Here is a 72,089-nt window from a genome sequence, read left to right as displayed (position 1 = left end):
TTCTAGGAGACTTCAACACACCACTCACCCCAAAGGATAGATCCACTGGGCAGAAAATAAGTAAGGACACGGAAGCACTGAACAACACAGTAGAGCAGATGGACCTAATAGACATCTATAGAACTCTACATCCAAAAGCAACAGGATACACATTCTTCTCAAGTGCACATGGAACATTCTCCAGAATAGACCACATACTAGGCCACAAAAAGAGCCTCAGAAAATTCCAAAAAATTGAAATCCTACCAACCAACTTTTCAGACCACAAAGGCATAAAACTAGAAATAAACTGTACAAAGAAAGCAAAGAGGCTCACAAACACATGGAGGCTTAACAACACGCTCCTAAATAATCAATGGATCAATGACCAAATCAAAATGGAGATCCAGCAATATATGGAAACAAATGACAACAACACTAAGCCCCAACTTCTGTGGGACACAGCAAAAGCAGTCTTAAGAGGAAAGTATATAGCAATCCAAGCATATTTAAAAAAGGAAGAGCAATCCCAAATGAACGGTCTAATGTCACAACTATCAAAATTGGAAAAAGAAGAACAAATGAGGCCTAAGGTCAGCAGAAGGAGGGACATAATAAAGATCAGAGAAGAAATAAATAAAATTGAGAAGAATAAAACAATAGCAAAAATCAATGAAACCAAGAGCTGGTTCTTCGAGAAAATAAACAAAATCGATAAGCCTCTAGCCAGACTTATTAAGAAGAAAAGAGAGTCAACACAAATCAACAGTATCAGAAACGAGAAAGGAAAAACCACGACGGACCCCATGGAAATGCAAAGAATTATTGGAGAATACTATGAAAACCTATATGCTAACAAGCTGGGAAACCTAGGAGAAATGGACAACTTCCTAGAAAAATATAACCTTACAAGATTGACCCAGGAAGAAACAGAAAATCTAAACAGACCAATTACCAGCAACGAAATTGAAGAGGTAATCAAAAAACTACCAAAGAACAAAACCCCCGGGCCAGATGGATTTACCTCGGAATTTTATCAGACATACAGGGAAGACATAATACCCATTCTCCTTAAAGTTTTCCAAAAAATAGAGGAGGAGGGGATACTCCCAAACTCATTCTATGAAGCTAACATCACCCTAATACCAAAACCAGGCAAAGACCCCACCAAAAAAGAAAACTACAGACGAATATCCCTGATGAACGTAGATGCAAAAATACTCAACAAAATATTAGCAAACCGAATTCAAAAATACATCAAAAGGATCATACACCATGACCAAGTGGGATTCATCCCAGGGATGCAAGGATGGTACAACATTCGAAAGTCCATCAACATCATCCACCACATCAACAAAAAGAAAGACAAAAACCACATGATCATCTCCATAGATGCTGAAAAAGCATTTGACAAAGTTCAACATCCATTCATGTTAAAAACTCTCAGCAAAATGGGAATAGAGGGCAAGTACCTCAACATAATAAAGGCCATCTATGATAAACCCACAGCCAACATTATATTGAACAGTGAGAAGCTGAAAGCATTTCCACTGAGATCGGGAACTAGACAGGGATGCCCACTCTCTCCACTGTTATTTAACATAGTACTGGAGGTCCTAGCTACGACAATCAGACAAAATAAAGAAATACAAGGAATCCAGATTGGTAAAGAAGAAGTTAAACTGTCACTATTTGCAGATGACATGATACTGTACATAAAAAACCCTAAAGACTCCACCCCAAAACTACTAGAACTGATATCGGAATACAGCAAAGTTGCAGGATACAAAATCAACACACAGAAATCTGTGGCTTTCCTATATACTAACAATGAAACAACAGAAAGAGAAATCAGGAAAACAACTCCATTCACAATTGCATCAAAAAAAATAAAATACCTAGGAATAAACCTAACCAAAGAAGTGAAAGACTTATACTCTGAAAACTACAAGTCACTCTTAAGAGAAATTAAAGGGGACACTAACAGATGGAAACTCATCCCATGCTCGTGGCTAGGAAGAATTAATATCGTTAAAATGGCCATCCTGCCCAAAGCAATATACAGATTTGATGCAATCCCTATGAAACTACCAGCAACATTCTTCAATGAACTGGAACAAATAATTCAAAAATTCATATGGAAACACCAAAGACCCCGAATAGCCAAAGCAATCCTGAGAAAGAAGAATAAAGTAGGGGGGATCTCACTCCCCAACTTCAAGCTCTACTATAAAGCCATAGTAATCAAGACAATTTGGTACTGGCACAAGAGCAGAGCCACAGACCAATGGAAAAGAGTAGAGAATCCAGACATTAACCCAAACATATATGGTCAATTAATATTTGATAAAGGAGCCATGGACATACAATGGCAAAATGACAGTCTCTTCAACATATGGTGCTGGCAAAACTGGACAGCTACATGTAGGAGAATGAAACTGGACCATTGTCTAACCCCATATACAAATGTAAACTCAAAATGGATCAAGGACCTGAATGTAAGTCATGAAACCATTAAACTCTTGGAAGAAAACATAGGCACAAACCTCTTAGACATAAACATGAGTGACCTCTTCTTGAACATATCTCCCCGGGCAAGGAAAACAACAGCAAAAATGAATAAGTGGGACTATATGAAGCTGAAAAGCTTCTGTACAGCAAAAGACACCATCAATAGAACAAAAAGGAACCCTACAGTATGGGAGAATATATTTGAAAATGACACATCCGATAAAGGCTTGACGTCCAGAATATATAAAGAGCTCACACGCCTCAACAAACAAAAAACAAATAACCCAATTAAAAAATGGGCAGAGGAACTGAACAGTTCTCCAAAAAAGAAATACAGATGGCCAACAGACACATGAAAAGATGCTCCACATCGCTAATTATCAGAGAAATGCAAATTAAAACTACAATGAGGTATCACCTCACACCAGTAAGGATGGCTGCCATCCAAAAGACAAACAACAACAAATGTTGGCGAGGCTGTGGAGAAAGGGGAACCCTCCTACACTGCTGGTGGGAATGTAAGTTAGTTCAACCATTGTGGAAAGCAGTATGGAGGTACATCAAAATGCTCAAAACAGACTTACCATTTGACCCAGGAATTCCACTCCTAGGAATTTACCCTAAGAACGCAGCAATAAAGTTTGAGAAAGACAGATGCACCCCTATGTTTATCGCAGCACTATTTACAATACCCAAGAATTGGAAGCAACCTAAATGTCCATCAATAGATGAATGGATAAAGAAGATGTGGTACATATACACAATGGAATACTACTCAGCCATAAGAAAAGGGCAAATCCAACCATTTGCAGCAACATGGATGGAGCTGGAGGGTATTATGCTCAGTGAAACAAGCCAAGCGGAGAAAGAGAAATACCAAATGATTTCACTTATCTGTGGAATATAAGAACAAAGGAAAAACTGAAGGAACAAAACAGCAGCAGAATCACAGAACTCAAGAATGGACTAACAGGTACCAAAGGGAAAGGGACTGGGGAGGATGAGTGGGTAGGGAGGGATAAGGGGGGGAGAAGTAGGGGGGTATTAAGATTAACATGCATGGGGGGGTAGGAGAAAAGGGAGGGCTGTACAACACAGAGAAGGCAAGTAGTGATTCTACAACATTTTGCTATGCTGATGGACAGTGACTGTAAAGGGGTTTATAGGGGAGAGCCTAGTAAACATAATATTCGTCATGTAAGTGTAGATTAGTGATAGAAAAAAAAAAAGGGCAGTTTCTGTGTGGTAACCTCCAACGAGTTCTACACAAGGGTATAAAGGGCATATAAAAATGTAGGCAAAGGGTCTGTTTGTGTTTATACAGAGGATCAAAGCCTAATTGGGCTACCCCGAAAATTAACTAAGATATGATATGAAAAAGAACTTCCAACATCTGCACTCTCTGGAAGACTCATGCCAGAAGATGATCATCAAAAAACCCCAACAAAGATCCACGCACTGCTACAGCTGTAGATGCACTCATCCCACCAGTTCCTGGACTTGCCATGGGAATGAGGAAGGAGATATCTAAGCTGGCCTGTGCATACAGTAAAACAACAAAATTGGACTGTATCTATACTGTTGGAACTCAACCAAGAATTTGGAGAAGTGCAAATTGTAGCGCTCCAAAGTCTTACAACTACAAACTATTTACTGTTAAAAGAACATATGGCATGTGAACAATCCCCAGGAATGGGTTGTTTTGTCTGATTTCTCTCAGACTGTTCAAGTTCAGTTGGACAATATCCACCATATCATAGATTTCACAAATCATTCACAAATGCCTAAGGTGCCTAACTGGTTTTCTTGGTTTCACTGCAGATGGCTGGTAATTACAGATATGCTTTGGTTATGTAACTATACTCCTATTATGTTAATGTGTGTGTGCAATTTAAGCAGTAGCTTAAAACCTGTACATGCTGAAGTTACTCTACAAGAAGATATATCAAAGAAATAATCAATCTTCCCATGTTTTCTTCCGCCTGCTACTTCTATAGCTTTTCTTCTTCCTTCCTAATTACAACCCTTAAATAGAATTCGTGCCTCATATCAAATTTACCGAGTATCATAATTCTTCCAAGTGGTAAAGACACCTCAAGACAAATGCTGGGCATAGAAGCCACAGGGCATAAATATGCAAAGAAGTAAAAAGCTAACTTTTTCAAACAATAAGGCTTCTCTCTCACTTACCAACTTCACATTTCCCTGTATGGCCCCGGAAGATGACTGGTTAGCCAGAGACGGGTAAGATTCCTCAAGGGAGGAACAACCTAAGACAGGCACAGTCGCAGGGGGGCCATCAGGTGAGAAATTGGGGATCAACAGAGGTGAGGCTTAGAACCTCACCCCCCCGTTCTGAGAGAAATCTTCTGCATACGTGGATGTTTTATTGCCCTGGTCTAGCTTGGATTAACACATAGTCTACAGGCACACACCTGATCATCTACATTTGCTCTCTTACAACACTAAACTATGTTTTCTACCTTTATCTTGTATCTACCTACCACTTCAGCATTTTATTAAAAATAATAATAATAAAGAGAGAAAAGTGGTATCCACATATAAATCAAGTATAAAAACCAAATGAGTATTCATATTTGAACTGACTGTTTAGAGTTCATAATGCATGAGCAAAACCGAAAGTTTCTGTGATGACTGCCCTTGTACTGTTCACTATGTAACTTATTCATTATGTAAGAATTTGTTCTACATGTAAAAACTTGTTTGTTATGCCTCAGAAGATTGGAGACTGACAAAAATTAGGCTTGGGGTGGATTAATGATTGTGCATTGAGCATTGACTCCCCTATACAGAATTTTATTGTCGTTAACAACCATTTGATCAATAAATATGAGAGATGCCCTCACAAAAAAAAAAAAAAAAGAAGGACAGACTTCCAATGGTAAAATAAATTAGTAACCGGGATGTAATGTATAGCATAAGGAATATAGTCAAGATATTGTAACAGCCTGGTAGGGTGATAGCTGGAACCTAGAATTATGTATATAAATGTTCTACCACTGTGTTGTACACTTGAAACTCATGTAATGTAATACTGTGCACACTACCCTTCAATAAAAAATAATTATTTTAAAAAAAAAAAAAAAAAAGAAATATAGTTCAAATATTAATCTAACATGGATTTATTCTAATAAGCCATGCTTAATCATTTCTGGCACTCTAAATCAGCCAGAAGTGACTTAAATTATGTACTGTATGAAATACTGAAGGTGTAAATTTTATATCTTTTAGGTTTAAGAGGTAAACACATATGATACCATTCTTCCACATAAAGCATACCTACTATTATTAGAACTCTACTTTTGATATTCTTAAGTGTCTTAAAATCTTACAGTAGTGAAAAGGACTGGAAAAACTTTTTATCAATATAACAAAAAAAAAACCATCCTACATTTATATGACTCTTATTTTTATCCCATCCATATAAATAATTATATAAGAATGTTCATAGCAGCTTTATTCACATTAGTCAAAAACTAGAAACCACCCAAATGTCCATCAAAAAGGTAATCTACTTAAAATTTCTTTCACATATATATATATATATATATATTTGCTTTTCTTATTAAGCATTAACATACAGCTCTACCTTCTGTTTTAGAATTTATATCTGTCAGCAAGAGTCTCCATGTAGAATGGAAAAGGGTTACTGAATTAACCTAATGCAAGAAACTTGGGGGGAAAGGGAGACTGTTCATTTCCCATGGCAATGTATTTTGTAAGAGAATTTCTGAAACTACTGGAACCACTTATATCAGTGTCATTTGAATAAAGTAGTTTTATGGTAAAAAAAAAAAAAGTGTAGGCAAAGGGTCTGTTTGTGTTTATACAGAGGATCAAAGCCTAATTGGGCTATCCCGAAAATGAACGAAGATACGATATGAAAAAGAACTTCCAACATCAGCACTCTCGGGAAGACTCAGGCCAGAAGATGATCATCAAAAAACCCCAACAAAGATCCACGCAGTGCTACAGCTGTAGATGCACTCATCCCACCAGTTCCTGGACTTGCCATGGGAATGAGGAAGGAGATATCTAAGCTGGCCTGTGCATACAGTAAAACAACAAATTTGACTGGATCTATACTGTTGGAACTCAACCAAGAATTAGGAGAAGTGCAAATTGTAGCGCTCCAAAATCTTACAACTACAGACTATTTACTGTTAAAAGAACATAATGGATGTGAACATTCCCCAGGAATGGGTTCTTTTAATTTGTCTGATTTCTCTCAGACTGTTCAAGTTCAGTTGGACAATATCCACCATATCATAGATAAGTTTTCACAAATGCCTAAGGTGCCTAACTGGTTTTCTTGGTTTCACTGGAGATGGCTGGTAATTACAGGTATGCTTTGGTTATGTAACTATACTCCTATTATGTTAATGTGTGCGCACAATTTAAGTAGTAGCTTAAAACCTATACATGCTGAAGTTACTCTACAAGAAGATATGTCAAAGAAATAATCAATCTTCCCAGGTTTTCTGCCACCTGCTACTTCTATAGCTTTTCTTCTTCCTTCCTAATTACAACCCTTAAATAGAATTCGTGCCTCATATCAAATTTACCGAGTATCATAATTCTTCCAAGTGGTAAAGATACCTCAAGACAAATGCTGGGCATAGAAGCTACAGGGCATAAATATGCAAAGAAGTAAAAAGCTAACCATTTCAAACAATAAGGCTTCCCTCTCACTTACCAACTTTACATTTCCCTGTATGGCCCCGGAAGATGACTGGTTAGCCAGAGACGGGTAAGATTCCTCAAGGGAGGAACAACCTAAAACAGGCACAGTCACAGGGGGTCATCAGGTGAGAAATTGGGGATCAACAGAGGTGAGGCTTAGAACCTCACCCCCCCCCCGTTCTGAGAGAAATCTTCTGCATACATGGATGTTTTATTGCCCTTGTCTAGCTTGGATTAACACCTAGTCTACAGGCACACACCTGATCATCTACATTTGCTCTCTTACAACACTAAACTATGTTTTCTACCTTTATCTTGTATCTACCTACCACTTCAGCATTTTATTAAACATAATAATAATAAAGAGAGAAATGTGGCATCCACATATAAATCAAGTATAAAAATCAAATGAGTATTCATATTTGAACTGACTGTTTATAGTTCATAATGCTTGAGCAAAACCGATAGTTTCTGTGATGACTGCCCTTGTACTGTTCACTATGTAACTTATTCACTATGTAAGAATTTGTTCTCCATGTAAGAACTTGTTTGTTATGCCTCAGAAGATTGGAGACTGACAAAAATTAGGCTTGGGGTGGATTAATGATTGTGCATTGAGCATTGACTCCCCTATACAGAATTTTATTGTTGTTAACAACCATTTGATCAATAAATATGAGAGATGCCCTCACAAACAAACAAAAAAAAAAAGGACAGACTTCCAATGGTAAAATAAATAAGTAACCAGGATGTAATGTATAGCATAAGGAATATAGTCAAAATATTGTAACAACTTGGTACGGTGATAGCTGGTACCTAGAATTATCATGTATATAAATGTTGAATCACTATGTTGTACACCTGAAACTAATGTAATGTAATACTGTGTGTCAACTACCCTTCAATAAAAAATAATTATCTACAAAAAAAAAAAAAAAGGGTCTTTTCTCTGTGCTATGTAAAAATAATTCCCCCTTCAGACCACAAGGAATGATAAAGCCTTACAAGAGCATTTGAACATGTCCCCTGCAACTCCAGGGTCCTATTGGCCAAGCTCTGGACATGAGGCTGGCTGGTTCCTTCTCTAATCCCCTATTCAGCACTACACCTGTCTTTTCTGTATTTCTTTGGACAGGGGCATAAATGGCCTGTCACCTCACCAGTCTGACACATAACAGACACCATGAACAGTAGACAGTGTTATTTGTATTTTTATTAGCAACAGCTTCACTTTCAGATCCTCAGGCATCAATCAATCTCATTTCTATAACAGCCTATTTTCTGACTTTTATCATTTCTAAGCACCACAGTGGAGATGTGTTAAAGTACAGGTTCTTTTTCCTTCAGAGATTTGCAAAAGCAGAAGGGTGTTCTCTGCTGGGAATTGGTTTCTGTATGGCTTGGCCAAAAGCCTGGGGCAGAGTAGTGACAACTACTGATTTCTCATAGTCATTTCCATGATTTCCAAGAAAAGTCATTCTCCACCAACAATCATTTTAGTAGGACTTACACAAGCCTTCAGGTCAGCTAAATGACCTTCAGCATGGAGGAGAGGCTAGCTTCTTCAACTGAGAATATAATCCCCCCATTCCAAGTTCAAGTACCTTGCCTTAAATACTCATTACAGTTGGATGAGAATCCACATATTTTCCCCAGAAAAGTAATGATATTGGGAAATAAACAGGTTGGAATTGGAACATTTCACTATTCACAATATCCCCTGACACTGGACAGCTGGTTTCTAAAGATTGGCACTTTCTGGGAAGTGAGAGTTCAAAGATGGTTAATAGGATGAAATAAGTCATTCATCCATTCATTCATTTATTCATTCAGACATTCGTAAGTGTAGCAGATTCAGATAGAAATATTCTGATTTCCCATTAATGAAACAGCAGTACAGACTATAATACTGAACTTGGATAACCCAGAGAACTTAGGTTTCCGGGTAGTCAGGAAGCCATCTCTATCCTCCAGTGTGTAGATTATGCTCCCTTCCCCAGGGCAGAATCATAACATTAACACTTTGTGTTTCAATCACCTGTTTTTATCCATATTCCTAACCAAGCAGCAGGCTCTATGAGCTCTATTTAACTCAGCACTGTGGCCTTAGTCCTTGTACAGTGTCTTGCGTGTAGTACAATACATATTTGTCAAATGGTTGAACAAAAGAGATCTGGAGTGAATGTTCATTTATGTGTGCATTTATTCATTCGTGTATTCAATCTAACAATACCTGGAAAAGGTCTTCATCTGGGGACTTTACAAAGAGAACAAAAATAATAAACTGAGGAATGATTGATCTCACACATGGGGCCAGGAGCTGGCTCTGCCCAGTTGGATGGGTCACAGGCCAATGAATGAGTAAATTTAGTGCACAGGTGATTGGAAACAAGATAAATGGACAAATCAGTACACAAAACAAACTATGAAGACTTGCAGCAGAATTCCAAGACTAATTTTCAGCCTGAGACAGGTGTTGCTAAGGGAATTATCTCATCCTGTTCTGGTTTAGATTGTCTCTTGGCTTTTTCTTTGGTTTGGTTTGCTTTTCTTCATTTTCTTCAGATGGAACTTGGCCAGCAGGCCGATGTTACCTCCATCACTACAATCCAAATGCCATCCCTGCTCTCCATCACGTAACTTCAGCTTCTTCCTCTTTACTCGCTGCGTCTGCATAACTGTGGTCAAGATTATATTCTTGAGTCTAGACCTAGACAGTCACTTCCTCGCCTTTCTCCTTTCTTTCACACCCAGGATTCCTGTAATAGCACACTCACTCACAGCCTTCACTTTTTCAACTCTTGATCATTCCTCAAGCCACTAAATCTTGGTTTCTACACCTACAAATACACAAAAACTGTTCTCACTCATGTCATCGAAAACCAGTAGATACATCTCTGTCCTTTTTCCTGACCTCTGCAGCTTTTGCCACTGTTGACCAAACCTTCTTAAAGTTCTTTCTTTCTTTCTGGGATCTGATGATGTGATTCTCACAGAGGTTTCCTTCCACCCTTTTAGACTCAGCTTCTCAGGTCCCAGTCCTCGACTCCTGAGGCTCATCAAGATTCTCCCTCCAACTCTCACTTCTTCTTTCTTCAAATACTAATCCTAGTTGATTTCATTCAAATCCATGCCTTTGAAAACCACCCATATACTTGGGCCTCCACAAAGCTGTCTTTCTAACCCACAGCTTTGTCCTAAGCACCAAACCTTTGGGTGGAGCTGTCTGCTGGACATCTTCACCTGGATGTGTCAATGTCAATTCAAACTCAGCATCTTTAAAACCGAGCTTGTCATCTTCCTCCAAACTCTCCTCTTCCCCTCCATGTTCTCCCCTCCAGTGAGTATCATCTCTGTTGCTTTAGGCACTCACACCAAACACCTGGAAATCATCATTGGCACCTTCCTCTCCACTAATCACCAAGATCTGTCAATTCTACTTCCTTAAAATCTTAAATTCCATCCAATTCTCACCATCCTCTTATTTGCTGCCTAATGCAGGTACCATCGCCTCTTACCTGGATCAATAAAGCTTTCAAGCTGCTTTTATGGCCACTTCTTTATTTTCTTCTTTGCAACCTAAGTGACCTTTCTAAAAGACAAAGCACATCATGAAAAGAATCCCTGCTCTCTCTAGTCATCAACTCTCTTAAAACCTTTCATGGCTTCTGAAGACCTTGGGGCAAGTCCACAGTCCTCAGCCTGCCGTTCAAGACCCAGCCCCACCTCTTGTCTTCACTTCTCTTCTTCTGGGCCTTTTCTTATGCTGATCCCTCTGCATAGAGTACCTTTCTCTCTCCCTTTCTATGCTAAACAAGCTTTTACTCACCTTTTAAGCCTAGCTCAGGTACTGCCTTTTCAAAGAGGTCTTCCTTGACTCCCCACGAGTGAAGGAATGCCCACATGGTCTTATGATTGAAACCCATTGTGGCCCATCCCCCATGGTGTGCCAAAAACAATAAGCAATTTGAAAGTTTTAACCTGTTCCTGGCCTAGTGTCTAGGGCATGTGACTTTTAATAATCTTTTGTGTATGAATGAGGGACTGATGGACGGGTGGAAGGAAGGAAAGGATAGCTGGGTGAATAAAATCATCCAGAACTCTTAATTTCACTCCACATTGTATATCCATAATGCCCTCTAGTGACTAATGGACTCATTGTAGGCTTAGAGGACACGGCCAACTGGAAAACATGTAGTAGGTACCTATTGTGTGAAACACCCAGTGTGAGGCACTGAGTAGTCTCACAGTCTGGTACTAGTCTAGCAATAGTACATGTACCAAGGAATCGCCCTTCTTGGGTGCTATGTGAAGCAAACAGCCAGGTAAGGCAGCAGTGACAAGGGTTTAGACAGACACAGCTCTGGCAGGGGTAGCAGGACACAGCTTTAGCCTCTCTAGGCCTCAGTTTTTCTTATCTTTAAAAACAGGGCTTGTAACCCTTATTCCTCAGGGTTTGAGGAGGATTAAAAAGAGAAAATGCTCACTGCACACAGGTGCTGGTTTCCTTTCAGAGCAGATCCTGAGTGAAAGCTCCCTCTTTCCTCTGCACCTGCTTGCTCACACATGAACCTGTAACTCACCTGGAAACTATTAAAGCTGAATTGAGGAAGGGCAGTTCCATCCATACTTAGAGAGGTGACACGCCTTTAAAACCTTCGATTTTAAAGGGGTAGGGATTCCCAGGGAGTCCACATGGTACCCAGGAAAGTGTTCCTGGAACCTGGACCCTATCTCCTCTGTGGCACTGAGTTGGCCTGCGTACAGACCAAGGTCTCCTTAGCCTAACAGGATTATGAACGCTGCTGCTGGCCCAGTTGCTTTCTTACAGCATCGGGAGGTGACCATGGCATTCTCCTCTTCCACAGCGTCCAGCTACTCCCTGTCACCTATAGGACACAATCCCAAATCCTGTGAGACCTTGGCCTCATCTCGTTCTGTACCCAGCTGCACTCCCACTGAAACTGCACTAAGCCCTTATATGACCCTTCATCCCCCAACACCTTGTATCTCTCGACCTTCCTCATGCTATTCCCTCTGCCTGGAACACCTTGTCCCCAGTTCAGAACCTGGTCAAGTCACCTTCATTGTCTAAGCCCAGCTCACGTCTGGGCCAACTGCCCCTCCTCAGTGCCACCACAACACTCAGTCCACTTTTAAATTTCCTTTTTGTCCCTTAATTTGACTCTGGGCTTAACAAGAGCAGAAATTAGGGTCCAGAGCTGAATCCTCCAGCCCTCTCCCAGGGCTGTAACTCAGCAGGTACTCGGTAAAGGCGGTTGTACTGCGCTGAACCACTGGTCTTTGGGGGTGGCCCTCTCAGCTTCTTCTAATTGCTAGTACAGATATGTTTGCCTGAATCACAGCTAAAGATTGTTGCTGTCATTGCCACTGGGTCATACCTGCCTAGCAGCACCATCCTTTTGGTTGACCTGTGCCCTCTTTGAGGCCAAGTGTCCTGAGAAAGGTAGGGTCAAAGTCAAAGGATGTGGTTGGAGGAAGCAGAGCCAGACCAAAGGCCTAAATTAAAGTCAAGTTAGAGGAAATGCAATCATAAATATTAGGCAGCACACTACATGTTTCCTTTAAGCATTTTGTGCATAACCTACAGTTAGCCAGGAACACTTCTGAGTGTCTTAATATACTGACTCATATAATCTGTACAACCACTGGGTGAGGCTGGTATATTGTTATCCCCATTTTACATATGGGGAAAACTGAGCACTAGGAGGTCAAGTGACTTGCCCGGGGCTACAAAACTAGTAAGCTTTTGTGAAAGGCAAAGTGGGTCCAGAAATAAGTAAAGAAGAGATTCTTTCAGAAGCAGAAAGGATCAAAAGGAAGAGGTTGGGCAGTGTGAGGAATGGGCCAGGTGGGCAGCTTGGCCAACCACCTGGTCATTCATTCAGTAAAAAATGTTATGCATCTCTGTCTGGCTCTGTGTCAGTCTGTGGAATTACAGTGGAGAACAAACAGGTTCAGTCCCTGGCCTTACGATGTTCACAGTGCAATAGAGGAATTAGGCAAACAGTCACACAAATAAATAAATGAATGTACATTATGGATAGTGCTGGGAAAGAAAAATTCATGGCACCGTAAGACTGGTATTAATAAATATTGGAGATTAGGAAATGATGTTCATGCTGAGATAAGAAAGATGGGTTAACCAAATGAAGGATGAAAGAGAGAGAGCTCCAGCCAGAGAGAACGGCATGTGCAAAGTTCCTGGGGCAGGAATGTGTTTGGACATTCAAGGAATTGGAATAAAGGCAATGTGGCAGAGGGACAAGGAATGAGGCTGGTGAGGTAGACACCAGCCAGATCATTCAGGAACTTTGGGGCAACATGTGGGGAGGGGAATAGTTGGGGACTGGAAAGGGAAGTCAGAAGCAAGTCTTGAATGCCATGTTTAAACGCTAGTACTTCATCTTTGATGTATAGAACGCCTAGGTATCTCAGGAGCCAAGATAGCATTGTGGGCATATCACTTCAGAGATCAAAAATAAAAACAACCAAAGGGGTATGTGTGTTGGTGGGGTGGGTGTGGGGAGATTTGAAATGAGCAGGAGAGTAAAATGCCCAGCCAAATGGTCCCAGCCTGGAAAGAATCACCCCCTTCCTGCCCTTGATATCTTCATCGACCAAAGCACTCGGCAAAATAATAAGCTATCGTTTATCAGTGTTCTTTGAGGTAGCATTTAAGACTGAGTCAGGGCAATAAATCAGGCACATATAATTTGAGCCCAGAAGTATAGTAATTCTTCTTTTAATGCAACATCTGGTATAGATAATACAATTTGCAGGAGAGAGGGGCAATGAATGCTATGCAGGGCCCTCATTACTGTGCAAGCAGTGCTTGAAGCCCGATTTCCCTCCCACCTTCCAGCAGCACCACAGACTTAAAAAGGAGCTTTATTATTATTCCTTCAGCTGGCCAAAAGGGAAATCGAGTTAATTATAGACTTGTTTGCCGGTTATTAATTAAACCCCAGCTAAACATAAAAACACAGGGGAAGTGCCATTTCCCTCTCCGTGCTTCCAGCCTCTCAGAGCTGAGGAGCTGACGTTCCTGCCTTTGCAGTCCAGGCTGTGTCCTGTTTCCTCTGCAGATTTTCTCAGAAGGGTCCCAGGGCCTTTGCCCTGTGTGCAAACAAAACCATATTTTTAGCTGGGAAGGAACACAAAATTGAAAACTCTGAAACTGTAGGGGGACAATAGGAGGAAGCTTGGAGACAGTGACTGGTCATGACACCCAGGGCTCCAGGAGCTGGCCCACCCTCCACTCCCTGCAGCCTCCCAAGGTGGAGAGCCTCCCCAGTCCTCAGCTGGTTCCCCCAGCATGGCCTGCACACTGCTGTGAAGCCACTTTACATGGTGCCTAGAACAAGCTTTGTGGCATAGAACCAGAACTCAAAACTTGCCCCCACTTGGGAGCTCCACGATAATGAGTGAGTTCCCCCACCCTTTAGTTTTGCTTCAGTTACTCCTCTCTAAAATGCAGACGCTGACAGCGGCCCCCTCCAAGGTGGGCTGTGTATCTTAAACAAGACAAGGTTTGCCAAGCACTCAGCAGGTGCCTGGCACATAGTTGCTAATAAATATTAGTTTCCTTTCCCTCAGTCTTCCAGGATGATAGGCTTCATGTCTGTATCTGCCCCAAAAATATCAAATTCTAGAAGGTGTACATGTGACCTTGACACATCTCAAAACCTTTTCAAGCTTCTATTTTCTCACCTCTAAAATGGGAGCAAAACCAGTGCCCACCAGGGAGGATCATTGACAAAATTAATTTAGATAATGGGAGCAACCCAGTGCCTGGCTCTGATCAGATGCTTAATGTATGTTAATGACTGAATTATCTGAAAACGATCCTCTGAATAACTGAAGGAGAGGTTATCAAGCCAGTATCCATGGCATAAAAAAGAAGAGAGAGATTAGTCAAAGGGAGTAACACCAAAATAGCTTCATTTCCTACTGGAGGTGAGACACTAAATTACCAGATCAAGAGCATCACACAGATGTTGTACAAAGATATAGGAGAACTTGGGAGACTCCTTGGCAAAATCTAAGTAGACCATCAACTTAGTCTCCTCACAATCTTCCAGAGGGCATTTTCTCCACTGGTCCATAGAGACCATGGCCATCACTGACTACTTAGCCTTACCCATACCATTTCTTGGATAGGAAGAGCCAAGGACAGAGCCCTCTGACCACCTTCAAAACAAGATTTCTTAATGGTGCTGATCACATGGATGAAAACAGATAGCATTCCAGAGAAAATTTCAGATGAAACAAAACTCATGGGAGTCCTTCATTTGACTCCCAGACTAAGCACAGTGCTCGTTACACTCCCCTGTCCTGCCCAGCCACACTAAGGGATGTTGCATCAACATCAAAACTTGCCAGCCCTACCCACTAGAGCAGGCGTGGATGGCCTGTCCTGGCATCAGCTTTGCAACTTGCATTCATGGACCTTCGCTGGCATCATTTCATTTCATTTGAGCCGTGTATTCCTCCACTTTTTAAAATTGTTTTAAATATATTGTTTCTACTTTCCACCCATCTCTTAGCAGCAATCCTTAGATTCAGATTCAAATCCTGTTCTGCTGCTAAAATCCCTGTAACATAAAAACTGGCGATACAATGGCAAACAAGACCTACAGGAGAGATGGACATTAGACATGTAGTTGCACAAATAATTATTTAATTATAATTGTACCAAGCTCAAGATGGTAAAAGAGCACATAACAAAGCAACCAGAGCTAATGTCTTATTTGACTTCCTAAAAATCTCCTCAAGAGTAGAGAACAAATTATTGTACCTATTAAAGGTAAAACTGAAGCCAGAGAGCTCATGTAATAGATACAAGTGTGCTGTTGCAGAAGGAAAGAAAAGAGAAAAGCAAGGGGCAGGGCAAAATGTGTGTGAATTGTAAAGTGCTCTGTACATAGAGAGATGACAACTGTCATGCCTGTACTCTGAAATACAAAGCTTGAGATTCCATCAAAAAAATTTTAAAATACCTTACATCAGATTTTCCATATTTCTTTCCTTTTTGTAGCCTTCTGTGGTGTGGGTAGGATAGGGGCTTGGGAGAGGGTGTCTCAAGGTAGACATGTACCCTATATTTTTTTTTCCTGCCAAGTAAAATTCTTCAGTATTAACTAACGTGGAAAAATTATTCAACCTTTCAAACTGTTCACCTAGTCTCCAAGTGGACTGCCCCACAGGAGTCCAGTAAACATTAAATGAAACAACATATATACAGCCTGACACACAAAGTGCTTAGTGAAGAGCAAGAGTTCCCCTTCCCTCCCCTCCCCTCCTCTCTGGAGAGGTCTGCATTGCACAAGAAGATGAATCATCATTCTGGGAGCCCGGTGAAGGTTGCTGTCAGAGGCGTGCCCTACCCTGTCAATACGTGGCTTTGGTCTTGACTCCAGGAACTCACAATTTAAAAAGAAATGTAACTAGCATGCCCCTCACTCCTAATTTCCCACTTGCTGTTCATGCCTTTCCAATATCATGAACAGCACTTCTGAGGGAAGTATATCTATGTATGCTGATGGGAGGTAGTTTGAGAAGGTCCCATGGTTTTTATTTGCAGCTCTGAGAGCTTGTGAAGTGAGAAAATGTCTCTACTCCTTTCTCTAAGAGCTGGGCACTGATGGGTTTGCAGTTCTTAAACAAAAAAAGCTTGTGGAGGGCATTGGATAGAGCTTGTCTGTTGTGTTTCAAAGACTTAAAGATCCAGTCTACAGAATTGCTACATGTCCGATGACCTTCACGTGCAAAACTGACTGGAACTTACTCTAGGAGAAGCTTCACTTTCCCTGAGGAGCTGGCACACTTCTTTGTGGTGATGAGAAAGACATGTCTCAACTCCTACCCCATGCACAGCATTGTGCCAGGCACTGGACAGCTGGAGAGGGCTTGGATAACAGTGGTAACCTTGCCCTGGAAGCTCCCAGGTGACCCTTTTAGATTGGACACAGCAAGACGGAATGGCCAGAAAATTGCAGAGCAAGAGCTAAACCCACTCACTGGGGACCAACATTTATTACTAAGCAGCTACAATGTGTGTTAGGTTCCTTCACAGCATTAGATCTTCCCTTTCATTATGTACTTAACCCTTACAATGACACTGAGGAGCAGGAATTTTTAGGTACATGATATAAAAGGCAAGCAACCCTTATCGGCACCGTTTATGAGAGGGAGTCCAAAGACCATTAAGGGGCAGAGCTAGAACTCACATTCAGGTATGACTCCAGAACCCATCCTTTGTCACACAGCCACCAAAGAGCATGAGAAAGTGAGGCTAAAAACAAATAAGATGACAAGTAGGCAGAAAACTCAAAATTCACAGCAAGAATGGGGAAATCCATTATTGGGACAAATAGCCCCACATTTTTCTTAAATTAGAACCTGGTAAATGAATAGTCCCCGTGTCCTCAAGAAAAGGTTAGAATATGGGCAGGATCTTCCACTGAAACAGGCAGGGAAGCATGTAATTAGTTTAAGGAAGACTTCCATCCAAAATGATTAAATCAAGTTTTGGCACATGAAAGGGTAAGCTTCAGTTATTGGAAAATTTACTTAGGTGACACAGCTCATTTCCTGATGAAGCCAGATTAATGGGACATTACTGAACCTAATTCCTCAAGAAGTAATGACTCACCTCTCCTCCCGCTGGGCTGCCTGAAGCTTTCCATGTGCTTGGCCTTCTGCCCTTTCTGAAAACCCAAGCACTAGACTTGGAAACTCAGCTGGTAGGGAGAAGGGAAAGAATCCATCCTTTCTCTTCTTTACTTCCTGGTCCTCCACTGATTAGGTCTTAAATTAGTGGCATCCAAACAGTCAAACTAGATCCTCCTCCCACAAACTTGGAGTTGATACCAAGTTATCTGGAACTTACTGAGGAGGCCTAGGGTGATCAAGATGGTTAGATGTGCAGGGTATTGGAACGAACAAGATTAGAGAATGGTATCGAGGAGGTCTAGGGGTGGACCTCTCAGAATGACCACAGAGCATGAGGCTATTTGTGTCTGTGTAGATGTTCACAAAAAAAAATAATATGCTAACCACAGCAAAGGAACACTCAATAATCAGTTGGTCAACATGTCCTATTCTGTGATTACGTAGCTTCTTTCTCCAATGCTTGTTCAGTGGGCTCATGAAGGTGGTCATAGTTACAGAGATGAAGGTTAGAAGTACTGTAGTCAGATTGACTTTGGCGGAAGAAGTCTATGTTACTGATCCTATGAATGAGTATCCAAACCATCAACAGCAGAAACCATGGCTGGGCCTCGGGTATGGAATCGTTTGCAAGGAGAGCATTCAGCCAGCTGGTGTGGTCACGTAGGCCTCAGTGATTTACCCTCACTGGAACACAAACCAATATGTATTTGGATTGATGTCTCTGCCCACATTGTTTCTGGCAACATCGCCATCTACAGATGTAAGAATACCTTATACTCCCCCATGGAATCCCACACAACATAGCTCCTGGCCAAGGAACTCATATTGCAGAAAAGAAGTAGTACAACAGGCTCCCCAGCACGAATTTCTCATGAACTTCATTGTGCAGAAGCAAACAGTCTAACAGATGGTGGGATGACCTCTTAAAGACACAGTATGGTACTTGCTAGATGACAACAGCTGTCAGGCTGGGGTACTGTGTCACAAGATGCAGTTCTGAGCTGTCAGTTCCTAGGTGATACCATTTCCCCATACTCAGAATACTTGGGAATGAGAACCAAGAAGCAGGTGGAGCTTCTTTCACCATTAACTTAATGACCCATTCACATAAATTTTACTCCCATTCCTACAAATTTGGGCTCTGCTGGTTTAGAAGTCTTAGTTCCCAAGGAAGGACTGTTTCTGCCAAGGGACACAATGGTTCACAGAACTGGGAGCCAAGACTATCAACTGACTAATTGGTGTCCATGCAAAATGAACTAACATGAGTAGTGGTAAAAGTTATTGGAGACCATAGTAACCCAGTACATTCAGATCTACTCCAGGTTTAGAGCTTCTAGGAATAAAGGTTAGGGTCACACAATCAGATAAAGGAGCAGGACCAACTGAGCTACTGAAGAAGGCAAAGGGAACATGGATTTAACAGTGGGATAAGAAAACTCTTACTGTAACTATGTCCCTGCAATCAGTTGCAGAAATGAGGAAGACAGAAACCACACAGCCAGGCATCTTCAGCATCCCCAGTTCCTCCCTAGTATCTGAACAAAGTCTAGGTGATTTTGTCTGGCTGACAAAAAGTAGGTTGCAAAAAACAGTGGGAAAAAGATTGCCTTGTTTTTTGGCCTTTCTAGTGGAAGTAATGCCAGAATTAAAGGCTCAGGCTTTTCTTTCAAATGTAGGTAGGGGGCCCAGGGAGATCCCAGAGTGCCCACCAGAAGGAAACTTTTGGTTCCACAGCAGCAGGTTTTGCTAAATATTAAGTCCACTTTTTAGATTCAAGCAAACCCTTACTACATCCTATTCTAAGTCCAAAACCAAAACTTTAATTTCCTTTATGGGAATAAGGAGTCTACAACGTGAGCATAAAATATACTACTGACCAAAGGGAAGGGGAAGAAAAGGGAGTCTAATTCAGTCATTGCTAAGACAAAACTTGGGAGCAAGGCCCACAGCTGCCTCCTGAGGAAGTCCTATTAATGTGGACAATAGCCCAGTTGTTCTCCCTTGCTGAAAGAAACTTTGCAGTCCCCAACCTGAGAGCCACTCACTGTCTTTTTCTATTTCTTTCCTTGAAACACAATTTATTGGAAACGCTGCTAGATCTCCACAGGGAAAACAAAAGCCTGGCAGTAAAATGAAACACCTAATTAACAGGCAGAACCACTCCACTGTTGCCAGAGTACTTTCTGCAAGACTGCTGGCTCCTTGAAGAAAGGAGTTAGAGGAGGCGGACCCAAGGAACACTGGACACCTAGTATTATGCACACCAGTGGCAGAAGGTAGCATAGGGTAGTGGTTATAGGCATTGATGTTGGAGTCAGACTGCCCGGATTCAAATCCTGACTAGGACAGTGGCTTAACCTGCCTGGACCTATAAAATGAGAGTAACTGTTGACCTTCTTAAAGTGAAAGGTAAATGAGTTAATTAATCAAAGTACCTGGAAAGGTACAGTAGGTACTAGATAAGTATTAGTTATTATCATTATACGTTGGGTAAGTCCTCTGTTACGCACATCATCTCTGGGTCAGGGATCATTATGTGCTGTGAGGAGCAGAACATGAGAAGTCACTGGTCTGATCTTACATAGCTAGTATGTAGTAGAGCCAAAACTAAAACCCATAGCAGTATAATTGTAAAGCCTGAGATATTTCCAGAGTATCAGTCTGCCCCTCTCCCTGTGAAAGTCTTTCTCATCATTGCATCCATTTGCAGCCTCAGAAGTTTCATCCTTGGCCCTGGTCTACTTAGAGCCCAGGGACCCCAAACACAGGCTGTGGAAACTGTGAGGTAAGGTCCCTGGGACAAGCAGACAGTGACTGGACTGATATAATCAGGAGAGGAGATTAAAGAGGGGGTGGACATGAGAAACAAAGAGGGAAAGAAAATGAGGAAAAGAAATGGATCCATTTGCATGTCTTTATGTTCGTTGACACATGTGTATCCAGCCTTGATTTTAAGGGATTACATAGCAGGATAAATTGAGTCTCATTTGGAGCAATAAGTTTCCAATGAATCTCCTTGAAGTCTCAACCCAGTGACTTTTTCAACTTTAATTTATCATTTTTCAAATCAATATAAGGCCTTGGCATCCAGCCTGCTTCTTTGTCCAGTATCCCATCCCAACTGCCTCCTGCATAAAGTAAAGCATCTGGCAAAATGCTTAGTACATAGTAGGTGTTCAACACTGTAAGATGGTTCCAGGACCAGCAGGTCACCTCTGATGGTTCCCAGTGTATTTACTGAACTTCCAAAAGTACTGGCTCCCTGGGATTCAGAAGAATGCACCTGCCCTCCCCTTCCTTTCCTTCCTCTCCCTACCCACTGTGAAGTTGTCTCCTCAGCCAAGATGGCCAGGACTGCACTTGCTGCATTTGCATGCTGTGTATGTGTATATGTGAGTGTCTTCCCACTGGGAAGACAGCACTTGAAGTCCCCCCTTACCCTCCCCTTACCTGCCCCTGTCCCAGATTGAAACAAGCTGGTTGCAATTGTGAGCAAACCCAGCTCACACCAGCTGGGCCCTGCTCACAGCTTCAGAAAATGCTGTTTCATGTTCAGACGCAAATGACTATTTCCTCTCTAGAGCATGCCCGGACTGTGTTCCAATCTGAATGGGGAGCAGAGGAGAACAGAGGCCCTGCAAGAACATTTGGCCAGAGCTGTCAGGATGAATTATGCTCCCTTGAAGCTTTCCCTGAATTCAGAGAGTGGTCAGTGCTCCATGGGAGGTGAGAGAGCTGGAGAAGTGATGTCCCCGGAGCTCCCCTGCAGCTGCAGCCCACCCACTGCCAACCCCTGAGGGCACCTGTGGCCCTTCAGGCTATCAAAGCCTCTGATCTGGTCCTCCTGCCTTCCGGCATGCCTCTCCAATACACCCCGAATGCCTGCTGCCAGAGTGATGTGTGCTCGTTCATTCATTCAAATATTGGTTATTGGACACTTAGTCGTGGGCACAGGGGACACAGCAGGAACCACCCAGGGGGAAAGAACCTGCCCCCAAGAGGCTATTCCAAGTCTTTCTCATGTGCAGTTCTCATGTCCTCCTCCACACGCAAAAGTCCTCAATGGCTCCCTCCAGCCAGTTGAATAAAAACTAGCCTCCTTCATGCAGATGAGGCCCTCCAAGCGCAGACCCAGTCTGCTTGTCCAGCCCTAAGTTTCATTTGCACTGTCCAGGATCCATTCATGAGCCTGCTGACCATCTACACTGGCAGGTCTAGCTCCCACGCTGTCTCCTTGGAGCCATTCAGGATTCCCTGTAGAAATGAACCCTTCCACCTTTTGTGTGCTCGTAGCAATATTCCAGCAATTCACAGCTAGGAGAAATGGCAGAGATTATCCCAATTGACCCTTTAACAATTCCTTTCTCTCCAAGCCTAACTGTGCGTTAAGACTAATTAATTCATACTATGGGAAGAAGCATGACTCAGGTTCTTTGATGTGGAGATTTAACTAAAATCTACTGGGTGCCGAATATGTGCCAAGGTATGTGCTACATACTTTATTTTATCTCTTCCTGTCCTCTATTTTCTCCTACTTACAGATGAGGAAACCAAATTCAGAAAGGCAAGTGATTTCCCTGATGTCACATAGCTGGGAGCTCAGGAATTTTCTTGTTCCTTCCTGCAGCATTTCTCCCAACCTGTAGCACACAAGTACTCCAGGACACAGTAGCATAATGGTGGTGCCTATGCACAGTTACAGGGTAAAGACTGGGCAATCTACCTGGGGCATCCTTTTTACTTACTGATAAGTAATTTAAGTGCTATTTGATGTCAAGAATACCTGCATTAAAACAAACCCAGATGTTGCATATTATGGGGGGACATTTTAAGATTGCATAGATTTAGAAGATGAAATACAAGTCTTCGAATACATTTCGCACCAGAGGACTCTTTGGGCTATGCCCCAGGCCTCCCAGCTGGCACCCATTCAGACTCCTGTGCCATGGGGCCAGTTGGACAGGAAAGTTTCCTTAATACTGTACTTTTTTACTGAACAGTTTATATTCCTCCCCTCCTAAGAGCTGGGCCTTGCATGTGGCAGATAAATGATTGATGTAGTTGGCTGAATAATGTGTTAATAATGAGTTGAGTTATCTCCTCTTATAACATCTTTGGGTCTATAGAGACCTTAGCTGACCTACCCTAAAGAAAGGCATATTGGTGGAGTTTCAGTCATTGTATCAAGGAATGGTAGTTTACACTGTAGGGCATGGTGGTGAAGGGAGAGGACTCCATGGCCCTCAATGATTCTGCTCCCCATCATGCAGAATTTATTCTAGCCTGTGCTGACTAGCAGCAAGAGTGGGTTTCCTGAGTACAAATTAGAACTGGAAAACATGTGTTTTTGTTTTCATTTTGTTAATTATCTGGCAAGAGCAACTCAAATCTAATATGCAGCACATGAGCCCTCACATCCTCACCTCTGTGCTTCTCATGTCCATGGCAAACGTGGCTACTTTGCCAAACCTTATTTCTTCTAGATTCCAGATTTAACTTTAAGATCCTTCTCAACACACCACTCAGGCAGCTGCTACCAATGTATCAGAATTAACACAAGAGATATGTCTTTGTTTTCCCTCCCTGATCTGGAGCACAGGCCTCAGATGAAGGGAACAAATCCAGTTCTTCCCAGGTCAGTTCAACAAATGCTGATTGAGCACCTGCTTTACCTATGCCCACCTGGTTCTAAGAGAAATCTGATCATGCCGGTCTCCTCTGTAAAACCCTTCTGTGACTTCACATGCCCTACAGGATAAAGTCCACATTCCTTTGCCTGATAATTTGGGCCCTCTGTTGTCTGTCCCAGCCAGACTTCCAGGCTCACCTTGAGGGACATCTGCACCGTGACCCTGCTCTCCAGCCATGGAATGACCTTCCCACATGGCCATCTGCTGTCTCCATGCCTTCGCATACCTCCTGCCTGAGGCCGTAGCAACTTCCTCACTCCCTTGCCTACATCCATGTTCTCCAACTTAAACATACATGGAAGGACTGGTTAAAATACAGATTGCTAGGCCCCCATACCCATAGTTTCTGATTCAGGGCTGGGCTCCAAGAATTTGCATTTTTCAGTTTCCCAGATGATGGGGGTGCTACCAGGCTAGGGACCACACTTTGAAAACTACTGGTCTGTCTTTCAAGCTCAGTTCAGGTTTCACTTCTTCCGGGAAGGCCAACCACACTGGTCCCTCCCATATGATGTTAGGTGCCTCCTCTGGGCCCCCACATCCCTTATTATTTCCTCTGCGCTAGTATGTAGTGTTACACTGAAACAATTTGTCTATATCCCTTTTCAATTTTAAGCTCCTTGAGACTCCAACTCAACCATGCCCTAAGACCATATCCCTAATACACCACAAAAAGCCTAATACATAGTAGAGGTTCATTCAATAAACCTCCACTATGGTACAAATAGTAACAAATCCTCCTTTAAGCACAAGACAAAGAAATTGATAGCAGAACGTTCTTTGGGGTGAAAGGGTTTATTACCCAACTTTATTTCCAGGTGGCAGGTCAGTCACTTAAGTCCCATTCACTCAGAGCAAGTCTGCATGCAGCAAGCCAGTCTCTGCCTCTGGGCCCGTCTGTCCCCACAGCCGTCCCACACAGCCATCCTCTGGGCCTCTCTGCCTGCACAGCCATACAACCATCCTCTAGGCCTCTGTCCTTGGCACTGCCACCACACCAGCCTCTGCTCTGCTCTTCTGCAGCCTTGCAGCCCTGCCACCGTGTCGTACCCAGAGCACTGGGCGGGCCCATATATTGCCCACAGGTGTGCAGTGAGCTAGTCAGCCAGGGCCAAGTGAGAATCCTGGCCACAGGAACTCTCATTTTATCCACACTGTACTTCCCTTTGTTACAACACTTAGATGAGTACACAAACCTCTCTATCACCCAGGAAAGCTTCCCTACTAGGCTGTGTTTTAAAAAGACTGCAGTTCATATCTGTTTCTCAGTCCCATCAGGGAGCCTGGTATAAAGGAGGTGCTCATAACTGTTTTGTTGATCTGGCTTCTACCCCAAGGAATATAAAAGCAAGTCTGGGTTTTACAGGCTCCAACCTCCTGCAGAATCCCTTTAGAATCTCCACCTCAGAGAGACCATTTCACTTGTACTTAAAACTAGGGCAAGTCTCCTTACAACCCCTTACAACCCAGAAAAAAATATAAATATATCTGGCCCTGCTTGTCCAATGCACAAGCCCAGTGAGATCCAGATTTCCTTCTCACTGGGACCAAAATACATTTACATAAACAAGCGCAAAAGAGGAAAGTCTTGTGAAATCTGCTTAATAAATGGAACAGTCTCAGTGTCCTCCCAAAGACGAGTGAAAAGCAGAAATTCAAGAAGGCTTTGAAGCCTCCCACTTTGTTCACCAATTCACAGCATTCTGTTCAACAAATGCTGATTGAGCACCTGCTTTACCTATGCCCACCTGATTCTAAAGAGAAATCTGATCACGGAGAACAGACAGGGAGATAGGCAGACACAGCAATACCGAGATGCAGGCAGAGACAGAGGGAGAAACAGAGAAGCAAGACAATGAAAAGGGAGAGACCCTGAAAAGAAAAACACAGAGAGCAAATACAGTGAGATACGTGGGAAGACAAAACCAGAGAAATACAAAAAAAAAAAGAAAGAAAGATAGAGAAGGAAAAGAAAGAAGAGAGACATTGACCTCCCCACAAGTACACACCCATGAGTAGATGAGAGACACAATGAGAAACAAAGAAACAAGATTAAAGACAGACAGATGGATGAAGGCCAGCCATGGCCCTGAGCTGCTGTGCTGTGATAACCCGCCCACAGCAGATACTAATCAATGTTTTTGAATGGATGTGGAATGAAGATGGAAAGGAAGAGATACACAGACAGACAGAGAGGAAATAGGATGGGGCACAAACTTGGCTCCTGCTGTTTTCTCACCACACACTCTATAAGCAATGGAAAAATTACCAGTTGGCCAAGAACACAGATGAGCGTGAGATCTCCAGTTTAGGCAGTGGCCTCCAAAACCTAAGGGCTTATCAGGGACACAATGTCTTCTAGCCTGTCAAAAGCCAGGCCAACTCTGGAAGAGGCTGAACAGATCATAAAAATCTCCTCTGAGATCAACACAGTACTAAGTTTATTTCAGCCTTAATGACTCCATGGGGCAGGTAACAGCATAGTGAATCTGGACACCTGATCTGGGCCTTGTAGCTACCTCAAGAAATGATGTGGACAGACCACCGACCTTCCCTGGGCCTCAGTTTTCCCAATTATAAAGGGGGAATGGGATGATAATTGGACCAGATCACTTTTTGCATCTTTATTTTTTCTAACAAAATTATGGACAAACATTCAATATATAAAACTAATTAAAAAATAAGCATGGAATTTCTCTGGTCCAAGTAAAATGAGAATTCAACAGAGCAAAGACAGCTCCACTGAGTGCCAAGATACTGCAGAACACAGAAGTCACCTAATTGCGAGGTTTAGAAAGGGGCTCTGCTTCTCTGTTTCTAAGCAATTCTGTTCTGTAGAACCCAGATATCTGCTGCTCAGAGGCCTCAGTGGCTACCTTAGCCAGTATCCCCTTTAGCCAGGGGGGAGAGGATGGCCCCAACCATGGGCCTCTAGATTAGAGGGTCCACATATCACACACACACACACACACACACACACATACACACAGAACTCATTAAAGAAATACGTGGGCACCACTGTCTATAAGGGCTGGGCTCAGCACTGGCAGAGTGCCACCTGCCACACAGCTATTCCCCAGACTCACTCTATTCAGCTCTAGGAAAAGGCTTCCTCTCTTTCCCTCTGTCCTTAAATCAAAGGGCAACTGGGCCAAGTGCTGCGAGAGTCTGCCCTGCCCATATGGGTGACTACCTTGCCTCTGAGAAAGGAGAGAAATGAGGAAGTGCCTAGATAACAGAAAAGACACAACTCACTAAACCCTGTTGCAGACAGCACAGATGCAATCAATTCCTGTAAAGTACTGATTCCATTTGTGCGGAGGGTCCATTTTCTTTCTTCTTTTTTAACATTCTGATTCATGATTCCAAAAGTATTTGCAAATGAACATAATATTAACAATAGCTAAGAAATACTTTGTAAAATTAAAACAATTCAATTGCTTGGAAATCTGTGTATATGTAGGTCTAGATGAAACACAAATGTGATAACTTTATAAAAGGGTAATGAGATGGCATATGAATATTAGAATTTTAATAGTTTTATTTTCATAAAAATATTTAAATATTCTTAATATAATTTCAAAAAAATGAAATTTTACCTTTAAACATTTTTTATTTATTTCAGTTGATATTTTATGAAGCTGATATTCACTGAGAATAATCTGTATTTTGCACTTTGATTTTAACATCTTACAAAAATTAACTTTTGAAAAACAGATGTAGGACATTGTTTTTCACTCTTGCATTTACTGGTGAAAATATTCCAATTGTATGTGCTGCAAAGACAATTCCATTGTCTTTGCAGTCCTTTAGAATGCATCATTGAGGATGAACACAAGTTGTGACCATGATAAAAATAGGAAAGATGAAAGTGAAGCTCAGGAAGGACAAAAAAGCTATAAAGAACAAAGAAATACAAAACTTAAAGAGAAGGGCTGCCAATATCTTTAAAAACTGCAAACAGTGTAAAAAGAAACTTTGCAATTCTGGTACTAAAAATAAGGCTTTAAAATGGCAAGATGACACCATCAATAGAATAAAAAGGCATCCTACAGTATGGGAGAATATATTCGTAAATGACAGATCCAATAAAGGCTTGACATCCAAAATATAGAAAGAGCTCACGCACCTCAACAAACAAAAAGCAAATAATCCAATTAAAAAATAGGCAGAGGAGCTGAACAGACAGTTCTCCAAAGAAGAAATTCAGATGGCCAACAGACACATGAAAAGATGAATGCTCCACATCGCTAGTTATCAGAGAACTGCAAATTAAAACCACAATGAGATATCACCTCACACCAGTAAGGATGGCTACCATCCAAAACACAAACAACAACAAATGTTGGCAAGGTTGTGGAGAAAGGGGAACCCTCCTACACTGCTGGTGGGAATGTAAATTAGTTCAACCATTGTGGAAAGCAGTTATGGAGGTTCCTCAAAATGCTCAAAATAGACTCATCATTTGACCCAGGAATTCTTCTTTAAGGAATTTACCCTAAGAATGCAGCACTCCAGTTTGAAAAAGACAGATGCACCCCTATGTTTATCACAGCACTATTTACAATAGCCAAGAAATGGAAGCAACCTAAGTGTCCATCACTAGATGAATGGATAAAGAAGATGTGGTACATATACACAATGGAATATTATTCAGCCATCAGAAGAAAACAAATCCTACAATTTGCAACAACATGGATGGAGCTAGAGGGTATTATGCTCAGTGAAATAAGCCAAGTGGAGAAAGACAAATACCAAATGATTTCACTCATCTGTGGAGTATAAGAACAAAGCAAAAACTGAAGGAACAAAACAGCAGCAGAATCACAGAATCCAAGAATGGACTAACAGGTACCAAAGGGAAAGAGACTGGGGAAAATGGGAAGGTAGGCAGGTATAAGGGCAGGGAAGAAGAAAGGGGGTATTATGATTAGCATGTATAATGTGGGGAGTGGGGGAAAGGGGAGGGCTGTGCAACACAGAGAAGATAAGTAGTGAGTGATTCTACAACATCTTACTATGCTGATGGACAGTGACTGTAATGGGGTTTGTTGGGGGGGACTTGGGGTAGAGGAGAGCATAGTAAACATAATGTTCTTCATGTAGATTAATGATAACAAAACTTTTTTTTAAATTTAGCATCCATACCTAATAAAAGCACTGAAATCAGAAAAAAAATGGCAAGATTTTTATAGTATCTAAAAAGGCAAATGATATTGGATATTGGCATGCTATTTTCAAAAATAATGTTGTCTACTATTTAGCCAAACATAGTGATTACTACTGTACATGGCACAAAAAGCACAAGAGTTAATAGATCACAACAGAAAATTTAGGTTTGGAGCAATTTAAAGATATATTCAGTATTTTCAAATCCTATTCAAAATTCTAAGATTTTGATGAAACACATATCATATTTGACCTGCGGACTCTTTACCACAAGATAGGAATGTCAACTAAGTACATTTGAGTAATTAGATTTAATTTATTGTAATTTTTAAATCAATTTTATCAGGATATAACTTACCCTAAAATGCATCCGTTTTAAGTATACAGCTGAATTGTGGCAAATGCACATACCAGTATAACCACCACCACAGACATAAAATGTTTCCATCACCCCAGAAAGTCCCCTAATGTGCCTTTGTTGTCAGTCTTACCTCCTGTCTCTTATTCCCGGCCCTAGACAACTACTGATCTGTTTTATACCACTATAGACTAGTGATGCTGGTCTAGAGTCCCAGATAAAAGCAATCATCTAATATGTACTCTTTGGTACTTGGCCTCTTTTCCTTCAACATATCCTCTTTCATTCAGTTTTTTTAGATTTATCCATTTTGCTGCATGTATCAGTAGTTTGTTTCTTTTTATGGTAGACTAGTATTCCATTGCATGGATATACCATCATTTGCTTATCATGAAACACAAGTTTGCTGATAAACATTTGGGTTGTTTCCAGTTTGAAACTATTGTGAATAAAAATGCTGTTAACATATGTTCATGTGTATTTATGTGTTCATTCCTCTTGGGTAAATGTCTAAGAGTAGAATAGCTGGGTTGTATAGGATCAACTTTGTAAGAAACTAAAACTGCCATTTTACACTCCCACCAACAGTCTGTGATGAGACTCAATTGCTCCATACTTCCCCTCCTCCTAATATGGTCACTCTTTTTAATTTTAGCCATTCTGGCAGGTGCATGGTGAAATTGCATTGTAGTTTTAATTTCTTACTGACTCATGATGTTGAACATATTTTCATGTGGCTATTGGCTTTTCATTTATGTTCATTTAAGTGTGTCTGTTCATATCTTTTGCCTGTTTTTTGTTGGACTGTTTTTCTTATTATTATTGATTGCAGAAGTTCTCTCTACATTCTTGATAATAGTCTTTATAAGGTATATCTATTTTAAATATTTTCTTCCAGCCTGTGGCTTAATTCATTTTCCTAATACTTTACTTTAAAGGGCAGAAGTATTTACTTTTGATTTACTTTTGATGAAGCAGAAGTATTTACTTTTCTTTTATGATTTGTAGGTTGGTGTCCTAAGAAATTTTATCCTATTCCCAAGATAAGAATTCATAGTTTTCGTTTTCACATTTAGATCTATGATCAGTTTCTAGCTAGTTTTTGTGTGTTGCATGAAGAAAGTGTCAAGTTTCATATTTTTTCAAATGGATATCCAGTTCTCGCACCATTTGTTGTGAGCACTATCCTTTCCCCATTGGATTATCTTGGTACCTTGGTCCAAAAGCAATTGACTCTCTATTTGTGGGTCTCTTTCTGAACTCTGCTGTTCCACTAATCTATGTATCTATCTTTACATCAACACCACTTTCTTGATTATTGTAGTTTTACAGTAATACTGTCATTTTACAGTTTTAATATAAGGTTATATAACTCCTCCAGCTGTTCTTTTTGGAGACTATTTTGGGTGTTTTACTTCCTTTGCATTTTCATGTAAATTTTAGAATCATCTTGTTAGTTTCTATAAAAAGCCTTCTGGAATTTTTACTGCAATTTCATTGATCTATAGATCAATTTGTGAGAGAATTGATATCTTAAAAATATTGAATTTCTGATTTTTGACCACAGTATATCACGCTATGCTGCTAATTGCTAAGCTAACTAAGGTCTTAATTTCTCTCATCATTGTTACATAGTTTTCACATATCTTAATATATTTATCCTATCTCATTTTTTTATACTACCTTAAATTACATTGTGTTTTTTTTTTTATTTCATTTTCCAATTGTTCCTTGCTCTAAGTAGAAGTATAGTTGATTTTGGTATATTAAACTTGTATCAAGTGACCTTCCTAGATTCACTTAGTTCTATTAGCTTTTTTATAGTTTCCTTGGGGTTTTCTACATGTACAGTCATGCCATCTGCAAATACAGTTTTACTTCTTCCTTTCCCATATAAGTGCCTTTTTCCCTTTATTTTACTGACTCTCCTAGATCTCTAGTATAGTATTGAATAGAACTAGTGAGATGGACTTCCTGAATGATAGGAGAAAAGTATTCATTCTCAACATGAAGTATGCAGTCAGTTGCAAGTTTTATCAAAAATGAACTCTATCTACCACATTAGTAAAGTCCCCTTATATTCCTGGTTTGTGGAGAAATTTGATTATGAATGAGTGTTGAATATTGCCAAATGCTTTTTCTGTCTCTATTGAGGTAATCACATTGTTTTCTCCTTTATCGTATTAATCTCATGTGTTACATTAACTGAATTTCCGATGTTAAACCAAACTTATATTCCTGGACTAACACAGCTTATTGCTGGATATGATTTGCTAATTTTTTGCTAATATTTGGTATCTATATTCATGAAGGATATTAATCCTAAATTTTCTTTTCTTATAATAGCTGTGTCTGATTTTAGCATCAGGGTAATAATAATGTTAGGCTCATAAAGTGGGTTAAAAAGTATTCTTTCTTCTCTAAAAAGAGCTTGTGTTAAGACTGGTATTCATTCTTCCTTAAATCTTTGGTAAAATTCACCAGTGAAGACATCTGGGTATTAAGATGTTTTATTTTGCTCTATGGGGATGTTTATTCTTAGCTTTTTATTTGAGATAATTTTAGACTTACTGAATGATTGCAAAAAATAGTACAGAGTTCCCATACATCCTTTATCCAGCATCTCCTGAAGTTAATAACTCACATAACCACAGTACAATTACCAAAACAAATTTTTTAAATAACAGTCATAATACTATTAATTAAACTGCAGACTTCATTTGGACTCAAGTATTTTTTGCTAATGTCCTTTCTACATTCCAGTATCTAATCTAGCTGCCAAGTTGCATTTCGTTTTCTTATCTCCTTAGTCTCACCCAATATGTGACAGAGCCTCAGCTTGTCTTTCATGAGTCATGGTATGGGCTACATGTTTGTCTCCCCCCAAAATGCCTATTTTGAAACCCTCAATGGGACAGTATTATGAGATGGGGCCTTTGGGATGTATTATGTTATAAAGATGGGGCCTTCATGACAGGATTAATGCTCTTATGCAAAGAGACATGAGACAGCTTGCTTCCTGTCTCTCTTTCCGCCATGTGAGGATACATTGCATAGACAACCAGAAAGACAGTCCTCCCCAGACATCAGATCTGCTGTGGCATTGATCTGGGAAATCCCAGCCTCCAGAGCAGTGAGGAATAAATGTTTGTTGTTTAAGCCACCCAGTCTATGGTAATTTATTAGAGCAGCCTGAGCTAAGACAGATGACCCTGAGACTTTAAAAAGTACTAGTCATTTTGTAGAATAACACTCAGTTTAGGTTTGTATTAGTCATTTCATGATTAAACTGAAGTTATGTACTATTGGGAAGAATACCTCAGAGGTGAGCTGCCCTTCTCAGTACCTCATATCAGGGCTACATGATGTGGATATGCCTGATTAGAGACATTAACCTTTATTATTTAGTTAAGGTGGGGTTGTCCATGCTTCTCCACCAAGGTGGTTGTCACAGCAGCCCAAGAATACTAATGCAGACAGTTTATTGCTTCAGTGAAATTTATTTCTATAATGTCTAATCTATGTTAGTCATATTAGATGAGAATTTTTTGTTTAAAATTGTATTTTTATCCATCAAAGTTATATTTCACTGGGTTTTTTAATATCTTCCATTTCAATATTTATTGTGTCCTGTTTCCTTTTAAATACTTGAACATATTTATAGCTATTACAAAGTTTTTACCTGCTAATTCCATTATATGTCATCTCTGGGTATGTTTCTATTGGCTGATTTTTCTCTTCTTTTTAATCTCATTTTCCTACTTCTTAATATGTTTAGCAATTTCTAATTGGATCCTGGGCAATGTTGTGTCCTGGATTTTGTTGTCTTCCTATAAAGAGCATTAAACTTTGTTCTGGCAGGGAGCTAAGCCTTATGGATCCTCTCAAGAATTGTTTCAAGCTTTATAGGGTAGTATCTTGCCAATGGGTTTCAGCCCCAGGCAAGTTCACTATGGATTCAATGTGACCAAAGAAAATGACAGCATTCTTTGGGGTGAAAGGGTTTATTACCTGGCTTGTTCTCCAGCAGTAGGTCAAGCACTAGCATCTCTGCCTCTGCCCAGAGTACTGGGCCGAGCTCTCTATATAGCCCAATAATAGCTTATTGCCTAAAGGTGTGGAAGCGGTAGCCTAGCAACAGGCCAGTTACATCATCAGGTGGTTTAAGCTCAGTGAGGATCCTGGCCATAGGAACCCCAACTTCCCCAGAGGTAGTCTTTAATTTAGAGCTAGTATAGTAATAATAATAAGGCATGAGGTTTCTTGTATTTACTGGATGCGTTGGGTATTCCATGAAGTCTCTCTGCTCTGGTTGCCAACATCTCCCAGTACTGTGAGCTTTGGGAATTGTTCCATTTATAGATACGCCAGTCATTCTTAGCTTCACAGAGTTTTGCCCTGTACATATACCGCTTCATATTCAGCAACAGAGCAACAGACTCAAGAGGAACCCTGGGCAGAGATCTGGAATATTTTCTCTGTGTGGTTTCCTTCTCTCTAGTATTCTGTTCTGCAAATTGCAGCTAAATCTACCTCCCTGAACTCCTCAGTGCACTGAGATTGCCATGGTTTGACTAAAATCCTCATTCCCTACACCACAGCCCAAAAAGTGCCTCTAGGCAGAAAGCAAAGTGATTGTTGCTCTCATCTCATTTGTTTCCCTTCTCCAATGCATTTTTCATGTATTTTGTCCATTTTTATACCATGCTGTCAAAAAAAATAAGAGTAGCTACATTAATTTCAGACAGAGCAGAATTTAAAACAAGGAAAGTTCTCAGGGATAATGAATGGCATTACATAATGATAAAGGAGTCAAATCTTCAAGAATATAAAACAATATAATTGCTAATTTTATGAAACAGAGGCCAGAAAAATTTTATAGTGTAATGACATAAAAATGTATGAATTATGTATGTGTAGTTTTATCACTCATCCAAATTTGTTGTCATCAACAGAACACTCAGCGATATTCAATAATAATTAAATTCAATCATCCTTTATACTTTGCCAACTTTCACTCATTTAAAAACTACATTTTAAATGTAGTTTTGAGACTACATTTAAAACTACAATTTAACATTTTTTATTTTATCAAAATATATAATAGCTTATTGGATTGATTTTGATTTTTAAATATTTTGACGTATGGTATATAGCTTTCAATTCAACTCAAGCTCCAGCACCTGCAAGTGCTCAGGATGGGCCTGCACTTGCCATTTTATGTTCTTCTGCCTCCAGGCTGAGTAAGCCCATGAAATCTGTGCTCTGTCTCCTTCTATGGCTAAAATTAATGTCCTGCACCTGCTTCTGCAAAAGCAGGGCTCTCCTCATAGTCCATGAGGAATTCTGGTTCCTTTCATCCTTTGCTAATGGCCCTGGGATTCAGAGTCACTCCCTTGAAGCTGCCGTGAATATTGGCTGCTCCAGGATCAGCTCACCTCTCTCAACGCTTGGACCAATGTTGCAACCTCCATTATTGCCACCAGTGAAGTGGGAGGTTCAAGATGCTGCAGATGTGCGTACTCTGAACGGCCAAAGGCAGCTTACCATCCTCTAAGCCCCTGTAACAAATTAGCAAAACTTGGTGGCTTGTGGCTAAAGTGAAGGTTCCTGTGCCCAGGATTCTCACCTGGCCCCAGTCAGCTTGCTCACTACACACATGTGGGCAATAGGTTGCTATTGACTCTATATAAAGAGCTCTGCCCAGTGTTCTAGGTGACATAGTGGCATGGCCGCATGGCTGCATGGCTGCAGGAGAGCAGATACTGGAGTGGTGGCAGTGCCGAGGGCGGAGAGGCCCAGAGGCAGAGACCAGCTTGCTGCATGCACACTCGTTCTGAGTGGACGGGATTCTAGTGACTGACCTGCCACCATGGGAATAAAGTTGGGTATAAACCCTTTGACCCCAAAACCATTCCATTGTCATCCCTCTGTCTCACTGAATCCATAATGAACTTGCCCAGGGCTGAAACCCATTGGCAAGATGTGGCTTTAAAACAATGGAAATATATTCCCTCACAGCTCTGGAGGCCAGAAGTCTGAAATCATTGTCGCTGGAACAAAATCAAGGTGTAGGCAGGGCCATGTTCCTTCCAGAGGCTCTAGGGGAGAATCTGTTCCTTGCCTCTTCCAGCTTCTTGTGGCTGCTGATATTCTTTGAAGTGTGGCCACATCACTCCAATCTCTGCCTCCCTGATCACATTCCCTCCTTTTCTGTGTGTCCTCAGATCTCCTTCTGCCTACCTCTTAAAAGGATACATGTTGCTGAATTTAGGAACCATCCAGATAATCCAGAACAACTTCCCATCTCAAGAGCCTTAACTTAATCACAGGTGCAAAGACATCTACAGGTTCGAGGGATTAGGACCTGATTATCTTCAGGAGCCATTATTCAGCCTACTGCAAACCCCCATCCTGTTCGAACGACCATGAAAATTGTTTCAGTCCTCTTTCCCCAACTCAAAGCCTCCAGCCAAAGTCCTCTCGACCCAGTTCAAAATTTCACTCATGTCTCTCCCAGAATTAACAAATTCCAGACTGGCAATGGAATCAATTATTCTCTTCAAAAGAAAACCCTATCCTGCCCACCAAAATATGACCTTGCCTCTTTAGTCCCAAAAACAAAAATAACAAAATAACTTAATTTTGTATAACCAAACCTTGGGAAATATGAGTCTTATTTATGTTAATTTTGTTATAATGCTACATTATCGTAGAGAAAACGGAAGTTCCTATGGCCAGGATTCTCACCTGCCCCTGGTCCACTTGTCCACTACACACGTGTGAGCAATACATTATTACTGACTCTATATAAAGAGCTCCGCCCAGTGCTCTGGGCTGCAAGGCTATTGGAGAGGTGACAGGCTGGAGAGGTGGCAGGCTGGAGGGGTGGAGGGCAGAGACTGAGATGGCTATGGGGTCAGAGAGGCCCAGAGGCAGAGACCTGCTTGCTTCATACAGACTTGCCCTGAAGTGTATGGGATTCTGGCACTTGACATGTACTGTGGGAATAAAGTCGGATATAAACCCTTTCACCCCAAGAATGTTCCATTGTCATTTTTCAGTCCCACTGAATCAAGAGTGAACTTGCCTGGGGCTGAAACCCACTGGCGAGACGAGGTACTTTGCAGACTGGCATGAGTATGCACTTCGGCCCCCTTCTACGCACTACCCTACCTCCTCATGGGGCCTGATAAACAAGGCACTGACGAGATGCTAGTTAAAGTACAGGTGTCATGCAAATTGAAGTCTTGGGAAATGGGAGGGTGGAAATCCCCTTTCTAAACCATATTCTACCATATTTGATGGTCATAATCATTACATTTAAGAATAAGAGAGTAGATGGAAGGAAGGAGAGCTGGTCTCTAATCCTAGCTGTGCCGTTAACTAGTGGTGTAGCCAAAAAGGCATCACTTCACCTCCCAGACCTGCTTCTGCTCACTGGTCAAGTGGGGATACAAACACTGATTGCTTAGGGTTTTTAGGGGATTTACAGTAACCAGGCAGAAGAAGAGGCAATGTGCAATATAAAGAACTGAGCAAACACTAGCTATTTTCCTGATTAATTGACTCTATGGAATGGATTTCTATTTTATTTTTTTTTAATGTAAGAGGTCAGTGACATGCTGCCCCAAACCACACTCTGCTGATAAGTGGCAGAGCTAAGATTCAAACTCAGAACCCAGTTCTGATTCTACCCTCAGCAGCAAGAGAACACTGATAATCTTCCTATATCTGGCAGATAGAAATAGGCAGACTTTCCCTTCCATTATAGGAAGATACTGCTACTTCTAATCTTCTGTGTACATCCTAAATACTAAACATAGGAGAAGTCTATGTAACGTAAGAAAAAAATCAGGCTATGAATGAGGGCCTAAAGGATGAACAAGTTTTAATTTTCTTTTTCCATTCACTAGTCTTTTTCTGCCTACTTCTCAATTTCCACATATTTGTTCCAAAAATATGATATAATAATGGTAATAATAACAATAGTAATTATTTTTTAACAATAGTTATCATTTATTGAACAGTTACCCTATGCCAGGCACTATGATCTGTGGATACCAGGGCAACAGAGGAAAAAGACATGTTCTAGCTAAATATTTTTAAGATAAAGAGTACATTGTAGGCTGTCAGATAATGACACCCGAATGTATGAGAAAATAGATTAATGTGTAACATCTCTAGAAAATAAAGGCCTTGCTATGCACTGGGTATTTGTACTCATCACTAAAGGCACAGGATAGATTTCTCAGGGTGGGGCTGTGGTCAGGGGCACAGATTTATTTGCAACAAGTCCCTCATCTAAAAGAAAAGGAAAGGGAAGTGGAGGTTTCAATTAGAGAATTTAAAATACAGAGCTCCCTGCTTTCAGTCAGATGGGTGAGATTCCTAATGCTTGCTTTTTTCCCTTTACTTGGTAAATGAAGTACTTTTGTAATTAACACATTGGAAGGAAATGCTCACCATAGCTAAAAGAGGTTTGAAATATTAGAAAATTGACTTAACTTTCATATAGACTGTATATCCTTACTTTTATTTTTCCCATCTCATTTGGTTATTAGTTTGCTTAAAGCCACTGTTGTGCATAAAAGCTATTCAGAGTAATTCCCATGAAATACGAACGGTACTGCCCTGTAATGTGCCCTGCCCCACTAGATGCACAGGGTTGTACATTTGACTATGAGATTCTTAGAGCTATTCATTGAGAAGGTTAGGCAGGTGATCATTTGTTTTTAATAATGTCCAGCATTTGGAGAGCTTTACAAAGCATTTTCCCACTCATGCTCTCAGCTAAGCCTCACATCAACTTTGTATTACAAATGAGAAAAATGAAATTTAGGGAAATCATGGGACTTGTCCAAAGTCACACAATTCATAGGAATTGGAGCTAGGACTCCAACCCTTCACCTTCCCAGTACCTCCTGTGTTTAAAAAAGAGCAATTGAGCTTACCAAGACCTGCTGGATTGAGCAGAAATTTTTCAGTGACAATAGCCTAAGAAGGAAACAGAATCATGAGCATTACAAAATAGGGACATATCCAAAGGAAAGAAAAAAAGATTACATTGTAGGCTGTCAGATAATGACTCCCAAACAAGTCAGGAAATCAAGTGTAACATCTCTAGAAAAGAAAGTCCTTAGTATGTCATCGGTATTTGTCATCCCCGATGGCACATGTCTGGGATTTGAAGCCTTCCACACAAGGGTTCAAATCCCAGCTCTGCCGTTATTAGTAACACAGAGTCACACTGCTTAGACATGTGTGATTTTCCTCTGTGTAGTTCTTTCTGCCTAACAAAGATGTTAAGGTCACTAGTACAAATTCCTGTCATTCTTATTCACTTTGAATTCTCAGCACCCAGCCCAGTGCCTGATACCAAGGAGAGACTCACAACTAGGTTTGAATGCATCTCCTGATCAGCGTAAGCTACTGCTCTCGTCTGGGACCCAGATCAATCAGTTGCAACGTGGATAAGAATTCGTTTAAAGACTAGTAAGGCTTAAGGTAAGAAGACATGTTAACTTCTCCATAAAGGGTCGCCCCCCTGCGTGCCTTTCTCAGGGCCAGCCCACTGCACCGGCTCTCCCCGGGAATGTGTGCTCTCCGGAAGGCAGGCTGCAGTGCAGCTGGGGATTTGTTTGGGTGGTGCCATTATTTCTGAGCCACATAGACATGATGTGACCCAGAGATGAAAAATAGCATTGCTATTAAGACATAAAGCCAATATCTCTCATTTTTAATATTCTGCCAAGAAAAAGCTCAACCTTTGAGTGTCTGAACTGAGTGTCCCATTCATATTGCCCCACTTGGCAGTTGTATTTTCTAAAGGAATAAATATCTCTGCTTGCTGAGGAAAAGCAAAATGAGATATAGTAAATACATAACTCATTTTATCAACACAGGTCATGCAAGGCTCCAGGCTGATTGCTTTGAATAGATCCACTTTGGACAAAAATGCAGCACTGAAGTCCTCCCTGAGCAGCCCCCCACCACCACCCAGCCAGCATCTGTCCAGTGTGCAGGCAGCAGATTGGGATGGAAGAGCACAGCCTGTAGTGTCAGACCCAGTGTCAACCCCAATTCTTCCCTATCTAGGCATATCACCTCAGAAAACCCCCTCTGTATCAGTCAGAGTTCTCCAGAGAAACTGAACCAACAGGATATACTTGGAGAAATAAGATCTGTTTTGAGGAATTGGCCACCATGTCTGTGGAGGCTGGCAGTCTGAAAAATATAAGGCAGGCTGGCAGACTGGGAATTCAGTTAAGGGTCGGTGTGGCAGTTGGGCCCAAAGGTAGTGTGGGGGCAAGGGGACTTCCTCAGTCTTCCCTCAGGGGACCTCAATCTTTTCTCTTAAGGCCTTCAAACTGCTCCATCTTCGGTATTAGGGATGATGAAGTCCCCTATAACTGGCCCGTGGTCACTGTGTATTTCCCCCACCTCCAGCCCCCACCTCTGTAAGCAGTCTCATTGTAAATAAATCCTTCTTGAATTACCCTAACTTGTGCTCCATCTGTTTCCTATTACGACTAGGACTGATACGTAAGAATAGAAAAAAGAGAGAGAGTTTGGTCAGAAATAATGCTCATAAATGAAATACAAACTGTAGTTCCCTCTAATGTGCCCTGCCCCACTAGATGCGCAGTGTTGCACATTTGACTCTGAGCTTCCTAGGCATCAGAGCAGCAGAACTATCGGAAGAGATCTCTAGTCTTATCTCTTCTTCCCCTAGAGCCTGTAGGATGTTCCTACATGAAACTCTCACTATCACTCCTATTACCTGTGTCGTGAATTGAATTGTGACCTCGAAAGGATATGTCCAAGTCCTAACCCCTAGTACCTGTAAATGCAGTCGTATTTGGAAATGGACTCTTTACAGATGTAATAAATTTAAGACGAGGTCACCCCAGATTGAGGTAGGCCCTTCATGATTGCATGAGGCCCACCCACATTATAAAAGGTAATCGGCTTTCCTCAAAGTCAGCTGATTAAAATGTTAATCACATCTAAAAAATGCCTTTATTCCATCTAGACTGAAGTTAGACCAAACAACTGGGCACATAGCACAGCCAGGTGGACACTGAAAATTAACCACCACACTCTCAAAACCTCAATCAAGTTCCTCACCCACAAGTGAAACACATGCAAAGTGCTTAGGAAAGTGTCTGGCTTACAGTGGACACCAGGCAAATATCATGCTAGCAAACTGTACAGTTCTATCCTTCTATAAACATCAGTTGGGCATCCACCATGCGTCATGAAGAACTTTGGTAACACATCAAGACCAGTCACTTTTCTCAGGGCTGTCATAACAAATTATCACAAACTCAGAGGCTTAAAAATCCCAGAAGTCTACTGTCTCACAGCTCTGGAGGCTCGAAGTCAGAAATCAAGGTGTCAGCGGGGCCGGTTCCTCCTGCAGGCCGAGGGAGGACCTGCCGCATTCCTCTTTCCCATCTTCTGGTGGTCACACATCACTGCCGTCCCTGCCTCCTTCACGTGGCTTTCTCCTGTGTGTCTGTCTGTGTGCGTAAACTTCCCTTATTTTATAAGGACCCCAGTCGTGGACTACAGCCCACCCTGATCCGGGGTGACCTCGTCTTTAATATATTACATCTGCAAAGAGTCCATTTCCAAATAAGACCGCATTTACAGGCACTAGGGGTTAGGATTTGGACATATCCTTTTGGGGTCACAATTCAATTCATGACACAAGGTAATGGGAGTGATAGTGAGAATTTCATTTAGGAACATCCTACAGGCTCTGGGGGAAGAAGAGATAAGACTAGAGATCTCTTGATAGTTCTGTTACTTTGATCACTAGGAAGCTCAGAGTCATATGTGCAACACTGCACATCTAGTGGGGCAGGGCACATTAGAGGGAACTACAGTTTGCATTTCATTTATGAGCATTATTTCTGACCAAACTCTCTCTCTTTTTTCTATTATTACGTATCAGTCCTAGTCGTAATAGGAAACAGAGGGAGCACAAGTTAGGGTAATTCAAGAAGGATTTATTTACAATGAGACTGCTTACAGAGTTGGGGGCTGGAGGTGGGGGAAGTACACAGGGACCAGGGGCCGGGCACAGAGGGGTTTACCACCCCTAATACCAGGGGATGGAGCAGTTACCTGTCTAGAAAGAGAGTCTTGCAGAAAAGGTCACCTTGAGAAGACTATTTCCTCTATTGATAGACACGTCCTGCCCAAAGCAACCTCATGACCTCAGTTCCTTCTTGCTCTGTGATCTCCTGCTGGTGATCCCCATGCTGGAAAAAATGGGCATCTAGAGACAGGCCACAAGGGTCAGTGCCCCAGAGAGCAGGATGGAGAAGGGTGGAGAGTGAGTCTACAGGGGCAAGCAGAAGCAAAGTTTATTTTCCCTTCATCCTGAAATCCTTATTTATTTTTCATTCTTCTATTTTTCACACTCTTTATGTTTGGGTCAGCTATCTCAAACACTTTTTAGAATGAAAAGTGAAATAACTCTCAAAAGAAAATATAAAATAGAGGCAGAATTCCCTGTCCCCACTACCAAGATGCTCTCTGTCCTACAGAGGTTGCAAACTGCATGTGACTGTCAGCTGAGTCACCCTGACCCACGGTGGAATCAGAGCCTTTGCGTACATTTCTTTGGCCACTCATCAAGTTACACAGACTCCCAGCAGACTCCCTATCTCCAGGGCTTTCTGAGGACATCCTTGAGGCAAGAGTCATCCTGGCACCAAGTGCTTCTGACAGATGTTGCAGACTGCCACACGAGAGAGGCCCAGGCGAAGCACTGGCAGGGCCCTGGGCGGGTACACAGGCTCTTTGTCTTACACGGAGAACACATCAAATAATTCTGTGCACATACCGAAAAGATCATCTTTCTTCCCTGAACCCCAGCTTACTGCAGGAGTATTTAGATACAGGCACAGATGTCAGAACTAGGGGGGACTCTTAAGACCACCTCGTGTAAGCCCTTTGTAATACAGATGCATGATGCAAAGACTTGTAGGCCAGCGGGGGGCAGGGTGACAGTGTGTCCTGACTAGGGCTTGTTGAGAGCCTATGCTCTTCCAGGCAGCATGCTATGTCCATGTTCATTCATTCATACTGCTGGTCATCAAAGAGCTGCTCAGTACCTGCTCTATGCAGGGCACCGTGCCAAAAAAATGGAGATACATATGGGACAAGGCTGGCATTGTCTTCATGAGGTCCATAAAATAATAGGCTTCCTACTGCCATTACTGATCCTTATCACAAACCTGCAGGGCATGGATAGATCTTGGAGACCAAAGTGAGCCAGCCGAACATCACTCCCTCTCAAGACCAGGAAAAATAAAGGCAAGAAGGTTGCCCTGTGTGAGTGAAATATTGACAACTTCATGGAGCATCACAGAGGTGTGCACAGACATGGAAGGAAGTAAAAAAGTCTTCCAGACCTAGAGGCCTTGACTGTCCTAATTAAAGATACTGATGTTTCTAGTGAAAAGGACTGGGTCCTTCTGCAGGGGTTTCAGGTCAGGCATGCAAGCAGAGAAGATGGGAAACAGGCTTCTGCTCCGGAAAAGGTTAACAGTAATGTCTCAGTCAGTCCTCTTGTGGGCTTTCTCCCTGCTTTCACTGAATGGGATAGGGAGAAAAGCCTGTTTTCCTCAACCTCAGGGAAAATTAGCTTTTTCTCTTCAAATCAGTTTTCTGACAACCAATTGACTCTAACCATCAGACAAGGCTGCACTCAGCCTTGGGCCTTCCCAAGACACTGACCCGCATTGCCTTATGATGCTGGCCTACTAGGGAAGGGCTGTCCCGTGAGATGTCTCAAGCCTCCAGGAGGGAAGTGTATTTGCCAGTGGACTTGTGGTGGGGAAGCACAGGGGCCCTGGCATCAAACAAACCTACTTCAAGCCTTGGCTCCACCACTGCAAACTCCATGACTTTGAGCAAGCCACTATCTGTTAGGATCTCAGTTTTCTCACCTATATAATGGGAATGGTTATAATCCTTACTCAAAGTCTGTGTTGCACATAGCAACTGATATTATGAACAAAAATTTTTAAATGCCTTCCATATAGTAAGTACTCAGTAATTGCTATTGCCAGTATTATTACATATAGTAAGTACCCAGTAATAATTAATACTAATAATAAGCAGCCATTTGTACTGCTCATTGGTTCACCATAATAAAGTTAAGAAGGTTTTTGCTGGATAGTGTTATTTTATATCAACTTTCTATTAAGTTTCTGATTCTGAAGGGGAATACACATTCCTCAAAAAAAGAAGAAAAAGAAAAAATAAAGAAAAACTTTTTTAAACCCACAATCCAAAGATAACAACTGTACATGCTAGTGTATTTTTCTGCAATGTTTTTTCTGCAGGTCTGTGTAGAAAAAGAGATAAATTTTACTTAAATAAAATCATACTTTATATATGTGACCATTTTCCACAGAAAGTGGTTCTATAACTTTCTGTCTATGTATGTACCATAATTTACACACCATCCTCTTATTGTTAGGCTTTTAGGTTTTTTTCTAATATTTTTGCTCTTATAATATATGCTATAATGAGATTCTTTGCATAGAAATCTTTTCTACACCTCTCACAGTTTCCTTAGCAGAATATTCTCTTATTGGAATTTTTGGAAAAAGAGAATGAGACCTTCTTTAAGTCCATAATACATTTTGTCAAATTAATGCCAGTAGGGTTATACTAAATCACCCTGCCTTCAGCAGAATGTGAACACCCATTTTTTATGTTTTTCATTTCATAGGTGAAAAGAGCAGTTTTCTATTTTTTTATTGAAAAATAGTTGATATTTAATATAATATTGGTTTCAGGCGTGCAACATAGTGATTCAACAATTATATACATTACTAAATGCTCACATAATAAGTATTTACCATCTGTCATCATACAAAGATAGTACAATATTATTGACTCTATGCCCTATGCTGTACTTTTATTTTCATTACTTTGAGCACTATTACTTTGATAGCTATTACTGGTTCTTTTTCTAGGAACTGTATGTTCACAACTTTGACCCACTTTTCTGCTGTATTTGTTGATTTTCTTATCACTATGGATGAGCTCTTTCTGTAATAAAATGTTTTTTAAATGTCACATTGTGACAAATCAAGTTCACTGCTTATTGCTTGCCTTTCAATTTTTAAAGATAGTTTGATATGTGAGTTTTAAATTTTACAGTGTGAAAGCTTCATCGAAATTATAATTGATGATGCTTTTCTATATACAACTAACTCAAATTCCAAACTCTTAAGCCTTACAACATTCCAGAAAACTCAGTAGAACTACCTCCTGTACACTTAAACCAACAGTAGAAAGCATATTATATATATTATTCTGTTTATTGATGATTTGATGAAACTGGGCTGATGTATATACAGAGATTTGTTCCACTCTTCTGTCTTTCTGCACGTTTGAAAATTTCCTATAACAGAAATCTAAAACACTATTTTCTAGCCTTGACTCTTGAGACACGCAAGGCTTGTTTTCTTGTTTGGACTTCAGTGATTTATTTTCAGCTGCCTTTTAAGTTTTGTGGACATAAATTACTAATTTGTGATCTTGGACAAGTTTTGAAATCTCTGCAAGCTTGGTTACTTTCTCAACTGAAAAAAAAAAAACAAAGAAGTAAATATACATCAAACTTGTAGCATTATTGAAAGAAGGAAATAAAATAATACATACTTCATATATGATAGAGTGCCTGGCAAACAATAGGAGCTCAGTAAAGGTTTTCTATCATTATTAGTTACTATTATTCCAGTTTCCTTACATCAGGCTTTCTTGCTGCAAGAATAAGAAGCTGATCCTGAGTTGATTAAGTAGAAGAGAAATTCATTTCAAAGATTTTGAAAAAGTTAGAGGCCAAGTTCAAGGAAAGTTTAGGAATGATGCCCAAAAGCCTGGCTTCAGGAGAAATCTCCTGTGACTGCCACAGGCCTGCCAAGTACAAGTCAATGCCAATGCCACTTGTGCACAGAGCTGGGCACCCCGCCACCACGCTGGCCCACCAAATGCTTATGAGAGCAAGCCCTGCTTCCTCAAGCTGCTCCTTAGGGTGAGTGACCAATGAAACCCTGAGGACTCAGACCCGTAACTCTCCAAACAGGACTTCAAAAAATGCAGAAACTTAGGCAGAAAATATAACAATGTCCTGCACAGTCCCCTCCTTAGCTGCCCCCACATTCACATGGACCTTTCTCCATACTGGGACTTGACAATGACAGCAGTTGTAACAAGAAAAATCTCACACAATGAGGTTCTCTTCTCAGCGTGAAGGAGGCCAGCCCAAGGGTTCTTCAATGACTGCGCTGGGCAGCAAGTCCAGGAACTCTGAGTGGTGTTACGCCTCCTCTGGTTCCATCGCAATTCTACCTTAATGTGCTATAGCCTGTGGTCAAAATAAAAAGTTCTCCACCACCACCATACACAGGTAAAATAGTACAGGAACGAGGAAAAAAAAGAAAATGTGTTAAAATATGGTAAACAAGGTGCCTTACAGATATCTTGTATAACACAGCATGAAACCTTCTGTAACATGTCATCCAGGAGTGAAGAAGAGAGAAACTTAAATACTGTGTTTGTTCTGCTCTCAGCCAGCATCTCAGCTGATCAGCATATTGACTTCATGGGAATCTGAGCCATTGGTGGTCCTGACTATATGGAGACTTGGTAGCCTTCCATTTTCTTAAAATTCCTGAATATTAACAAGAGAGAAAAAAAATGTACAAGACCCCACAGAGGAACTTCTTAATTCCAGATATACTCCTCCCTGTCCAATTTCATCAGCAGCAACCTCTTTCCCGTTGGTCATCAGGATTAGTCACCATAGGAGGCACAGTAACTTCTTTTTTTCCATCTCATCTGGGGCATGAAGGACCCTGAAAATGGGCGGGTGGCGTTCAGCTTCCTACCCCTAAGAAATATTCTTGCAGAGCCTGATGAAAGAATACCTCTTTTGGCTATAGCAACCTCCTTCTGAGCGGAACCCAGAGTCTCTGGGAGGGAAAGAGTGAAATTCCACAAGTGGGGCATTAGGCATGGCAGCTTTGAGATAGATGCTGTCTGTCCACCCTACAACCTGAACATCAAGAAAACCCAATTCTGGGCGCTGAGCATAAGTTAGAGTTCTGGGGTAGCTGGAGCCTTTCCCTTTAAATCCTGGTTACTTTGCCACTGAGTCACAAAGGGTGCATGTTACTATAGATAATGCTCTGGGCAATGCTGATTGATTTGGGGAAAGTGGCATTAAACAAAGGTGTTTGACTACCAAACCCTTATCTACTAACCTCAGGCAGAAGAGGGTTCTAGACAGAAAGGGGTGTTCCAACTGAGGCAATGCTGCTCTGTAAAAATCCAGAGTTGAGGCCAGAACTTTATCTCACCTCCCAACCATATGGGTTGTTTTGAGGATTAAATGAAATATGAGGTACACCGTGTGTATCACATAGTAGGTAGTCAATGAAAATGAAAGTGTCTTTCCTCCATACTTCTAAACCAGAGTGGGGAGAGTGGGCTGGGTGTTAATATAGCCATTTTACAGATTAGGGGCTCAGAAAAGATAGATTCGATTACACGTTAATGAGGACACAGCTAGGAAGTGGGAACGGCAATGGCAGGAATTGACCTTGGCCTTCTGGTTCCACTTCCAATTAACTAAACTCACCACTTCCCAAGAAACAGAGCCTCAGTCTGGTCTTACCCTGCAAGTTTACTTTTCACAAACACTTAGTCACAGCGTCTCATCCTCTCAGGCCACAGGAGAATCACAGCACGCTCCATCACGGGCTTGGCAGACCTTCCCTCTGCTGGGACCCCTGATGGGGAAGCACAGGGCCAAGGCTGCCAGGAACTGAGAGCAGGGAAAGCGTCTGCTCCCATGGAGTGACCCAACCTGCATGAGCTGGAGGGATTCATGGTGCTGCCAACGACCACATCAGAAGGATAATATTTAAAGAGTGAAAGGTTCTCCAAAGAATGTAAAATCCCTTGAGTGAGAAAGAGCCTAAAGTTCTCAAGGCATGACTCATGTTGAATGGGCCAGAATGTGAGCTGTAGATAGTGGGCAAAATAGGTCACAAGCTAGAAGAATGTCAGAGCTAGAAGGGATTTTGGAACTTATCTATCCCTTTAGCAATGAGGAAAAGTAGAAGACTGACTTTTCTGAGGTCACAACCCTAAGAGGCAGCACTGGGATATGAACCCAGATTTTCTCATTCATTCATTCATTCATTGTCTATTGAGCATGTACTATGGGCCTGGGGTTGGGGTAGGCAGGATTAAGTACAGAAAATACAACAATAAATAAAACAAACAGGTTTCCTGTCCTCCCAGAGCTAAGTTTATGGAGGTGAGGAGAGATAACTAAACATGCAGTTATGGGAACCCATAGGCAGTGGTGCAGGAGGTACAGAGTGCTGTGGAAGCACAGACGAGGGGGTCAGAAAGGCCTCCTGGATTGAGTGATGGTTCATCTGAGACCCAAAGACTAAGGAGACATTCATCAAGTGAAGGGGGATTGGATGGAAGAAAGGAGAACATGCCAGGCAGGGGGAGAGCTCTACATGCCAGGCACTGTACTAAACTCTTGTTTGAAAGAAATATATAAGATATGGATGCTCCCACACTCAACAAGCACATAGAGTGCCAAGGGAACATGAGAAAGGACCATCCATTTGCCAAGAGGAAGTGGCATCTGGCCTGGATCTTAAAGGGTGAGTAGGATTCAACATGTACAGAACAAGGAGAGGGACAGTGCAGGGCCAAGGAGATGGTGTGGGGAAAAGCATAGAAGAAGAGCCCACAACCATCAATTACAACATAGAAATCAACTTTTTAGGAGGAGATGAATGGATGTTCCTCAAATACTAAACCTCAGGACTAACGGTAACCAGTGGGGCTCAGAGCACAGGCAGGGTTTCTGGTTTCCAGTGGTTGCTAGTGAAAGCTTCCCAGCTGCAGATTATTAACAGCACTGCTTCAGCACAACACAGAGAAGGGCTGACCCAGCACAACAGTGCACATCCCCGCTCCATGCTGTCCCAGAGCCAAGAGGCTAGTGTCCCCCAACCCTGAAGATCCTGGGTGGCTGAGGAAATAGAAGGAACACAGCCGTTCAGCTAATTAATTTTACTCTGACAATAGGGTAAATGCAGCAAATTGTTGTCTAATAGATGAACAAAATTCTAATGTCTCATTAAATAAACACATTAAAGAAAGCAGTGCTAAAAATAACAGCCTCCGAGGTGAAAAACAGAGTGGCACTGGGCCTGAAGGGAATGAAGATGGTGTTGCTTCTCGTTTCTCAGGTCTCTGCTGGCTTCCACAGGGACCGAGGCGGCAGAGCTGGAGTGATCCCCATCTTCATCTTTGGGGGCACGGGACATCCCTGAGCATGCTACCCAACAGCCCAGACGTGTAAAGGGGCTCCTGGAAGAACAAGCTGCAGTGCCAGCTCCCTGTGGCACATCCCTGTGTGACGGCCCTGAAGTCTGAGCCTGCACAGTCTGTGCTCAGTTCCAAATAGTGATCTGACTCTGCAGTAGTGGGAGGCTGAATGTTTCAGACTTTTTAGACATATTTTTTAGATTTGTTTGTGTGTTGAAACTGCAGTGTGTTTTTGAAGTTGAATGTTGTGCGTATTAGACTAAAGAATTTAGCTTTAAGTAAAAATTTGTATTTTATTTAAAGCAATAATAATTAATAAAATTTCCTGAATACTAAGTTCACTTGATGTAGACACGGCATTGCTAATGTTTATAACAACCTGACAAGAGAGCCTCCTAGTTTCATACACAAGGCCTAGACATGCCTAGTAATGGGTCTTTCTGGCTCCAAAGCCCAGGGTCTTTCCCTGAGTTAGCACAGGACAAGGACATGATCAGACGGACTGCAGCCTAGGACACATGGAGTTGTCTGGTTAGTTAACAAATGAGGTAAGGAGTGGGGAGCAGTGAGGGATGCGCCTGGAAAGGGAGGCGGAGGCCTTTCCTGGGCTGCACGCACCCCATAGAAATGCTGCAGGGACCCCAAAGAGAGAACACAGGTCCTCTCCCCAGAGAGCTCACAAACTCAGAGGAGACACACAGGAGCCAAGTAATCCAGTCTCGAAGTCAGGCTGCACGCTCCTTTCCGGGAAGGACAAGCCAGCCCTTCCTTCTCAGCCTGAGACAACCACTGTGCTCATGGAGGCAGGATCAGCCATTCTCTGAGCAGACTGTGCAGTTATCCTGTTTTCTTGTCCCACGGGTCACTGCTCTGTCACCCTGCTCCTTCCCTAGCTGCACACAGCCCAGTGCCATGGAGGCGGGTGTGTAGTCCTGCAGCCCCAACCGCAGCCCCTAGGCCAGCATGTCAGCCGGGGCCTTGCCTAAGCCCCCTGCTTCCTCATCCCCACTGCAGGCACGCTAAGCCTCTGGGTTTACGTTTTGGCAGCTGGATCTGAGTGGACAGAACCTCTCTGTCTGGAAAGTGAGGGAAAGGGCAGAGCAGCTGGTCCCAGAGGTTGTTCACTGCTCACTAACCTATGCAAAGTGAAAATCTCAGAATTCAGCATCTGCCCAGGAGTCCCAGGTGAGAATTATAGTTTGCTCTTGAATAGGACTGCAGTTGATCCTGGAACAACCTGGTTTGAACTATGTGTGTCCACTTATACAAAGATTTTTTTCAATAAATGTATTGGAAAATTGGAGATTTCCAACAAATCAAAATAAAACATTTTTTCTCTAGTTTACTTTATTGTAAGAATACAGTATATAATACATTTAACATACAAATCATGTTAATTGACTATGTTTTGGTAAGGGTTCTTCTGGTCAATAGTAGGCTATCAGTAGTTACATTTGGGGGGAGTCCAAAGTTATATGCTGATTTTCAACTTCCCAGGAGGTGGGTTGGTGCCCCTAACCCCAGCACCGTTTAAGGGTCAGCTGTAATTCATTCATTTATATATTCACTTACTTATGGTTCCTCTGCCCATGTTGACACTGGGGACAAAGCAGGCAATGGTCACAGTCACTCACTGTTCTCAAGTTTTTCCCAACACTTTTCTTCCCTTGAAGCGTAGCTGAACAGCTTCCTGCCCCATGTCCCACAGCCCCTGGGCTTCCCCTCTCACCTTCACCAAGAACTTGCTGTGTACTAGGCATGGTGTCCTGTGCTAAGAGCCTTCCACTGTTTTTCTTAGTCCATCTTTACCACAACCATGAGGAAGATCTTCTTAACCCATTTTACTGATAAGGAAACTGAGGCACACCTATTCATTATCTGGGTATAATAAACAATATGTTCAAGGAGCAGAATAGTCTTCTGAAGAACAGAGAAAGGAGAGTAAATTAACATTCATTGAGCATCTAATACATGTTGGAACATACATGTTTTCCAAATCTTCCAACAAAGCTGGGAAAGGGATCTGAATTTCCCAGCTTTAACAAATATGCCAGGGATTCTACAATAAATTATACAGATAAACCCCCTTCTGCATGGAACTGACAGTTCTAGTTACAGAGTTAAAAAAATCAACCCAGAAACAATCCATTAATTGATCTGAGTAAGCACAGAGAAGTATGCAAGACATGGGGGCAGGGAGTGGCAGGGAGGGGTAGTCAGGGAAGACTTCTCTGAGGAGGAAACACTTGCACAGATCTGAGCCAAGTGGAGGAACAAGTTCTTTGAGTCTCTAGATGGAGAGCTAGCCACTTCCTGGGTACTTGCTGTTCACATTTCCATTTCCCCCTCCAATTGGTATGCTCTATGGGGCCTGCATAAGACGGCCTTCCCCGGGCATCTATTCTAGAGTTGGACTGACACTAGAGTTTCCTCTCAGGCCTGTTCTCTTTGCCTTGAGGCTGCTTGAAACAGATTGTTGAAAAGGCTTCTGGGGCCCTACCTGCATGCAGCAGAAGCACATGCTGTGCTCAACCCAGGGATATGTGGAGGCTGTAGTATTTGGTGTCAGGAGCTCCAAAGGTTTGTGGTGGCTGCCTTCTTAGTGCCCCTCGTAGCCAGCTGGTTATCCAGCCACTGCATAAGCACCTCCAGGACCCAAGCTGTCTGTCCTGCAGTGGTCCTCTAATAGAATGAGAAATATTCTACAAAGAAGATGATGGCCCTTCTCATCTTATTAGACTTCATTGTGGGTTGGAAACTCCTTAAGGGCAGGGCCCACTTGCTTATTTCTGCATCCCCAGTGCCCAATTTTAGGCATTTAGTAGGTGTCTAATAAATATGTTGAATAGAATTGCAAATGCACCCTGATAATAAACTGAAATTTGCCTCCCTGAAACCTCTAATTTTAGTCTGTGGGAAACACATAACAAAATTCTTCTTCCAGACATCAGCGCTTTAGGGAAAAAGGAGAGGAGTGGGGTGGAAATTAAATATTTATTGAGCACTTACTAAGTGTCAGGCCTAAATGGTTTCCAAATGTTGCTTCATTAATCCTCTCAACAACTCTGTGAAGTTATTGTTTTCCTTTTTATGGATGCAGAAATAAATGTCAAACAGCCCCTGCAGTTCTGGCCCTACCATTTATTAGCTGCACCCCCTTGGAAATGCTTCTAGTCTCTCTGGCCCACTATACACTTTACACTTCCTCACTCTGCCTGCCAGGGATTTGAAGACCAGCATCTACATCCCCCTAGAGCCTTTTCTTATCATCTCCAGGCAGCACATCTCCAGTCATTCTCAATGTTTCTCGTGGTACATTGGTTAAGAGCACAGCCTCTGGAATTAGAACAGCCAGGATAGGCCCCAGCTGTGACACCCGATGCACAGATGACTCAACCTCTCTGAATGCAGGTTTCCCTATCTGTGTGACAGGATAATCACAGTACCATCCCATAGAGGTGCCGTAAAGATTACATAAGATAACAAATGTAAGTACCTTGGGCTACGTCATCAGCAGGCCTTCAAAAGATGCTGTTGCTGAGGGTTTTGAATTCTTCCTCCACCATTTCAGCTGACCAGTCTGCTTTTGTCCTGATTCACATTATGTGACATTCAGAACTGGACACTATCTGGGCCCCTTTGTTTTCCAGGGGACATTATAATCTGCCCTGTCGGCCCAGATCCTGCCTCTCGAGGGAAGTAAGGAACCAGAGCGTGTGAACAGGACCAGGGCCAGACCACTTCCAGGAACCCATGCAAGCTATGTTGATAAATCACAACTCAAGAACTGATGATAAATAAACTTCTGCTTACTCTGAGGGAAAGAGGAAAGACACCAATCTTATCAGAGTACTTGAATTTTCATTACATTAACCATTTCAGAACAGCCATCAGGAAAACCTTCTCTGTCCCAGCAGGATTAGTGGCCATAACACCAGGGAGCAGGTCACCATCCTGGCTACTATCTCAAGTCACAGAGGCACATTTTTTCAAGAGTAAATGTTTCTAAAATCAGGATGCATCTGATTATCATTGTGCAACAATAGCAGTCAATTAAAATAGTGTCTGGGGTTCCTCCCTCTAAAACACTATAATTACATTGATGGTGAACATCAGAACAGAGCAAGCCACCATTGATTGAGCACCTATTATCTGCTAGACCCAGTGCTGGATGCTAGATACTCTCATTTTCATTTCTTTCTTTTCCATTCTTCTAGCACGTTTCTCCTTTTTAAAAAAAATAATCATCCTTGAATAAAACTTTCAAAATATAAACAACACAAGTATTCCCAAGGTTCCCCGTCTAAAAGGGGAAGTCTAAAGAGCTCCTTCAGAATCTAAGGGGCCATAACATGTGTTCCACATAGTCATCCAAGGACCTGCGCTCACAGAGGACCTGCCATCTTCCACACATGGTGGCCAGTTTGCCCTGGGCAGCAACATCCAGTCTGCAGAGAAAGAGAAGAATCACATGTAGAAGGCTTTTCTGTGGGCCAAGCCTGCAAGTGGCACGTGAAGTCTCCACCCTCATTCCATTGACTGGGACACATGGCCGTATGTCATGGCAAGAAAGGCTAGGAAATGTAGAATACCTTGTACCTAAAAGTAAAAGGAAAATAGATAGTTACTCTTTGCCACAGCTGCCAACATGATGTGCTCTGTACCAAGGGAGACAGCACCTTCTATTTGATTATGCAGAACAATTTATTACCCACGCCTTTTGCTTCAACCTCTCCTGCCAGACTAGCTTCTGGCCATGCCTCCCCATAACCAAAATCCCACTTAAATGTTTTTTCAAAACAACAAAGAAATCTCCCTCAAAATAAAAAATCAATTTTCCTGCCAACCCTAGAATTTATAAAAACTTGCTATCATTTTTGTGTATGTTATTGTCCCCTTACAAAGAAAAAAATGTTTAAAGAAATCACTCATAATCCTATGATTCTATTAATTCTAATGTAGTTCTTTCCTTTATATCTCCATATGCTCAAATCTGGTACAACCTGGAAGATCCTATTCAAGTGATTGACCTTCCTTGAACCTGAGGCCTAGAGAGGTTAAGTAACTTGCCTGAGGTCACACAGCTAGGAAATAATACAGCCACACTGCCAACAGCAATCTAACCCCTGGTCTAAGGCTCTTGCCTATGTTCCATCCTGCCCCTCAATATTTCTTGTAACTGTCCCTGGTCTTTTACTCACTCCTGTCTGCTGGGTGGTAATTATCTGTGTCTAAAATATACAGTGACCCATCAGAGACATTATCTTCTTTATTAGAGTGTCATCTCATAGAAGGCAGGAGCTATATTTTATTTCTCTTTATGACTGCAAGGCCTGGCCCATAACAGCTGTTTAATTCTCTATCACCCAAAGAAGCAAACATTTATCAGACAGTCAAATTGGTAGCTGCATGAAAGCTTTCTCTCCAGACCACTGCCCAATCCCAGCCCCACTTTCTGTTTCACGTGGTGACCAATGCATGGACTCTGAGCCCTAACAGATCCAACTTCACCTTCCCCTCTGCTGCTGCATGACTTCAAACAACTTCTCTTTTTATGAAAGCCAAATGAGTTAATGTACTGCACATTCACTAAACAATATTGATTATATTATTGTTACTTTTATGACCATTATGATTATGATTCATCCTCTGAATTTTCCAAATTATTTACCACAGAGAGAAGGGAGCAAAATCTTTAAGGCCTGGCAACAAAAAGAAGGTGGAATTTTGAGTGGCTTCTTGTGACCTTCAGAGAGCTGAGTGGAGTAAGTACTCTTTGGGGGAATTCTTGACCCCTCTAAAATCCCATTAAACCTAAACACACATCTGTTAGCACACACCAGCATGCAGTGTCTGCTTTCACCCAGCATTGAGCAGTACAAGGAGGAATATTATATCCAGTAACTCATATGGAACTATTTATCCCCAATCACTTTGTGCTTTTCCTTAAACTTTTCCATAGTCTTTGGTTTCAAAGACCATTTTAGAATGACTGAATTTCCTTGCAAAGTAAGTCCCCCACTGCTCCCACCAAAATAGAGAGAGAGAGAGAGAGGGAGAGAGATTGTTTTAGGAAAATCTCCTCAGGGCATAGAGGCTGTGAGTTTCCAAACTTGCTTTCTCCTGCTCTCCTTTTCTCTTTTAAATAAAAATTGCCCAGGAAAACAAGATTCATTAAGAGTGGTGGGAGGAAAATATGACTGAGTTGAAAGGAGTTTGTGGCTTACTGCTTAGCAGGGAACTCACAGAGTTCTTATAGGGGAATCTTGTAAGATCAGAGACTATGAAGACTGGAAAGAAACTGACAGACCATATACTTCCATCTCCTCATTTGAAAATGGGAAAACTGAGGCCCAGCAGGGAAAAGTTAATTATCCAAAGTGACACAGCAAGTCAGCCAAAGAAATGACACTTAAACTACAGTCTCCTAAATCCCAGCCATATTAGGCCAACTCCTCTAGAAGGCAGAGCCTGAGGCAGGGATTAAGGTGTTGATGCTTTACTTGGGAGGTGCAAGCCCAGACAAAGAGAGAGAAGAAAAAGGGGAATGAGGCAAGGAAATGTGGAAAGTGGAAGAGTGAGAAGGAAAGAATGAAGAGCACTCTCTTTCTTGCACCTGTTCCACAGAGACAGCACAGTCAGCAGGCTGGTGTGCTGGGACTTCTCAAGAGCTGCAAGGAGACACTGCATCTTGACGTTGGCAATCTAGAAACTGCATCATCCCTGACCAGTCAGATGGTAAACTGGTGCATAAATAGCCCAGTTTCCTCACCCCCCAGTTGGAATGACTTTAAGCATATGCACTACCCCAACTCCCAGATTGGGTGGCCAGTGCATCCAGATTTGTCTGGGACTGTCCTGGATTTTGCACTGGCAGTCCCTCAACTCAGAAAACCCCTTGATCCCGGATAAACTGGGTCAGTTCGTTACCCTACCCCAGAAGAACAGCTCCAGCTATTCACAGTAACTTTTTACTGGTTCCCTTCCCTTTCCTGTCTCACTTCCCTATGGATGTTTCCTAAGATCGTCACCCAATTAAACTACTTGCCTTTCCATCTTTGTCTCAGGGTCTTTTTCTGGAGGAACCCAAGTACCAGGCACATAGTATGTTCTAAATAAATGTGATGAGTTATCCTATTAAAATGACATAACAAAGTCTTCTCCTTCTTCCTTCCAGTTGTTTTGGGAACTTGAGCAAAGTAGTCCTCCTACATACATCCAAACATGGGGGCAGGGGATGCTCAGTGTGCTGATTCCAGGGTCCCACCACCGACTCCCCCTAATGAATGCTGCCAGGTGAGTCCCTGTTATCTGCATGTGTAACAATTGCTCAAAAAGATCCTTAAGCTCATTAAACTTTGAGAGTCACTGCTCTGAAAAATGGAAATGCAAATGGATTTTCCCAATTGGCCAGAACCCAAAGTGCCTGACTGCTCCTACAGGATGCCAGTGAATCTACCACCTCCCCTCATCCAGCTAAAGCAGCTCAAGTATTCCTGATTACCCATGGAACTGCCACCTGGGGTCTCCTCATATAATTTCTTATGGGCACATAGGTTTCCTTCACTACACTGTGAACCCTAAGGACAAGGATCCTGCCTGATAGACCCTTTTGATCTCTGGCAACGAATCCAAATCCTGTCTCATGAAAGGTATTCCAACGATATTTGATGATATAGCACATATGGATACAATTCACATTTAATTTATAATGAATAGTCAATTTCTATGCCACTGTGTTTATTTTCTTCACAACACTTATCATTATCTACTATTACCAAGTTTGTTTCTTGATAAAGTCATTTATTGCTCTCTCTCACCCAACACACTTTAGAATGTAAACCCTCTGCAAGTGTTATGAGCCAAATCACATACCTCCAAAATTCATATGTTGAAGTACTTCTGAATGTGACTACTTTTGGAGATGGGATTCCAAAAGAGGTAGTTAAGTTAAAATGAGCATTAATCCAGTATGACTAATGTCCACATAAGAAGAGGAAATTAGGACACAGACACACACACAGAGAAGATCATACGGAGGCAGAGAGAAGATGGCCCCCTACTAGCTAAGGAGACAGGCCTCAGAAGAAACCAGTCCTGCCAACATCTTCATGTCAGAGTTCTATCCTGCAGAACACTGAGGAAATCATTTTAATTGTTCAGACCTGTGGCACTTTGTTATGGCAACCCTAACGAACAAATACAGTGAGAAAGAAAATTACCTGCCTTGGTTACTCCTGTATCCCCAGCTCTAAGAATAGCTCCTGTCCCATAGTAGGGGCTTAATAAAAAATTGTTGAATGAACACTTTGCAAATACAAATTAGTTACAGTTGCCCCCAAAAGTACATGCTGTCCATAAAACTGAGCCTCTGCATAGACATTCATCAGCCTAAAGCCCCATTCCCCACCCAGCTAGAGAAATCCTATTTTTCCTTCAAAACTCAGTTCAGAGACTCACATTTTTGTGGGATGTCCTTGCCTCCACTGACCAGAATGGATCACTCTCTTCTCTGTGCTCTTCTGAACTCTGCACTGTTAAAAAGGAGACAACAGGCCCAAAATGGAGTCACCTGTGCTGAGCCACATCACCAAACCCAGATTTAATACCTAACCAAGTTGAAGTTTCAACCTTCCCCAGAAATGTAATCTTGATGGGTCAGTCTTCAAGGAATTCCCTGGTCAGCACTGGTCAGGTAATCCACTTGACAGATTCCCTCCTACCCGCTAAAGGAAGGTGACTGGTCTGAAGCAGTGGGTACTCTTTTCCACCTTCTGTCTAAAAGGCTCCGATTTACACAACTCCTTGGAGCTCCTTTCTATTGGCTAGATGTGATGATGCTCCATTCAGGAATCACTGAATAAAGCCAACAGATCCTCAAATGTACTCGGCTGAATTTTGTTTTTTAGCAGTTCACATATGTCTACATCATTGTAACGGCTAGGCTGAGCTTGACTTCAGAAACCCGCCATCTAATACCTGGCCTGCGATAGAGGAAATGATCAATCATTAAACCACCAAGCCCTCTGGATCTTTATTCTCTGGAGGCAGAGCAGATACTCCCTGTCTGCAAGAGACTTACTGCCTGAAGGGGGACAGATCCATAAACCCACGTGTGGCACATACTGGTGGTGAAATGACTTCCTGGCCCACGATGGAGCTGTCCCTGCCCAGGGTACCATGTCAGCAAGCCAAAACTTAGATAACTTTCGTGTCCCTTAAATGCTCTATTTGATCAGAAACATATCAGGTCAGCCAATCCCCAAATAACAAAATAACAAGCCAGCTCTGGGCTCTCTCTATATATTTCCTTGTTCCTTCTCACACCAAACAAGGTTGACTATGTGGCTCCAGCCAAAAAGGTATTTTCTATGTTTCTCTTCCTTGTTATTTATTTTTTATCCTGTAAAAGCTTCCGGCCTTCTGCCATTTTTCAGTTCTCCAAATGGAGACTGTCCACTTCATGAAGTGTTAAATAAAGTTTGTTTGCATCACCAAAATTTCTTCTTTAATTATCTTTTAACACTAAGTACTCAATAAATAATGACTGGATTGAAATTAATTTACCAAGCTGTTGCCATCATACCCATATTATTTTGTTTGTTTAGAATGCCCACTTCTGTCCTCTCCTTTGGAACAAACCATCCTTATTTTCAAAGCAAAATGTGAACCCTAACCCTTCTAGAATTTCCTACCTGGCTATTTCAAAATTCACTGAGCTCCCAGAGTTATTTTAGAACATGACTCTATTAGAAACGTGAATTCACCCGGACATGAAGCTGAACACAGCTCTTCAATCCTGGACCCTGGAGCACATCTTGCCCTAAACCTGCAACAGCCAGGTCTTTCCGTACCTTGCAATGGCCCAGTTTGGGAGGACCACTCCACCTCCCAGGGCTTGATTCAAAGCCATCCTGGGCATTTGCAGTTTGTATTTTGCCTTATGGAACAAAATCTGCATTTAAAGAAAACACTGATAGTAACCATCTGCCCTCCCCCAAAGCTTAAAAGAAGCTGCATGTGGACTCCCTAATCCTTCCTTTCTCCCCTCAGCCAGGAACGAATTTCATTTGGAGGGAAAATCAGGGGGACTGTGAGGGAGAGGGAGCAAAGAGAGGTAGGCCAGACACATCTGGACAGCTTTTCTTTGTAAATTCAGAAGACTGCGGGGAATCACTTTCTCCCCTTGACAAAGGAAATAGCCCATGGTCAGGAATTGATGACTTGCAAATCTCATGCAGGCAAAGAGGTTATTGTGCCTCAGAGGTCTTCAGGGCTCAGAAAAAAATTAAAAGCAAATAATTTAAATAGGGCAGCTGTTTATGGGACCAGAAACCCCACCACCAGCACCAGTCAGCAGAGAGCAGTTCTGGAAGCTTGGCGTCCAACCCAGTCCCATGTCCCCACGGTGTATTCCTCTGTTATTCAGCAAAAACATCTTTGGATGAGCTTAAGATTCTTTGCCAGGCAATATGCTTGGTTCTAGGGAAATAGCTGTGTGCTTAGATTCATCTTCATCTGTAACAGCCAGGGCAAACAGTCACATAAATAATAATATGCAGACCAACAGTCACAGGCAATCATCTGCAAACAAGAACAGATCGGGTGTTAGGTACTACAAATGAGGTATTTGAAAAAACTATTCACTTGACTAGTACCTTGGCTTTGGGGGAGGGAATCGAGAACAGGGCACAAAGCTGGATGCTGAAGATTTTCCATTCTGCCTAGTGGAACAAACCTAAGTAAGAGTGCAAAACACAGCAGTGTGCAAGTCAGGGGTGCAGTAGGGGAAAGGGAGCAGTTGTGTGGTTGAGTGTGACCTAAGCTTAGGAAATGGGGTGGAAAGTAGTAGAACATAGAGAAACCTGTAGAAGGCAGGACCAATTCCTGGAAGATAAGGCATGCATCAGGAAGATAAGATGCAACACTGCAATCTTTCAGTGACAGACAAGTGTGTAGATGGACTGCAGGGAAACCAAGGGAACAGCTGAAGTCCAAAGGAGCCTCTTGGAACATAAAAATTATTTGAAATCTCATTTTTTCTCATTTTAAAAAAATCATGTGCATTTTGCATCTGCTTCATAATATAATTTTGTCTTTGTTATTAAAAATAATGTTATTTTTCTCAACTCTTCAAATAGAATGAATATCCAACAGATGGCCTTAGGTCTTTCAGCATATGGCCATGTAGTCCTAGGAGTACATAAACACCAGTCTGAGGAGCAGAGTTGTTGGAGGTGGAGACCCAGTTGAAGTTTTAGTAAGGCAATGATGAAGGAACAAAATGATGAACACTTCACTCTTAGCTCCACCCTAGTCAATTCCAGAAAATGAGGTTTTCTGGGATTGAGCAGCAATCCAGTGAGCAAGAAAATGCAGGTAAAAGACACAGTTCTCTCTTTGGCAAGTGGACAGTAATATAATGAGCTAATACAGTGAGATCATCTATCCACAATACAATATACATTTTCCCTGTCTTCTGCCAGTACCACAACTAACCAGTCATCTCCTATAACAAGGTGACCCCACACCTCACTCTCAGAGCATCTCAGTCCTTGGTGGTGCTGTTTCTGTAAGGGTCTAACAGTCTGTGTAAACCAGGACATAGTAATATGATGAGAATCAGGTCCACATTCCTGTCTGTTCCTACTGGGTAGCCCAAACACTGTTTCTCCTCAATGGTCAAGGTCAACCATACAAGCCAAACTTTTTTCCTTTGTTTACCTCATAGTTTCAGGAGTCCAGAGTGGCCAGGGAGCCCCCATAACCTCCAGTTCTATAGAAGAATGATTGTTTCCCCCAGTGAGATCATTCCTTCCTTGAGTACTTTCTAGGGTTCAGTAAACCACAACCCCAAGTCAAGAAGCAACATTCTGAGGATGTATCATTTAGGTTCAGCCATCAGAGGCACCACCGCACCTCCACCTCTTAGGTCCTGTCTGTGGTCACCAATTCAGAATACATACCACATCCTGAAAAACAGCACTCCAAATTTGCAATCAGTTATCTCCCACCTGTTGCCATATCCAAATCTGCACTATGACGTTTCACAAGGCCTTTAAGTTCACCTGAAGAATGGAGACATGAGAGAACCAGTGGTTGGTATAATAATCAGAACACTGCCTATTTCTTATACTGTAACTATCAGGGACTGAGGGTTTGTTGGGGGTGCTGGAAAAGTGGGCAATAGCAGGAGCCTTGGAGTGGAGAAGCCCATGAAACATTCACAGTGTGTCCATCCTCTCAATTCATCCATCCTCTCAATTCATCCATCAATCTTGGGCTTTCTTTTCACCCTAGGGTTTCTCTGATGCTGTGGTTTGAGGTACCTACAGGAGCCCATTCAGTGTCAGTATAGGCAAGCCTAGAAATAAGAGGGAAGCAGCCCTCCATAGAGGCAATAGACAAATGCTTTCCTTTTCTATCACTTGGGTGGATAATTCTAAAGTTCCTGAAGGGTCCCAATGGCAGAGCGCCAATCACCCACAATAGTGACCAGCTCAATGATGCAAACTTGTATTGACTTTCTCTCCTTCCCTCTTTCCAGACCCCCACCCATTTTCCCTGGAATCACATCCTCAAATCAACAACCTTCTTATAAGCACTTATCTCTGGGTCTTCTTTTTGAGACAACCCAATCTAAAAAAAAATAAGAAGGGGTCCTGGAAAGCAGATGGAGGTAAGGAACTCACTGCTGGTGGTGAGTCTCAGAGTGGTGATGACCCCCAGAAGTCCTAAGTACTAAGACTGGGGCAGCTTGGAAGGAGGTGAAGCATGGGGACCTTGACTGGTATAAGGACAGTGATAATGACAAGGTTGGTGGATTTGGCTAGCTGTGGTTAACAGTTTTAGAAGCCTTAACAAAAAGAAATTGACAGCTCAGTGAGTCAACCATCTATTCAAGATTTACTATAAAAGCTGGGAAGCCTCCTTGGCAGTTGAAATTGCTCCCTGAAACTTAGATACAAATTTGGCTTATAGTAAATGAGAAAGGTACCAAGACTGCTGAGGTTGAGGAAAGGGTCAGAAGGTTCAAGAAGGGAAAAACCGTAAGATGGTGTTCTCATGCAACACCATACAACATCTTAGCTTAGTGCAGACATGTCAAGCCCTACTGTATCTGTAGGTCAAGAGTCGAGCAAAGAGCCAATCTGACTGTATTTGGAAAGAGCTAGAGATGCTTCTTTTAACCTGAGTCTCTCTTAAAGCTGCCAGTTTTTCAGGGGACCTGGCAAATGGGTGAGAGCATAGACTCAAGCACAGCATCAACTGACACCAAATTCCCAAAAGACACACTTTGCATCATGCCTCCTTCATAGTGAAAGGGAGAACAGGAAAGACCATTTGTCTTTGGAAGAATATCTAACATGTTCCAGATTAAGGGTCTGCAAATTGAAGCCTGCAGACCAACTCAAGCCCATTGCCGGCTTTTGTAAATAAAATTTTGTTGGAACACAGCCACACCCATTGGTTTGCATATTGTCTGTGACTGCTTTCCCACTACAATGGCAGAGTTGAGCAGTTGCAAAAGAAACCATGTGCCCACAGTTAAATTATTTCCTATCTGGCCCTTTATAGAGAAAGTTTACTAACTCTGCTCTAGATCACTGGAATTATGTAGGAACTCAATTTTACAGGATGTATAACTCACCCTCTGCACACATATATCTTGCAAACATCTAGGGAATCTATTTCTAGGTCTTACCTACTACAGGTGAGTAGAAAGTTTTCATCGACCCTCTTAGGTTCGCTGGCTGGGTCTGAAAATAAAACTGACAAAGACACATTAGCAGGAAAAAGGCATAGCAGTTTATTGAATTTTATATGTACATGGGAGCCTTCACAAGAGAATGAAGACCTGAAGAAGTGACCAGAGCAAGAAGCTTGTATACCTTTTAGACAAAAAAAAAAAAACAATACATTTTTGAAGAACTGTATTGGTTTTTAGTAAATAGTAGTAAATAGTGAAGAGGTAACTAGAAAGATAAGGAGTTAGTTTAACAAAGTTTGATTGTACCAATTTCTTAGCCCCAATTTCCCCATTTCTGGTGATAAGGATGTCTTCCTTTTTCCTGGTACAGGGAAGGTATGTTTCACCTGGGAGTTTTTCAGGGAAGAAGGGTGGGGGAGGCTGGGAAGGTCAGAGTGACCTTGCTGCTTCTGCCCTTTCCTCGAACTCCTTCAACTTAAGACAATTCAACACATCAAAGTGATGTATTTTGGGGTAGCATGTCCTGAACCACATCACTCAGTAATGTCACCAAGCTACCGGACAAGCATGATGTCCTGTATGATGGTGAGGCCATCAAGATCCTGTAGAATAGATTACAGCACAGATCTGAAGAATTTGCAAAACCCTGAAATAAGATAATACATACATCACTGCCACCCCCACCAGTTGAGAGCAAATTGCTTCTCCTGTTCCCTGTGATTCAGAACGGAGGGAAAAGCCTTTGCCTGCTCCATGGCTACACATCCAGTGTCAGGGGCTGTACTGCTTCGTTCCAGAAGGAGACCACGCCTGAACAGCAGCTGCAATTGGAGTCTCTACTAATTAAATTTACAGTAAACCGTTATCATCTCAAGGATCCTTTACCCTGGAAAATGAAAAAATTAAGTGGGGCTGAGCTAGGAATCACCTGCTTGTCTCTTTCAAGTCTCCGATTGGTGATAGTGTCTTCAGCTGTCCTCAGAAATGCAGTATTGCTTTTGAGTTGTTGTTTTTTTGTGCCACTGGTGGATGTTAAGGACTTCTGTGTGATCCTTTCTCCGCAGTAGGCCTTACCATGGGTCGGGAAGCTGTGTGGGATTTCCATCAGCTGAAGATATCATTCCAGCTATGCATATATAGACTGGGATAAGGATGACAAGGAGATTTAGTGCCCTGTTATCCTTCTATGAAGGGTACTGAAGGGAGATCTCTATTTACCGCCTGACCTAGAAAAGTCTTCCCTCTCCATTGGTTTTAAATGATAAACAAGGGTGCGGTCCTGAATCCCCAGCTTTAGCTAAGAGCCAGTATCAAGTAGAGTTCCAAAGGGGTAGCCACTTCTCTTTCCCTGGGGTGTAATTACTGGGTTTAAGGGGCAGCAGGAATACTTAGATATGTCTGATACGAGGTCCACAGTCAAGGGCTCCAGGCCTCCCCTGCACCCCGGAGCTCAGGAACTAGACTAAGTTGGGTACAGGACTGGAGAGAAGTGGTAGGTAGTACTGTGTGGTGCAAGTCGGTCACTGTTCTACCCTTGCCCAAGTTACAGTCTAGCAGGAGAGACAAAAATTAAACATGGAAATGCTCACTGTCTGATGGCATTACTATACATCATATGAACACAGGGTGCTGTGAAAGCATGTAGCAGGGTACTCTGCCCTAGTTCACTCAAGAAAATCTCCAAGGAAATGACATTTAAGCTAAAATCTGAAGGATAAATAGCTGAACAATTAGGGTGTATAAAAATCATGCTCCCAGTTTTGTCCCAGTTTTAAAAATTAGATTGTGTGTGTGTATATAATGTGTGTTTGTGTATCACTGGACTATCCCTCTATTTGGTTACTCAGTTCAGGGCAAATCTTTTGTATTCTGGGAACTGACAAGGGTACAATGTGATCATAGAAAAATGTCTGGCAGGATGTATAATAAAGTGTTAATGGTGGGTGTCACTGCAAGGTGAAAGTATAAGTGGATTTTTCCCCCTGATAAATAGTTCTCCATATGATTATTTTATACACATACAAAAAAAGCAGTTACTATTTTTGTACTAAGAAAAAGATGACTCATTTGTTTTCTTAGAAGGCTGTGCATCAATTTTAACTCTACCTACAGCAGGGTCTATGAGCACAGTAGTCTCTACATCACACCTGGTGTCATGGACTTCCAGAACTAAAATCAAAAGCCCAGGGAGCTGTGAGTGGGGTCAGACTTGCCCAGGAAGCAGCACTGAGGACCCCAAGACACCCCAAGCCTCAGCTCTCTGTCTTACTGGTACAACTGACACTGGCTGCTGCCCAGGCAATGTGAGTCCTGGATCCAAGCTTCCCTGGGAGAGATGGGCCATTGGAGTCCGCACATGCATCTCTCACCTTGGCCTGGGACCAGAGCAGGATCTTTAGTCAAAACTTCACTGGCCTCAAATAGAACAAATGGTTGCACCAACTGCTGAGCCTCCTTTGCACTAAGGATTATTAAAACATCTTGAACTCTTTCCCTAATATTTTGGGTTTGTCAAAACTCAGTCATGCTTGGCTGGTTAATTCTAAATGCATGAGGCTTAGAAAGAAGCAGCGGGGGAAGCAAATGGGATCCTTATGTTTTTGTTTCATTCACACCTAATTCAGCCAGATGTGAGGGAAGGGGAGGGCAGGAGGCACCAGGTGCCCTGCATTCTATCACAGAGTAGTCCATCAAGGCAGGAAGCTGACAGGGACCTGGGTGCTCGTCCAACTTTGTTAAGCACCATCTCTGTGCCAGGCCCTGTGCTGGGCACTGCAGACACAAAGATGAGCCAGTTTCCTTACCCTCAAAGGTTCAAAGTGCAATGCCAGAGATGAATATATAGCAAGTAACTCCCCTGTATATGGGGACATCAAGCGGAAGGGAGCCAGTTCTGCCCAGAGTATAAAAGGCTTCTCAGATGGTCATAATGCTAATGCCCACCGTTCATTGAGTGCTCACCACAAGTATTCATTTCCTAAGGCTGCCCTAACAAATTGCCTCAAACTGGGTAGTCTAAAACAACAGAAACTTATTGTCTAACCATTCAGGATGCCAGGAATCTAGGTGTCAGCTGGGTTGGTTCCATCTGAAGGCTGCGAGAGAGCATCTGCCCCACGCCTCTCTCCCCGCTTCTGGTGGCTCCCACCAGCCCTCCATGTTCCTCAACTTGTAGGTGCGTCTCCAGTCTCTGCCTCCTTCATCTCTCGGCCTCCTCCTCTGCCCCTGTGTATTTCTTCTTCCTACCAGTCACTGGATTTAAGACACACCGTAAATCCAGGATGCGTTCATCTCATTTCCCGATACAGGGCAGGGAGACTTGTGCATGTCTGTTTGGAGGACAGTTAACCCTGCTCCCCATGTTTTAGCCCTTAGATACATTATGTGATTTAATTCTCACAACAACTCCATGAGGCAGCCACTGTCATTAGCCACCCTACTTTACAGACGAGGAACCAAACACAGACTTAAAAAGATAAACAGTTTAACAAAGGTCACAAAGACAGTAATGCAAAAAAACTTGGTTTGAACACAGGTCAGACAACTCCAAAGCCCTGTTTTGGGCCAGCCTGTTGCTCTCATGAGCTGCCTCTTGCGTGGTAGGTAGCTGTTTACCAGGCAGGTGACAAAGCACCAGGGACTTACTCACTCCACGGAGAACAAGCTGCAAGGAAGAAAGCTGCGAGGTGGGTGTCCTCATCCTAAGCCTGTCCCTGAATCACTGTGTAATTGGAGGCGAGCCACTCTTCCTCTCTGACCGAGCTGCGCTGCCTGCCTCCTGTGTTTACACATGGCTTCTGGAGTCACAGGACTCACCTTCAGACTCTAGTACCTACCCTGTCCCTCAACTAGGGGACTTTAACTCAGGACACTCCACGCTGAATCAGCCTATCTTCTAATCCCCCCCAGCAGGTGCCCCTGTGTGGCTGAACCTCCTCCTTAGAATAACGGTAACTAAAATATAAGAAGAGTTCTCTACACCAGGGCTGTGTGATGTGGGCTACATGCATTGTCTTATTTCATATGCACAACAATCTTATGAGGAAAGTACTATTACTGTCCCCCTCCACAGATGGAGAGAGTAAGGCTTGGAGAATTTGCCACTTGCCCATGATCATACAGTATTAAACGACAGAATTAAAATGCAAGCTCATGCTATCTGATCCCATACGTACACCCTTGATTACTAAACAACACCCTCTAATACACTTGTCTAATTCATCTGTCCCTCCTGCACTCCGCGCAGGGCCTGGCACGTGGCCAGAGCACAACAGCCAGACCTTCTTGCCCTGGGGCCAATGTTTCATACATGACCACTTGTCCATCACCATGTTCTCCAGAGACCTTTTTTCCCTGTGGGCTGGCACTGCATGTATCCCTGCCTTTGAAAGCTTGCCCTCTCCTCTGAAAGCCTGATCCCATGTTTGGTCTAGTCTCCAATTCCAGGACCCTACTTCTCTGGCCCAATCCTCTACAGACCCAGGAACAGTACCTGATTTGAAAATGCAGCCTCAGATGCCTCACTTGGCAAAAGAGGATGTTGAATTGGGGGGCATAGTTTAAATTCTGTTGGAAGTCATGGTTTATCTCTGCCAATCAGATTGGATCCATTCTCCAGCCATTTGGATGGATTTCATACATATCTTTTAACTCAAAGATTTTCTTTCTTTCTGGGTTATATGGTGCAAGAATGAGGTGACATCACTGTCTGCTGTCTCATTTGTGTGTGTAATGTTTAGTGCAGCCTGAGGGAGTGAAAAAGAGCAGTGAATTTGGAACCAGACCCATTTGGGTATAAATGAAAGTACAGTCACTCAGCAGTGGGACTTCATGTAAGTTATTTCATCTCAGCAGTTTTTTACTTTCTTGTTTATGAAATGAAGACATAAATACTCTGTGAAGGGTGCCTGTCAGATAGCAGATACCCAGGCCAGAGGATTGGAGATAACAGGAAAAATAAGAGGAACACCACTGTGCACCTATTAGAATGGCTAAAATCCAAAAAATTGATTATACCAAATGCTAACAAGGATGTAAAGCAACAGGAACTCTCATTGTTGGTGTGAATGCAAAACAGAGCAGCAACTTTGGAAGTCAGTTTGGTGGTTTCTTACAAAGTTAAATAAAGTCTTACCATATGATCTAGCAATCATGCTTCTAGATATTTACTCTAAGGAGTTGAAAACTTATGACCAAACACCTACGCACAAATATTTACAGCAGTTCGATTCGTAATTGCAAAAACTAGGAATTAATCAAGATATCCCTCAATAGATAAATGGGTAAAGAACTGGTACATCTAAATAATGGAATATTATTCAGCAATAAAAAGAAATAAGCTATTAAGCTACAAAAAAACATGGTAGAAATTTAAGTGCATATTACCGAGTGAAAGTAGCCAGTCTGAAAGGCTACATATTATATGATTCCAACTGTAAGACATTTTGGTGTAGACAAAAGTATAGAGACAATAAAAAGATCCATTGTTGCCAGCGGTTCGGGGGGAGGGAGCAAGGAATGAATAGGCAGAGCACAGAGGATTTTTAGGTCAGCGAAACTATTCTGTATGATGTTACAATGCTGGACATGCAATATTTGTCAAAACCTATAAAAGTCATGGAATTGTACAAGACAAAGAGTGAACCCTAATGTAAACTAAGGACTTTAGTTAATACTAATGTATCATTGGTTTATCATCTGCAACAAAGGTATACTGCAAGATTTTAATAATAGGGGAAACTGTGTGTGGTGAGGGGTGTTTATGGGAACTCTGTATTTCTGCTCAAGTTTTCCATAAACATAAAGCTGCTCTAACAAACTCTATAACAAATAAATAAATACATATGTAAATAGGAAGGGAACATTTCCACTCCTACCCCTGGTCCTGGGGGAATATTGAGAAGGTTGAATGGGAAAGTGTCTGCTAAGAAATAAAGACACTGAAAATCCATCAGGAAGAGAATAGGTCGCTATTTCTATCTTGGATGCAAAGGTGAATTATGACCAGCTTTGTCTGTTTACAGAAACTATTAGGTGAATATTTGTCTATTTCTCATCTCTGGCACTGGCCCCCCACTGCAGCCAGGCACACAGCTATCTGTAAGACACAGTCTAGATCCTCAACAAGCCCAAGCTACTGAGAAGGCCTCAGACACACAGCAGAGGTACAGGAAAATGAACTGGAGCTTAAGAGTCTGTGAGGCCGAGGGGAACCAGCAACCTCAGGCTTCCGAACATGGGGCCAGATGCAGGTGGGTAATGAAGAACCACATATCCTGAGCTCAAAGACCAATGGGACCCCTCGTCCCTGACACCCAGCTCAAAGGAGAGGACTTGGCAGGTAAGGGGATGCTCTGGGCTGGAGCAGGTACCTGGATGCGAGTGGCCAAGCAGTGCCTGCAGTCTGGCTGGTGCCAGCAGACCTTTCTGAGAACACCTAGGCCACTGAGGGCTCTGCTCCAGGGGGCCCCATTTATTCTTGGAACCAGGACAATGGGCTGTAGGTGAATGGAGCCACCTTCCCCTTTGCTGCCCTTCTCCCCACCCTCGCCTCCCTGCTCCCTCTTTCCCTGGTCTACTCTCCTTACAGGGTGTTTTATCAATTCTCACTTGGAGGAAGCAGGACAGCACTCAGGGGAGACATTGCTGCCAGGGCTCTTGGCTTTCATTCTAACTGGAGCACATGTTAGGCCCTCCTATGGTGGGGCCCCAATCACCCCCATATGGGGGCCCTGTGGGCTCCTGCAGGGCACTGGCCACATCTTCTGTTCTCATGCCTACCCAGATTCTTCTGCTGGTCACTGGGCTTTTTTGGGCCTGGCTGATGGGACCAAGCATGGGAAGAAGTGGAAAATGCTGACCCCCTCAGTGGTCAGTATCTCCTGTCTGCTGTTTCACAGCAGATCCTGGCTGTGACAAGCCCAGATGCTGAGACACCTGTCACTGTGGCCTCCTTTGCTTCTACACCCACCCTGCAAGAATGTCCTATGCTCTTGCCACAATGAACCAACTGTTTGGTAGATGCGACACACCCTTGCATTCCTCCAGGCCTTTGCTCATGCTTTCTCCTCTGCCAGGAATGCATTGCTTCACCTCCAAGCTCCTACTCATCCTCTAAGACTCAGTTCAAACATTCTCTCTTCTACAAATCTCTCCCAGTTCTCCCAAAGCAACTCCCTGGATGATTCTGGGTTTTGAAGGTCTTCCTCCTTAGGAGAGTGCTGGGCATCACATCTGTTTTCATGTTCATCTCTCCCAAATAGACTCGTTGCTTTACTTCTATGTCCCCAGCATAGAGCAGAGTTACTGGCACATAGTAGGTGCTCAGTACATGTTTATGGCATGGATGCATGGGCAGGAGGGAGTTAAACGTGATTTCATTCCCAGAGTATGAGCTCCATCACAGCAGATGGAAACCATTTGGGAAAGGCAGCCCTTCCTCTCCGGCCTGGGCTCCACCTCCCCAGTGTCTCACCTGAGGGTGAAATGCCCTCCATGGGCAATAATAATGCCCACTTTAAAGCAGGTGTGGTGGCTTCTCTCCTAGAAACTAAAGCATATTCTCCAAGTTCTTCTGTTTCCAGCCACTGATCTGATTTCCAGCACTGACCACCTTGGGGCTAATGACAGCCATTTAGCTCACGATTTCCTGGAGGCTGCCTTCCTCCCAGCAGAGATAAATGGAGTATTCACTCATCATCAGTCACCAACAGGGAGCCCTGGGCCGGGCTGGGCCACACTGAAGAATTAGACCTAAACTCTACCCTCAAGGAGCTTACCTTCAAGTGGGTTTGGCTGACCAGTGAATGGATATGCATAATATTCAGGGTGAAAAAGAACTCCCAAGGCAGGGAAAGGTGGGTTCACAGGGAGGGCCAGAGAAAGGACACTGAACCAAGCCTGGAGTCTAAGGAAGGCTCCCTGGTGGAGGCAATACCTAAGCTGCTGTTTTGCACATGTGCAAACACATTATCTTAGACAATATCAGATCCAGATACCTAGGGTGCCTGGGAAGTCCCTAGGACAATACCACCAAAGGAGATGAGATGCTGTCACCTATAGTTGCCCAGAACCTGCCATGTCTATAGGAAAGAGAGGGCATGGCAGAAAATTCTTGAACTGTTGCCTGGGCTCCCGCTGTCCATGCTGTTCTGGCACCTCAGGCCCCTCAGCTCAGCACCTCAGGATTCAAAGAGCTCTAGTTTGTGGTCACATTTCTCATGTGCGCCACTTCATCAGCCAGACCACAGAGGCCTTGTCATGTATACCACGTGTTTTATAATCAGCGTAGGCATGGGAGTTGATCCACTGGGTTTCAGTTCATTTCTGGGTGTGTAACATCGGGCAAGTCACTTAACCTAGCCTCAATTTCCTGATCTGTTCAGAGGATAATAATAGTATCTCCCTCACTGGCTGTTGAGGGGATAGAATGAGTGAAGGGTAGGAACCTCATCTTTCAAGTGTCTTTTGCCCCCTTGATCATACCATGCTATTTTCTGCCTTCTCACATCTTGCCTTACTGAAAGGTTCTACCCGAACTTTCCTGGGAGGCTCCTACTCATCTCCCTCCTCAGGAAGGCTTCCTTCCCATGACACCTCACAAGGTGTCCATAGCACCTGAAGTCTCTCTTACCTCATACTCAGTAACTTGACCATTAAACAGGTCATGACATCTTTGCCAGCCCACTATAAGGATCCTACCCCTCTTACTCAATGTTGTATCTCCAACTAACCCACAGTGTCTGGCACACAGCCAGTGCTCAATAAATATCTACTGAAAGAATGTGTAGCTAAAGAAATGGGAACTCAATATTGGATGGGTATTACTAATCTGTAGTCTCGGTCCACCACTTACTAGCTATGTGACTGTTGCTTCACCTGTAAAATAGAAAAAATGAATACTCTAAATGACCTTGCGAAAAAGCTAGTGTAACTAATGTCGACTAAATACTTCTCTCAGAGGAGTCTTGTAAACAAGACAGTAGGCCCAAAATAGAGTCACTTACACTAAGTCCCCATCACCAGATCAAGAGCTCACTTAATTACAGCTCCAACTCTCTCAGAAATGGAATCGTGAACATCAGTCAGGAATCGCCTGATCATCTCTAGTTGGGTCGCCTGCCTGCTAACCCCTGCCGGCCCCTAAAGGAATGCGCCACGCCAAGACCGTTCTGCTTTTGGTCAGTGCAGCTTCCTTGATCCTGCTCCCTCTGCCTTTGAAAGCCTTTCATCTGTGCACCTCCCTGGAGCTCCTTTCTACTTGCTAGACTGAATGCTTCCTGATTCAAATCAGTTTTTACTTACACTCTTAAAATATTTAATATGCCTTAGCTTATCGTTTAACAGGAGGAAATCAACAAGTGACAGCAATTATTCTCATCTTAAGGGCAAAGCAGAAATAGGGCCTCTGTTTCTAAACCCAGACATATCCTTTCCGTAAGTTTCCAAGGTTCAGAAAACTGTGCGATCTTCACCCCTCATCACCTAGTGACCTCCAGGAGATGCTGGAAGGGCAAAACAGGCCCATGGCTGTACCCGGGCCGCTGCCCTGACGACTTGGGCCATGTCCATCTGGGGGCTGCTGCTGATCTGCACGCCCTGCTTCTGACCAGAGCAGAAAGGGGATCATCGTCAAGGCCTCATGCAGATTCATCATTTCAAATCCTCACTCTTAACATATGTTTCTGATCTCATGCAAAACATGGCTTTCTGGTTTCTATTAACTTTGTTTCACTTTAGAATATAATGTTTTTTTATAGCCTGGGGAAGGGAGGGAGATGTAAGAGAGCCAGTGAGAGTGTGCGCTCGTGTGATTTTTACATTTCCATCAGAAGAAAGGGACGAGAAAGCAAAGAAGCCAACCAGGCAG

This window comes from Manis pentadactyla, chromosome 4 (assembly GCF_030020395.1).
Source record: "Manis pentadactyla isolate mManPen7 chromosome 4, mManPen7.hap1, whole genome shotgun sequence".
In the NCBI taxonomy this organism is placed as follows: domain Eukaryota; kingdom Metazoa; phylum Chordata; class Mammalia; order Pholidota; family Manidae; genus Manis; species Manis pentadactyla.
The sequence above is the reverse complement of the archived record's forward strand: the minus strand, read 5'-3'. Positions refer to the sequence as shown.